Source organism: Lissotriton vulgaris, chromosome 8, assembly GCF_964263255.1.
Source record: "Lissotriton vulgaris chromosome 8, aLisVul1.2, whole genome shotgun sequence".
Lineage (NCBI taxonomy): Eukaryota > Metazoa > Chordata > Amphibia > Caudata > Salamandridae > Lissotriton > Lissotriton vulgaris.
This window is the reverse complement of record NC_141696.1, coordinates 739,399,699-739,471,787: the sequence shown is the minus strand read 5'-3', so window position 1 is coordinate 739,471,787 and position 72,089 is coordinate 739,399,699.

Here is a 72,089-nt window from a genome sequence, read left to right as displayed (position 1 = left end):
CATGAACGGCGGAACGTACCACACGCCCCCAGCATTTGTCACGCCCCCAGCACACGCCCACAGCACAATGCAGACACGCCCAAAAGGCCACAAGGAACTACTTTGCTGGCACAGTTCTTTTACCTTTTAAATGTATATGGTGGGCGTCTACATAGCCTATGTCCTTCTGCTGCAACTGCCCTTTCCAACGCTGTATTGGGTGTTGTGATTGGTGCTGTGGTTCCTAAGATTACCCGCCTCAAAGGTTTGGGCTCTCACTTTATTATATTAGTATAGATATAGATAGTGGTAGAGACAATAACAAGTAAAGGAAAACCCACTGAAACCTTAGAATCGGGATGTCTACAGTGAACAATTTCTCTTTTATAACATGCAATGGAAGAGTTATGGGTTTCGCCTCCAAGCTTTGTAAGATTTATATGAGGTGATTTTTGTACACGAGACACAGCTGGTAAAGAAGTGACACAACTGCAATGTAGAAGGAGAGGCTAAATATTTGCCAAGGCCTACTCTGGCTATGCTAGGTGAGGCTTTGATTTGGGTTCCTCTAGAGATATCCTGTACAGCCATACAAAGTGACATAGATGCATGGGAGTGCTATGTGCCAGTGCTTGGAATGCTGAATGGCCACGAGGTGATGCTGGGAAGTCTCTAGGCTCCTAACTGTGATCAATTGAAGTTTTTTGTCAGGGTCTCCTCCAAATTAGTCAATTGTCCTCAGACTTCCACAGTGATCGGGGAAGATACTAACTGTGGACGAAAGGCAGGTTTAGATAGATCATTGCTACCACTGTCATCCTCATGACCCTTGGGACTAGGTAGCGGCTTTTCAAAATGACAGTTAGACTGGGGAATGGTCGACACATGGAGACATATTCACCCCATGACTAAAGAATACTCCTTCTAGTCTCTAGCACATGACTTACACACCCACATTGAATGCATTATGGGATCTGCACACACAGCCTTAACTGCATACCAGGCTGAGTACCTGGGAATGATCCTATTAGACCACAACCCTGTGTGCCTTAATGTCAAATTAGGGAGGCAAACCTCAAACACTTCTCTCTTAGCTACTTCATGGGGTTGCCTTGGAAAGCCCTCCAATAAAAAATCTTTCTATGAGGCAATCCCCAATTAATTTGATGGAAACCAGGAAGTGCAGCGAGCCCCCTCGCTGAGTGGAAAGCATTCAAAACAGTAATAAACGGCTATAGCTGGCACTAACATGGTAATTAAACAAAACTGATGACTCTGCCAACACTGGAGATGGAAGCAGTGGTAGACCCAGACAAGAAGCAAGAGTTGTTAGATTTGAGTTAGGATTATGCTACTTCGGTTCAAAGACTAGGGTGCCTCAACTACAGCGGACACTTGGCTGCACACATACAGGAGACACGAGATTGGGCACGTCTTTGCGAAGTTATCTAGACTGCTCTTTCACTACAATCACTCAAATCTATCACACATTAGGGCAGACACTCAGGGATTAAATGATTAACTTGGCTGTCAGTGAGAGTGACTTGTATAAGGCTAATGTGGAGACCTTTGATCCCCAAGTGAGTGCTACTTAGTCGGATTGACACACTTTATTATTACTGTGGAGGACACCAAGTTGTTGGGGAATATCATTACAGACGGGGAAATTGAGCAAGTCTTGGAGCTGTTAGCTGTCAGAAAAACCCTGATATGGGCGGTTTGCCTACTGAGTTCTACCGCATGTATTCTGATATTCTAATACCCCAGCTGAGTAGAATATATACTGTGGCCTGGGAAGCAGGTAAACTCCCTGACACCTGACACTCTGAGCACTGATAGATGATTTCTAAACCACCAGGAATCTATTTGATCGGTCCTCTTATAGATCCCTGTCAATATTGAACCTTGATTACATTATTTTGAGCGAGGAATTAGCCCTAAGACTACACCTGTGACATCACTAGTTCACTAGGACTAGAATGGTTTCATACCCATGGGAAACACACCAAATAGTATCAGATGCCTTTGAGATTAATGAACAAAACACCTGAGGACGTACACCCCAGATCCACAGTCCTGGATTTTTTTTTTAAAAAGGCATTTGATTCCCTTAGCTGGGAATTTCTATCTGGGTATGGGTGTAAACTAGATAAGTGGATTAGGCTTCCATAGTGTAATTCCTCCACCAGGGTTCAAATGGGTGGAGTGATTTATTCCTTATATCCAATTCATTGGTGCATGTGGCAAGGTTGCCCTCGAACCCCTTGTGCTATTTGCTGTGGCCAAGGAGCTCCTTGTTGAAATTCTCAGGGCATAAAATAAGAAACTCTTACTTTTTGATACCTAGGTATTGGAATGTATCATATCCTCAGAAGATTTGTGGGCACGCAACCTAGGAGTTGCAACAGAACTGGAGGAGCTGTGACAACCTTTGGCAAATTCTGCAACATGATGACGGTAATTAAAATGGTGACGCATCAAAGACTGCTCTATTGTTTTAGTAATCCATTAGCATATCAAGATCTTGGTTCAGGGAGGTGGAGATGACCCTGATGGACTCCATCTGGACTGGGGCCCATCATAGAGTAGCTTTATGAACACTTAAATGACTGATACTCGAGGCGGGATCGGGTTTTCCTGAATTGTAACTGTATTATTTAAGCGCCCAGACCCAATGGATACCCAGGTGGTTAAAAGCTGAGTTTCCCCAAGAGCAAGGACAGAAAGGACTCGAGTCGGCAAAGCACAAACTAGTGGCAGGCGTCCTAGGTCAGTGAAAAGGCCCCTTTTCAGAAATGATTTGATAGCAATAACTCTGAGCTTTTGGGCGCCCAGTGTACGCAAGATGGTGTGCACCCCGCTGTACGCCCCACCATACCCTCACTAGAATTCCTGAATGGAATCCCAAATGCAGACCCAATGGTTGGAGGCCAGTCTGATGACTATTGCAATGGTGAGCTATCACTCAGAGTTTTATTTTCACTTATGTATCAATAACACAGACACCAAAAATAAATGGAAGACTAACCTTAGTGAACCAGACAAGTACGATAAACTGCAACTATTGTTCACACCTTTGGCAGGGGTTGTAAGCCTGTGACCTGATTTACCATCCCTTTAATGGAGATGACCAAACCAGGGGTCATATTTACAATGAGTTAACGCCACCAGAATGCCACTTTTTCCAACATTCTTGTACCGTTACCTTCTTTGCCTTATTTACAAGGCGGCGTTAGGCCACTTAACGTGGCTTAACGGTGCCTTGTAAATAATGCCCCTATTTACGCAGCACTTAGTGTGAAAGGGTGTGCAATAGGTGTTCCAGTGGGCCCCATATTTACAAGGTATGGGGCAGTGCCTAAAATACCACCAGGGAGTACCTGGTCTTAAGCAGGCGATATGAGGAGAAATGTTTCATTTCTCCTCATATTTTGCTCTTTTTACATGTGCAGCATTCTGCAACACATATATACATGTATAGCATACATAGATGGAGCAAATCGCCTGTAAAGACAGTTAAAGTTCAGGAAGGTGTCCCTTCCTGCACATAAACAATTACCCATGCAGCACAGGCACCCTAGCAAAATGGCACTCAGGAGCCTGCGCTGGAGCTAAGCAGCTTTTTTAGCACTAGCGCTAGGAGTTATGTAAGGGTGAACTGCATTATTGTGAATACGCTCCATCCCTAAGTTTTGAAACTGTAGAAGTGTGACGTTACCATTTTTGGCGTCACTCTCCGCTCCGCTAGTTTCTTGTAAAAAGGCCCCCATATTTAATGCACATCAGTGTTAAATGGGAGGCAGAATTAGACAGAAGGCACAAGGCCTAACTGCACCCAATGTATTTACCTACATAGGACCTATGTGTCCCCAACCACCCAAACGAGTAAATGTATTTCACAAAATGCCAGACTCTACCGTGTAGTCTGGGCTTTCAGAAAGATTCAAATGCTCTGGAAAAAGGTTGTGTAGCAGCTTGAGCGTTTCTCAAATGGACTGCTTACACTAACTGCCTGCTTGCTGGGACTGTTTACAAAATCTAAAACTCAAAAACCGGGACAGCAGACATATTAACTTAACATTAATTCTGGCCAGACAGCACATAGTGATTTGCTAGAATGCTAAAGCCCTTTCCCCATTGATAGATGGCGATGAGATCTTGGCAGATGGGCCACATCTGAAATCCTTGCCCTGCACGGTGAAGAAAGATGGGCCATCAGTAGAGGCCCCTGGCTCATCTGGGGGACGGATTCTCATTAAATTTTGTTTGAAAATTCTGAACCGAGTGCATAGCATAGATTGTACTTGGGAAAACAAGATTTACATGCAGTGACTAATCCAAGTCCCTTACTATCCCCTATCATTAACAGCTATGCAAATTCTTGCTTATCCAGGGTCTCATTACCAAGGTTGTGATACAACTAATATACAGATCATTTTTAAAATAGTCATAATGAAAATCTTTTCCCTTCCCTTTTTTTGTCTGTCTCTTTCAATCTTACACTTCCTTTACTTAATTTAGTTTTTTTTGGTGGAGCTGTGCATTGCATTTAGAGTAGGATTCATCCTGTAATTTGACAATTGATTTACATCTGTAGTTTTGAACGTAGACCAGGACAGGTCCATCCAAGACATTTTTCGGGATAACCCATGGCTAAGAAAATAAATTGTGCTTAGCATGGTTATTTTTATGTCAATGTAATATGGATATCTGCACAACCTGCCATGCATCTTTCTCTCCTGGTCCTAGTTTGGACACCGCTGATTTTCATGTTGTGGTTTATTTGCATGCATCTTGTGTGTTCACGGGGGAGGACGCCAGGCTTTGCATAGCAGCATCAGTTGCGCTGCTAGACCACAGAGCCAGGATAAGGCGTACACTTGTAGAATTTGGTGACACTCCCCAAGAGCACAGACCTATGCTGTAATCACATATAAAATGGGAGCCACTAATGACTACTTTAGAGCCATGTAATTTCCATATGATGTCATCATCTCTCATAAAATTGAGTCTCATAGTTAATTGCAGTTCATACATGATTTTGCATGATATGTACTCTTTTCACTGTTGGTCATGTTTTCGTTTGTAATAATTTGCCTATATTGCACGTTTTGTGTGTTTTGTAGTTAATCCCCAAGCTGTGCTCCTCAGTCTTCATTTTATATTGTTCTCCCTGTTGAGGTTTGATGGGAAGATCTTACATTTCTGTTGAGTTGAAGCACTACTGTCTTCTTTCCCACTTCTCTGCCATTGCAAATGGTCAAACATTTTCAACCTACACCCTTCAAACACAGGCAGACCAGATAGTCCCTCTGTTAGATCTGGGGGTCTCTAGTTCGCATAGGTAGGTACCTGTGACAAATAGGGACCCTTTTGTCGAGTCAGGGTAAGGGGGTAAACTCCTAAAATAACCCCTGCTCACCCCCTTGGTAGTTTGGCACGAGCAGACAGGCTTATCTCAGAGGCAAAGTGTGAAGCATTTGTGAACACATACAGTAATCAAGTGACAACACTACAGATGGACACCACACCAGTTTAATATAAAAAATAATTATTCTTTATATAGTCTTGTCACAAGACCACATGATAAAAATCCTCAATATTGTACTTAGAATGGTAGAATTAGTTTAGTTCTCTTTAGATGTTAAAATGCGACACTTTGAGTTCAATGTACCTTTGGATGCGTAACGCTATACAAAGAAAGTGTTACAGGGAGGGTGATGCATCGGTCCCTTACAAGCAGGGACTGGGATGCATCGGTTTCTTACCGGTCCTCTGTGGTGATGCAGTTTGCAACAACGTGATGCGATGAAGATCCGGTGCGATGAAAACAAAGATGGCATCTTCTCCTTGATGCAATACGAAGCGTGCACACCCGACCGCAGTGCAGCGACTCAACGATTCTTCTGAGCTGTGACAGGCCCTGCGACACGCTTCTCCGGTGATGCGGGACGATCCGGCGAGGCGATGTGAAAACTGCAGCAGCGACACCCTTGTTCAGTGATGAGACAACAGCAGCTGTGGCGGCGGCACTCTTCTCCTGTGATGCGAGATGCTTCTGCAATGCGGTGCGACAGCTACAGCGGCGACACCCTTGTTCAGTGATGCCGCGGCCACGGCGGCGACACGCTTCTTTCTTGTGAGTCACGCTTCCAGCTCCTTGCAACACGCAGTCCTTCAGAAAGCCCAACACAACTGTAGGCACTTCCAGAGAACTCTTGGGGAGCTGAGGGTTGAAGTCTGTTGTAACTGAGACTTCAGCAGGAGGCAAGCTCTTCTCAACCCCTTGGAGATCCTTCACAAGTTGATGAAAGTACACACAAAGTTCCTCTCTCTTCTCTTTGGCGGCCAGGCAACCACGGCAGGCCAATCCCCCAAACAGCACTTCAGCTTAGGTATAGTCTCTCCTCAGTCTCCCTGGTTCCTCTCCTCAGCAGAGGTTTCTTCTTGTTTCCCAAAAGTGATCTAAAATTCTGGGATCTGGGTCCCCTCTTTTATACACAGTTTCTCTTTGTTCTCTGAAGGCAGAGAGGCCTTTGCCTAATCCAAACCAGTTCTGGTCAGTCCTTGAGCACTTGGTTTACATGACTCCTTCTTTCCTTTCTCAGTGCAGGGCAGAGACATCAGACGCACCACAGGAGGGGGATCCAGCATTGTGGAGGAAAGGCACAACCCTGTCCAGGTCCCAGGTGCAACTCCTTCCACCCATCTGCTTGTAGATCTCTCTATTCAGCCATGTGCTGACTCACTCTGTCTCCTGGAATCCCCCAGTCCTGTCACTCAAACTCCTGACAAGGAATACACAACCTAGCAGAGGCAGGTTTGAATGGTTAGACAAGAAAATACCTACTTTCTAAAAGTGGTATTTTCAAACACAAAATGTTAAAACCAACTTCACTAAAAGATGTATTTTATCATTCTAAGTTCAGGCATTCTAAACTTGAATTTCTACCTAGTTCCCTGTGTCAGTTAGGATTATAAGATGTAATAATCAAACTGCCCATTCTGGCCATTCGGGGACAGGTAGCTTTGCAGTAGTGATGGCTGTAATTCACTATTAGGACATGCCACACACATCAGGGCTTGTCCTACCTTATACTTACAATGCACACTGCCCTTGGGCCTACCATAGAGGTGTCTGATATGAAGTAAAGGGAAGGTTTAGGGACTGGCAAGTGGGTGCACTTGTCCAGTCAGCATAGCAGTACCAGACTGCACACAGGCTCTGCAATGGCATACCTGAGACACATTCGACAAGGCTGCGTCTGTGGGTGGCACAGCCAGTGCTGCAAGCCCACCAGCAGCATTTTGGATTTACAAGCCCTGGGTACACTCAGTGCACTGTACTAGGGTCTGACAAGTAAACCAAATCAGTCACTAATCCATACATCAATTTACAATAGGGAGAGCATATGCACTTTAACACTGATCCGCAGTGGTAAAGTGTCCAGAGTCATAAAACCAACAAAAACAGGTCAGACAAAATACAGGAGGAAGGCAAAAGGTTCAGGGATGACCCTGTAAAAAGAGCTACGTCTACACCCTCATTATGAGTGGCCTGGTAAATAAGTCTGATTTTCTCCACCAATGGAGGTACCAGTTACTACAGGGGCCATGCATAATTTGCCAAAAAATAAGTGCCAGGCCCAAGTTTTGTTCAGAAGCGCGCAACTGAAGCTGTCAAAAGTCGCCGACTGAAGCTGAATTCCGACAAGACGTAGGTCCTCATCCTAGGATCCACCCCCTCAGCCTGGAACGACTCCCGGTGGCCGACTGGACTGGGAACAGCTCCAACACCCACCAACCACGCATGCAACCTACGGGTAATCCTCGACCCCACGCTCTCCATGACCAAGCACGTCAACGCCATCTCGTCCTCCTGCTTCAACACCCTCCGCATGCTCCGCTAGATCTACAAGTGGATCCCCACCGAAACAAGAAAAACAGTCACCCAGGGCCTCGTCAGCAGCAGGTTGGACTATGGAAACGCCCTCTATGCAGGAGCCTCGGCCAAACTCTTGAAACAGCTTAAACGCATCCAGAATGCCTCTGCCCGCCTGATCCTCGACATCCCTCGCCGGAGCCACATCCCACCTCACCTGAGAGACCTGCATTGGCTCCCCATCAACAAGAGGATAACCTTCAAGCTCCTCACCAACGCACACAAGGCACTCCACAACACCGGACCTGCGTACCTCAACAACCGACTCAGCTTCTACAACCCCATCCGCCATCTCTGCTCCGCCGACCACGCCCTGGCCACAGTCCCCACACTCGAAGAGCAACCTCCGGTGGTAGATCCTTCTCCCACCTCGCCGCCAAGACCTGGAACACCCTTCCCATCCACCTTCGGCAGACCCAAGACCTGCTGTCCTTCAGAAGACTCCTCAAGACCTGGTTCATCAAGTAGTAGCAGCACCCCACATCCCCCAGCGCCTTGAGACCCTCACAAGTAAGTAGTGCGCTTTACAAATACTATGATTGATTGATTGGAGGGGCAAAGTTGTAATTTAATGAACCTAGCATTTACCTAATTAATGCTTTCCTGTTTCTACATAAAAAATTGTATGTGCTTGTTAGACTTGGCCCTGTGGGGTCCTCCCCAAACCTTTGGCCCTCACCATCCTGTTTTCTGGGCCCTTTTATCGTGCCTTTAAAAACTATGCACACTTTACCACTGCTAACCAGTGCTAAAGTGCTTGTGCTTTCTCCTTTAAACATGGTAGAATTGGCTTACACCCAAGTGGCTTATTTAATGTACTTGTAAGTCCCTAGTAAAGTGGTACCACCTGTGCCCAGGGCTTGTAAATTATATGTGACTAGGGGGCCTGCAGTACTGATTGTGCTACCCATTTAGGTAGCCCTTTAAGCATGCCTAAGGCCTGCCATTGTAGCCTGTGTGTGCAATTAAAACTGCCATTTCACTTGACAAAATAAGCATTTTGTCAGGCCAAAACCCTACTTTTTACCACATATAAGTCACCCGAGGGCAGCCCCTGAACAGCGGATAGGCAGGGTGCAGTGTATTTACAGAGTAGGACATGCACTTTGAAGTTATTTTTCACTGCTGCAAGGCCTACCTATCCCAGAGCTTATTATTGGAGTTACCGTATTGCAGTGAACAAGTGGTAACTTCCAATTAGGAACAGGTAGACAAGTCGAGTTTGATGTCAAAAGAATTGCCATTAGGAGCCCTCTTTAATGGTAAAGTCGAATTTTTACACAATTCTGAAAATGCCACTTTTAGAAAGTTGGAATTCTCTTGACCTAACCATTTGATGCCTGCAGCCTGATCCTGGGTGAAATGACTAGGTGTAGCTGGCAGTTGGTCTTTGTATATTGCTCCCAGAGAGTAAGACAAAAGGAAGATAGGTTTTTGAAAGGATAGGCCACTCTGCGTTACTAAGGAGGTGGAGCTGTCACCTACCTCCCTTGCACATTACAGAGACCCTGCTTGAGCATTCTCACAAAGGACTTGTCACTAGTCTTTTATGACCCCAGATAAGCTTGGGCCAGGACATGAAGGAAGGGGATGCCTGCACCTCAGTGGGTAGAAACCTGTAGAAGCTTCCTTTACTTCAAAGTGGGCATCATGTACACATATTGGTCCTCAGACCCCAGGTCTCAGTATACTTCTGGACCTGTAGATACTCTGACAGGAAGAAGGACTGCTGTTCTGATGAAAGGACTGCCACTCTGCTGGACTGCTGAAGTACTGCTGCCCTCCTGTGTTGACCTGTTGCCTGCTGCCCTCTTGCCTGGGTGGCAAGGCTTTCTCCAAGGGGTAGATGGCTGGCCTTCTCACTAGAACCTCAGGGACAGAAGGCTCCAACAAACCTCAACCCAGCACCCGTACTCTACCATCTGGAAGTCCTACCTTGCCAAGTGATGCCACCCCTGTTCTTGACTATTGTAACCTGTCCTGAAAGTGCTCTGCCAGCCATCTGTGGTTTCAGCAGAACCAACGCATCTCCTATGCTGCGTGGTGCAACCCCAAGCAGAACTGACTCATTGCCTCTGCTATGTGGATTTCCTCCACTCAAGGACTTTGCATCACTGATCGCAACTGCCCTTGAACCACTGCTGCGCGATGCATTCTCGATACAGGCCTTTGCGTAGCAAGCCCCTTGTTGACTGTTTACTCAATGATGATGCAGGAACTTATATTGCAGCTTCCCATCTTCTAGATATCACCGCTGAGCGACGCGTCCTCAACACGCAACGCTTTGCAACCGGGATTTAAGGTACTTTTGTTCAGCTGGCCTAACTGGATCCCTGTAGCTGGCCCATACTCCATCCTGGTCGGCCTGTGATCTTTTCCCAGTCTAGCACAACCAGATATCCACACTTGATAATTTGTGCTTTTTGCCACTGTAATCACTGAAAACTTTACAATTGCATAGCTCTGATTCTACTGTTTAGATTTTTGTGGTTTTGGTCTTGATTTTTTTTTATTACAAATGACTCTATTTTTCTAAATTGGTGTGGGATTTTTCTTGTGTTGTGTTTTCCCTTTCTTACTGTTTGAAGTGCTGCATAAAATACTTTACACATTGCCTCTAAGTTAAGCCTGACTGCACTGTGCCAGGTTACCAGAGAACAGGTTAATTTGGGTTTGGGGTTTGCTTGAGCCTTATCCTTACAAGGATTGTGGTTCTTGCTCGAGTAGGGTTTCACCCACCTCAACCAGAAGCCCAATTATCTACAGTGCTACACTGTGCTGTGCATATTTGGAGAAGTTTGCATTGCCTGCCAATTAAGGCCTCAAACAAAAACTAAAGTGTGGTACTGGTGCAAAATACACACATCATTGGGCATAACATAGCCAACGTAGACACTGCATGATTGGTCCTATGCCTCAGGGAGTGCTACATTCTAACCAATTCTATGTTCTTCTGTGAGGTGGGCAACCTAGCAGAAACTTGAAGGGCCCCCTCACTATATTTTTTAGGAATCCTATTATTTTACCTTTCACTTTTTACATGATTTAGTAAGAACTGGTAATATAATTGAGAGCTCCTCTTGGCGTATGAAAGTTCAGACAGAGTTAGATATATATCGCAGTGGAATATGAAACAGAAGCAGCATTAATATTTGAAAGGCCTTCCCTGGACTCAAGCTGGTGTACCTTTCATTAATACTGCATTTACTATTCCCTTCTAGCATATTACATTTTTGGATCTTTACATTATAGGATATCATGCTGACACGCACAGCAGTGCACACGCTGACTTTGCTGTGCCAACAGTTTGCTTTCAGCCTACAGATGGGTGATACTGTAAGTACCATGTCTCCAGGAGAAATATGAGTGGCCCAATGCAATCCCAACGGTGTTACTCAGTGAAGGCCGCAAGCAAAGAAACCGATTTTCTTTCCTGAGACAGCAGCGAATGGCGAACTGTTAGTCTATGATTGCCAGACCAGACAAGTCAACCCACGATGAATCAAACCTGGATATAACTGAGTAAACCATCAAGATAAAACAGGCTCTTATATATTTTAGGTCTGGCCATTCACCAGCATAACTGTGTCAGACTACTGTTTTAACTAAAACTCTTACAAAATATACATACCTACAGTATCTTTTGGTCAGCAGGCTTCATTCATTAGTTTGGTAATTGCCAGCAAGTTTCCCTCCGCCCACCACAGCATACATCAAGGGACGATGGGTCAGCCCAGTTTACAAATTGGTCCCTTTCACTTTAGGTAACTGCACAATGCCTGTACACAATATTCCCATCCCACTTTAAATATTTTATTTCCCTTCAGATACAAAACATTTTCAAAGTGTGCTTTCATATATTATCCCCTTTATACTTACTTTAAGTACTGGTTATTTATTTTGCCCACACTTCGAATTACTAGTTTGATGGTGATTTATTTTCCATCTGCTCTTTATTGTTGCCTTTATAAACCGCTTAGGTAACATCACTACACAGTAGGTGCCTGCAACATGAAAGCTTGGTTAGGGCTAGTTTAACCTTGCATCCTCTTTAGAAAATATTAATAAGAAAATGCATGGCTAGACTGAAAGTCTTTTTACTTAAAAATATAATTAGTAAAAAGGCCATGTCAGTGAATGTGTTCTCAATTATTTCAAGCATATGGTGGTCAAGTTTAGGTGGTGGCATATTTTTTTTTCTGGCATAAGTTTGCAAAAACAAATTAAAGAAATTAACTATCGCACTAACTTGCCAAGGCCAGACTTCTTGGCTTTGCCAATGCTTGTTTTCTTTACTAGCAACAGATTTGCAATGTGTGAGCTGTTAATCAATCTCATTCTGCAGATGCTGCCTTGATGTATTCAACTGACTCAGGGGTTTACTCTGAAGAACGTGTGAAAATTATCTCAAAAGTACCTTAACGCAACTTCCAACATTGCAGTCTATCGAGGGAAAATTACGCTGTGTTAACGAAGCATTCTCAACACGGCGGTACCATGTGATAGTCTACAGATAACGCGTCAAATGGGCACGTAAAAATCAACGCCATGCCGCAAAAATGTGAAACACGAACACAAAAAATTCTGCAATGAGGCCAATCGCAGTACAAAAAGCAGCAAAAACCAGCGACATGCCTGCAAATCCCACACCTCTTGCGGAGAAAATGCAGTATAAAAGGTACAAATACAGCACAACAGAAACAATCCAAAGTGAGTAGCAACATGGATGCACCTTGACCGATCGCAGAGGCCAACACGAACCCCACAACCCCCACAGACCACCAGAAAGGAACAACAGGGTCGGGCAGGCCAGGGAGAAGAGGGTGAGGAAGACGAGGTGCGGTCCGCAGGAAAACCAAATCAACGTCACAGAGGTGACAGAACACTACCATCAACTGGTCCATAATAAGACTACCAGAAATGCAGTCGGAGTGTCGAGGAGGCCAATAGAGGAGGCCAAGAGGTGCTGGCATGATGTGAAAATCTAAACCAGGCACAAAGCCACTGCCAACAGGAAGGCAGCAACGGCAACCGGAGGCGGGAGTCCTGCGCCACAGGAGCAGCTGGAGGAAACGGAGGCCACAGTCAGTGTGGAGTGTGCAAGGAGTCAGGAGTGCGGACACATCTCTGGAGGACCTGACACAACATCAACAGGGTGAATAACAACCAGGGACTGGGGGGACGGGGATATGGGCACAATGGCACGCATGCACAACGAGGTGTAGCACAATACACACCCATAAGGACTCAGGATGATGTCCATGTTCCCTGTAGCACACTCCAGCACACACACATAGCAAGAGCAGCACACCCACATTGATGGCAATGTGGCGCAATGTGCAAACACGACGCTGCATAACAGAGGAATCAACTGGGTCCACACACGCACAGAAACAGGCCAACTACATCTGACAGAGCTGGAAACTGTGAAATGGAAATGTACGCATACAACCTCACATCCGCCATGTAGTCCAAATGTACATGGTCCCGAATCATAATCCTGCACCTCCAAAACAGTTACAATGTTCATTGTCTGACAGTCTGCATGTAGACAAGAACAATGCGCCAACATGCATGTCAACACAATGTCACCATGCATCTCCCCTTCATATTGCAGAGGGACACACAGCACATCTGCAGAGAAGAGAAGACCACACATCAGTGATACCAGAGAGGACTACCACACCTTCGACACCGACGCCCTACAACAGCCCATAAACATCCCACCCAACCCACCACCATGACCAGGGCAGCCAAGTTGCACAGAGGAAAACACAGCCCCTGCAACAGACCACACAGCAGGAAGCACGGCTGGCTCACAACACATCACCGAACCACACATGGCACCCCAATGCCAGGTGTCAGAACGCCAAAGGAGGTCAAACAGGTGTGGTTGGGGTCCGAACCCATGGAAGGCGAACTAGATCACAGACTAGGGTGTCCATTATCCTTGAGGGACCACATACACCCATTAGAGGAGACCCACACTGCCATTGACACATGCAGATGCACATACCCATCACAGAACCACGCCCATGGGCACGCAAACATCAGTCCCATATCCACATTGGCTCTGCGTACAATGGCCCAGTCCACCCCCCCCACAAATTGAGTGGTTATCGACAAAGCTACATCTCCAAGCTCCAACCGGCTGCTTGCGGTGACATGGTTGCATTAGCTGTACACAGCACATACTAATGTGGTAGGGCCCGGGGCTCTCATGCAGACAACAAGACCACAGGAACAGGCAGAAAGTGAATTTTGCGGAGGGTTGCAGGGGACAGTGGAAGGTGTCCTCCAGGCATGATGCAGAGGTCTGATGTTATTCGGAAGCAGCAAATTGAGGAGTGGAAAGCGACAGCCTCGTTGCCAACACCAAATTGGTATCAGCTACATGAGGATGAAAACTACCCCCTAGTCCATAGACTCAAGCGCCAACAATGTACGACCAGAGAGTGTCCATGAATGTCAGGGAACAGACTTAGTGGCACGAGGGGTGAGAGGGGATGCAGTCTGCGATGATGCCGGTACATTGATATAAACTCCGCCATTGCGAAATCAAGACTCTGTGACCTACTGGACCGCAGTGTGGGCCCGAGGCAGCGGTCAGCAGTGGCTAACAGCCACGTGTCGTAGGCTTGCGATGCACAAAGTTAGTGACACCAGGGCAGTCATCGGTAGTGTTCGATCACCTCCGTAATGATGATCCTTTTTTCCTCCCTAATGCAACGCGTCATCCTCTTACGCCTCTCCTTGCGTGCAATGATATGTACTCTGTCTTTGAATAATCGATGTCCAGTTCCAATTCTGTAACCTACTCGAGCGCAGCATAGGCCGAGAGCAGTAGTCCGCCTGGGCCCACATGCACGTGTGGTTGTGATGCTAAGCACAGACTTGGTGGCACAACATCGAAGGGAGTATAGTGATTTCAAGTCAGCCATGAATATCGTCCTCTGCCATGGTGTAATCAAGATTCATTTCCAAATGTGTGACCTACTAGTCCGCTGTGGCTGCCATTAGAGTACGCAAACGAGAAAGGAGTCCTCTCCACATTTGTCGCTGAGGCTGTGACAGCCGTAGCAAGTTTGCCAGGGTTGCGGGCATCAGGCTTGGAGCATGCACACACGCCGGTGTCTGCAGGTGGGCATTGAGGCCTGGGTAGGCAGAAGGTGCACAGGATCGCAGGCAACCCCGCTCAAAGTGATGGTGTCAGCCTTGTGGTGGGGTGAGAGGTGCCGTCCTGGTAGAGATGTTGGGCATTCCGGAAAAGGACCACGCCCAGAGTTACGTGCCTTTTATTCACACCCATACGCTGGCCTGGCGTACACCCAGCCAGCTCACTCCACTCGTGCTTATGAGGGAAACGTAACAAGCTACAGTCCTGCGATCTTCCCCACTGGCTGGGGTGACATGGTTGCATCCACTGTCCACTACACTCCAGACACCAGCAGTGTGTGTCGACATGGATATGTGTGTGTGGCATACCGCAGTCTGGCCATCACATCCGCGCCACACTTGGCATTGTGCACATTCACATTCATCGGTCACTTGCCTGCTTTGCACATGCCTGGTCCTCCTCACCTCTTCCGACATTCTGCTATCTTGTGGCTGAGGTGCCATGCTGTTGATGGCTAATGTACATGGCTGGGCCACATTCCCACAGTGAGTTGTGCTGTTGTGTCTGGTGGGTGTGCATGCTGTATGTGAGCTTGTGACCTGTGCTGTGAGTTGCATGATTGTGGAGTTGAGGTGTGTAATGTGTACATTTGGTCTTGGCCAACGAGCAGTGCAATACCGTGGGTGCCATCCTGGTGGCCCAGGTTGATGAAGGACTGTCGCAGGTGTATGAATCATGCACACTGCCTGGGTGGTTGGCGGCGACGTTGGCGGAGATTCCCTGTGGTCCACTAGTGCCTGCATGTTGGTGGGATACATACGCTTTCTGTAGTGCTTATTGTATGCAGTGTTGCCAGGGGGCACAAGTGGAACATGTGTGCAGTCAATTGCCCCCTGACACGTGGGGAAATCCAGCTGTGGAATAGATGCCTTGCTTGGTCTCTGGCTGTTCCTGCGCAGTGCGTGAGATGTATAGATAGTGGGGTACTAAGCTGATGGTGTCATCCTTAACTGTTGTGAGAAACTTGGATTGGCCTGGCTGTGTGACTCCGCCGACTCGGGTGGTTGTTATTGGTGGGTACCAGAGGCCAACAGCTGCATCACGGCCAGCATCTTTGTCTGAGGTGGGATGTTGGTTGTCTGCTGTGTTGATACCATCAGCCAGTGGCCAATGGTGGTCAGGATGTGAAGGTGGTTTGTCCCTTTGAGCCCATAGTGAGCAATGCCATTCTCTGGTGTTGGTTCTGTGAGGTTAGTGCATTTTCTGGGGTCGCTGTCTTTGTCTCTGCTGCCTCAGTGTTGGTCCTGGGGGAATGGTGGGTGTCTGGGGGGGGGGGGGCGGTCCTGTGGGTTGTGGCAGTGGGTCTTGTGGCCATATTGGGTGTCCCTCCCACATGTTTAGTGGCTCCATGGCATCTGTTCTTCAGGTGTGGCTCTGGGCTGGCCTCCCTTTTCTGGTGCAGGCTGTGATCCGACTTTGCACCAGGTCAGAGCAGGTGTTAATTTCCTGCTGCTAATGCACCTTATCACATGTTTTGTGGTCATATCGCCGATCTGGGTGGTCGTTGAGAATGTTGCGGAGTAGTGTTGTCGCTGCTTTTGGCACAGGAATGCCTACTCTGCATCTCATTAGCGATAGTTGCCGGGGTCGTCTGTGGCAATGGTTTTTGCGGCTGCTATGGAGGCCAAACTGCGGCTACGGGCTGTTAACACCAGCTTGTGAATGGGGTGATAACTTTATCGCGACTTGGGCTGCAATAAAGTGTTGTTACCTCAGCGATAGCTCTTAGAGAATATGCCCCTCAGATTATCTGAATCCCACATGCTGCAATCTGAACTTGTTTTGAACGCATATACTGGTATTAGGGAAGCCAACACATTTCTCTACTCATCTTTGCCTGTTTTTAGTGACTTTAGATTGATGCATCACCTGCCTCTCTAAAGTCACCATAGCTTTTATGTCTCTGCATATTTCATTGTTTTACATCATTGACAAATTGATTGGGTGGCAGATGTGGTTCAGTAAGGTGTACTGTATGCAAGAGCGGTTCAGTAAGGTGTACTGTATGTTCAGCGCCGAGATGCCCCCAGGTGAGTCAAGCGCTATACAAAAATATGTAACATAACATAACAAGAGGATGAGAAAGGCAAAATCAGTTGAAAAACGAGGTTCATTGGTTGTTACCCTCCTCATGCAAATTTAGAGTTGGGGGAAAGCCAGGAAGAGTCCTTTTAAAAGAAATACAGTATCTTCATTCAGCAAGCATGCTTGACTTTTTAGATGTTTTTCTAAAATAACTATTTTTATATACTTTGAATGGCAAAATATTCCAAATAGTATTAAGGCTTGTTGCACTTAATTGTATTGTTTATTTCATTTGAATTTGTATATAGCACTAAAAAGTCCCCAGAGGCTGGTCCAAAGCACATGTTGGTTTTATTTCTTCCTAATTCATATATTTGACATGTATGGCTGTGTTTATGATTGTTTCCATGTTATAAAGATTTTATAAACATCTCCACCTTAAAACGTACTGAGTGAATCTCCAGTTTCCACACCAATTTATTCTTCAGTTAAATGAATCTTTGCCACAGTGTTAGAATGCAGCACAAAACCAAATACATTTCTAAATAAATCATCACTTATAGTATTTAATGTTCAGTCAATGATGAGAGGTTTGGTGAAGTTTTAAAAGTTGTATTTTCTCATTAAGATATTAGTCCACATTTTTGTCTTTTTATCTAGGTTAGTCAACAACAACAAAACTTTATTTGGCTTTTATAAACAAAACATAAAAGTCATGGATACATTACAATGAAACAAGATAAAATACGATAACACCGATTTTAAATAGAAACATTTTCAGTCTACATCCCATCACAATAAATAATCACCTGCCACCCACCGTGATTAATCACAGGTCGATCTAAGCTTTACTACGTCCTTTAAAAAACCGAGAACATGCCATACTGTGCTCCCTGACAACAAAAAAAAATGTAAAAGCAGGATGTACTTGATTATTTTGAACTTTTCTTAAAATGGGGATTAAAAAGGTCTTCCTTGGCACCTCATTATTACTACAGAACATTAAAAAATGAAGCATGTCCTGTGGAGATGAGCCGTCTCAGCCACAGGACGGCAAGATCTCGCCTTTCGTGGCCCCACAAGGGTGAGCAAAAAAGAGGTGGAATAAATCTGTTGAAATCTAGTCAATAAAAAATGTGTGCTGGAAAGTCCTAAAAAATATGGTTCCGTTGATAATACAGTTTTCTGGGGAATAAATCTATGTACACTGGCCTTCCTCAATTCACATGCTTCCCTATCCACCACCCGCTGTTTCAAAAGGACTTCTTTGCCCAGGACAGATCTTTCATTATTAAGGTTAGTCAAATTAGTCTGTTTATAGAAACGTCATGAAAAATTTGTTAAAATTAGCATGCAAAATAGAGTGTTCCATAAAGCGATTAACTGCTATCTTACTCTATAGGACCTAACTTATCCTAGCTAGAACCCATAAACAGTTCCTTTGGAAAAGAGCCAGAGAAAATCTTGAGCAACAGGTTAACAGCTATAAGAGGTCGAACTCTCCATAAAGAGAAGTTATGGAAACTCAGCCGAGTTCCCTAACAGCTGCAGTAGCAACCGTTGACACAGGTGTAAGGAAATGATCTCAGCAGTAACTATGGTCACTGTTAGACCTGGCCCTTTTTTACATGTGTATCCCGAAACATTTTGCCTTTTACCTCCTATTTTTCTGAATTTGTGTTTGTTTGCTATAGGACTCTGGACACTTTCCCACCGCTGATCAGTGCTAAAGTGTAAGAGGCCTATAGTCCTGTGTAAATTGTGATTCTGATTGGTTAGCCATGATTGTCATATTTGATTTACTGGTAGGTCCCTAGTAAAGTGCCCTGAGTGTGCCTAGGGCCTGAAAATCAAATGCTACTAGTGTTCCTGCATCCCTAGGTGTACAACCCACACAAGTAGCCTTTTCCAAATGTAACTCAGACCGGCCACTACAATGTATGAGCGCACAGTTTTAAACTGCCATGTCGACCTGCCAAGTGCACCCACTTGCCAGACCCAAACCTTCCCTTTTCTTACATGTAAGGCACTGCTCAGGTAGGCCCAAGGTACCCTCATGGGCAGGGTGCAGTGTTTGTGAAAGGTAGAACATGTGCTGGTTTGTTTTGCCTGTCCTGATACTGAAATACTGTGCATTTCATGTTTCACCATTGAAAGGCTGTCTGTCTCATAGGTTAACACTAGATGTACCTTGTAACATCTTACCAAGTGTAACTTTCCAGTGTGACAAAATAGATAAATAAATGTAGGCTCTCTGAGCTCAGAATTTAATAACAACTTTTAGTAAAGATGGTTCTAAAATTGTGTGTCGGAAAATGCCACTTCTGGAACGTGAGGGAACAACGGACAATGGAACCCTGTAAGTCAGAAGGGACCAAGGGTAGCAGTGTGTTATTAGAGACAGTGGTCCCTATCAAGGAAAATATGCAGTCATAATCATAAAACTCCAACCAGAGTTGTGTATGTCAATATCCAAATGAAAAAATGTATTTATTTACACATTCAATAAACACGATAAAGCATATAGTATAATGCACTGAGCTGAAAGTGACGAGGTTTCAGAAATCAACAGATTTCTAGACCTCAGGCATACATTTGCAGAGTGACTTTTTAGTGATACATAAGTCTCAGCAGTCACAATGATGAAAACATCTCATGCTCCACATTATTCATAAGCAAAAGGTTCAAGTCAAGAAGTGGTTGTTGACTATGTTTCTGTGTACAGGGGTTTAAAAATGGGGGGTGGAGAGATTTATATGGTTGCAGTGCCAACTCAATCAAGAGATGTAACACCACCTCTCTATCACTGACTGGCACTTCAATGGCTGTCCAACCCACTCGTAGCAGCCTTCTGGGAGGTTTCAAGATAGAAAATTGAATGGATACTAGGAAAGATCGCTGTTCATAGGCAAACACTCCCAGACAGATCTGGTTTCCTCTATCCAAGAGTTCAAGGCAATACCCCTTGTGTGACTTATGTTGGAGGTCTGTCTACTCTCAAATTAGGAGACCCGGGACAGTGCTTGTCAGAGTGAGGTAGCAAATTATCTGATGGAGATTTCTCTCCAATCCTTTCTTTTCCCAGAAGACTGATCCCTCAGGATGAGTGTATTGTTCAGGGGAAGCTTTGAATTGCCACTTGATCAGCAGAGTAAACAGTGTGTCTCAGCAGGGTATCTCAGAACATGAATTCCATTAAGGTTGGCTAAGGGCAATGTGCCCAACCTTAAATGACAAAAATTAACCACACAGAGAGAAACTATCTCTAAATAGGTGTTCAGGACCTACATTTATGTAGGGAAAGACACCCCAATGGTCTTTGTACTTCTTGACATGATTCCGGAAGACTTTATATAATATGTAAAAAGCAGACCAAACAATGTGGATTTTACGCTCTGGTTCTGTTACCTTTGCAGCACTTCCCCTTGCTCCTTACCCAGGACTCACAAGCTTTCATCTGGTGTAGCATGAACACTGGCATATTCCCGTCACCATCCACAGTGGCGTGGGTACTGGAAGAAGTGCCCTGGGGCTACAGTTGAGAGTCCCCTATCCATACTTTGCTGAACAGAATTCTAGCACTTGACTGACTTGAATGCTAGCAGTCAGGAACTCATAGAAAGAACATTTCTACCGGAAAGAAAATTTACATGAAGAGAATAGAGTATAATCTTCTTGATTTTATATGCCCTGAAGTCTTTCTTCTAACCCGCCCCACCTGCCACCTTTGCCACCTGCTACATTGGCCCTTCACGCACTAATGTGATGTGACCCTGTTGATAAGCGTCATCCCAGAATCCTTTCACTTTCAGCTTCTCTCTCTACCTTTTTCTGCATTATCTACTGTGAAAGTGCCAGTTCACACAACACTCAGTTGCTTTGTAGCTAAATAGGTGCTTTGTAAATCACATGCATGCCTGGATACATAGACAAATGGTGTAAATACATCCATGTTTTAGCTTGCACTTTTCACACTTAAACATCAAAACCTCTTTTGGATAGGCCAGGCTGTCAAGTGTGCCTTTAGGTGGCAACAATTGATCTAAGCCTACACCCACAGGTGAAGAAAGTGCATAGGTAATGCCAATTGCCTTTTAGAACATAAAGCTTTATTAGATTACTTGCAGTTGCTTCAAATTTGGGTATCTTCAGCTTGGCCAGATATTTGCTTTGTCATTTGTCGCAATATCTATGTTATCCAAAAATTACTTCCTTTTTCATAGGAAGTCTTATTGAGATCTTCATACCCTCCCAAACTGCTTTTAGGCCTAGGAAAAGATTTTTATGGGTGGGTGACTTCTCAATAAAATGTGCACATTTCACGTTATGCAAATTTTCTTTTTGAACCACTCTCCTGCATGCATCTAACCTGACTTTTAATTAGAAGGTATGCCCTCGCATTCAATTATCACATGAGGTACTACCCATGTACATTTTGCACAACACACCTAATTTAATACAATGTTCATGAAACTGCACCTAATTTTTCAGAAATGTATGACTCTTGCGCCGCTGGTGCGTCACTTTTAATATGGGTAAAAGTGACGTACCTACTGTGAAAGGGGCTTGTAAATAAGCCCCTGAGGGCCTCATTTATGATTTTTTGCCACAGGGCAGGGCCACAGGCTTTCCTGATGCACTGCCCTTCATCAAAAGAAAAGGGCAGGAATCTATCAGATATGCCACATTCCTGTTCTTTTCCCCTGCGCTGGCACACAATGGAATGCCATTAGCCAACACAGGCACCTTCACACCATGGTACAAGGGTGCTTGCGTTGTTGGGATGATTGTTTTTGTGCGTGTTTTCCTCCACAAAACCAATCACAAGAGCCTTTTTCCTCCTTCTATGTGTGCAAACATGGAAAAAGGGAAAACTAGGAGAAATAAAGATATTTTCCTCGTTGTGCCTCCCTTATGCCTCCCCTGGGCAGGCATACATGTTTGGCACTGCTTCAGAGTTACGATTTATTGTAAATCTGGGGGAGTGTCAAGAATCCATGGATGTTGCTGGTAACCCCCCCAGCAACACCCATTGCACGCCCCTTTAACACAGAAAACGGTGTTAAAGGGAACAATACTTAGAAGGCAGCATTAAGACAAAAAAAGTGGCTTAGTGCTACCTGGAAAATATGGGCATGCTCCTGCGCCACAGGGGTGCCACAAAAGGTGATGCACTGGCAGCAGAAGGGGCTTATAAATGAGTGTTTAAATAAAAATAAAATCGTGATTTTATCCATCCCTATCCTATTTTGGTTAGATAAGTAGAACCACTGACAGAATATCGGATTCATAAATATTGCGTGGACAGAATATTGTGTCAAAAATATCGAGGACCAAACTATCGAGAAGTTAAGTGCAAATAGGTAAGTATAGATCTGCTATTCATAACTCCACATCTACATAAGTTGAAGATATATATATCATCAAAGTACATATAAGTGGAGTTATATACAGTAAAACTTGACTTACCTATAGAAACTTACCTTCACGGCATTTTTCTTCTCGATATTCTTGATACAATATTTTGGCCCACTATATTTTTAGTTCCGATATTCTATGTGAACACCTATTTGGCAAATGTCCTTCAATCTCCTTTGCAATTCATTGGAGGCAAAAAATACATAACAAAGGCATCGGAGGCATAAAAATACATAACAAAAAATACATAACCAATGGAGGCATCACAAATGCTCCCAAAAATTTCGAAAAGTAACCTTTACTTTTCCTACCTCACATTAAAACGGAGGCTCAGATTTTAAACGCATTCCACAAGCGAAACAAATCCTATTTCCCTCCTCATCTTTTTCTTGCACATGTTATCCTCCTTAATGCCTTGGATTATGACAAACCATTGGCATCAATTTGCTAACTTCGGATTATGGCCCGTAAGCATCTTGCTTTCTCGGATAGGTTAATCTGCATCTAATCTGCTTGTACCAGTCACTGGTGCACTTTGCATTCTCTCATCAAAGTGAGGCATGCTATCAAGTAAATTAGCATAGCTTTTCTGACAATGCCATCACTCAAGCTGAAACGTTCGAGCTGGTGTGCTATTGTGTAAAATGCCTGTAAAATAACAAAGCCCTGACTATTAAGTGCATGGTAACTACTGGTTCAAATTCTACGGACGCTAATTACCATTTGCATGGGGTAAGGTAATTAGTGGGTGTGAGAGTGGCACCCGTTCCAAGCTGCAGGCCTCAGAATGAAGCACAATGCACTAAATCAGTGATACTCAAAGTACAGCCCAGGGCTGCATGCAGCCCTCCTGACCTTCACATGTGACCTCCAACTGAACTGGCGCTGGGCTGCTGAGAGCACTAACATTCATAAAGATGTTAATCAAACCTGCAAGTGTTCATTTACACTAACTGAATAAAAGAAAAGACGCAAATAGGTGTCTTGCTCCATTTAACTTTAGGAACAGGTTCATTTTGAAGACATCTTTGAACAAATGTGCAAAAATAAAGTATCTTCGGAATTCACAAAGTGTGTTTTATTAACACACGTTGCACCCTAGTACATCAGATTATAAAAGTGCTTTGAGATTTTGAGGAAAGTGACAGTTTTCAAAATTAAAATAGAAAATGTCATGCCGCCCACATCAATTGTTTTATTTGTGTAGCCATGGGCGTCCGCAGAAATTTTTCCGGGGGGAGGGGGGCAACATTTTTACTTCATCAAAAAAATCAAATAAAACAAAGAGCTTAAATAAACAAAGAAACCCATGGGGTGGGAGAAAAATCATGTGAGGCTTCACAGCAGATTAGCTGGCAACCACAATGTAACAGAGGAAAAAACAAACAAGCATTGGCATAGCCAATAGGTCTAACCTTTGGGACCTTATAAGTGTTTAGCCATGCAACACTTGAAGTTGTTGCACCAAGGATATTGTACTAGACAACTAAACACTTATAAGGTCCCAAAGGGGAGATCTATTGGCTTTGTCAATGCTGTTTTTTTTAAATGACAAGCAGTGCTATATGGCTCCAGCTGCCACTTAGTCCACCACATCCCACGTAGATGCTGCAGCCATCTTTGAATAGTTTTAAAGCCAATTCAAAAGCTGTCACCAGTGTATGTTAATCCCTATCTCAACTGTGAGACTGCTCTCCTGCTTCCTAATTCTATTACATACAAATGATGTAAAAAGAACACCCCTTTCTGAGCTGCACGGCTCATCCTACCCACGTTTCATGCGCAGATTTGAAATACTGATGGTTTGGGCTTCCTGGAATTCAACTGGTTGAGAGGTAGACAGGTGTAGAGAGGTAGAGAGAGAGAGGTGTAGAGAGGTAGAGAGACAGAGGTAGAGAGAAGTAGAGAGAGAGAGGTAGAGAGAGAGAGAGAGAGAGAGAGAGGGGTAGAGAGAGAGGTAGAGAGGTAGAAAGAGGTAGAGGTAGAGGTATGGAGAGAGAGAGAGGTAGAGAGAGAGGTAGAGGTGTAAAGGTAGAGAGAGAGAGAGAGAGAGAGAGGTAGAGGGAGAGAGGTAGAGAAAGAGAGAGAGAGGTAGAGGGAGAGAGGTAGAGAGAGAGGTAGAGGTATAGAGGGTGAGAGAGTTAACGAGATAAAGAGGTAGAGAGGGAGGTAGAGACAGAGGTAGAGAGAGAGGAAGTGAAAGAGGAAGAGAGAGAGGTAGAGCAAGGTAGTGAGGGGTAGAGAGGGGTAGAAAGAGAGGTAGAGGTAGGGAGAGAGAGAGAGAGAGGTAGAGAGGTAGAGACATGTAGAGGTAGAGAGGTAGAGAGAGAAAGAGGGGTAGAGAGAGAGAGGTAGAGAGAGAGAGAGAGCAGTGGAGAGAGAGAGAGAGGCAGAGAGAGACGAACAGGTAGAGCGAGAGAGAAAGTGGTAGAGAGAGAGAGAGAGGTAGAGAGAGAGAGAGGTAGAGTAATAGAGGTAGAGAGAGAGAGGTAGAGGTAGGGGGAGAGAGAGGTAAAGGGAGAGAGGGAGAGATGTAGAGGTAGAGAGGTAGAGGTAGAGAGAGAGTGGTAGAGGGAGAGGTAGAGAGGGAGAGAGAGAGAGGTAGAGAGAGAGAGGTAGAGAGAGAGAGAGAGAGAGGTAGAGAGGGAGAGGAAGAGGGAGAGGGAGAGGAAGAGAGAGAGGTAGAGAGAGGAGTAGAGCGGGGTAGAGAGGTAGATAGAGGGTGAGAGAGAGCGGTAGAGAGAGAGGTAGAGGGAGAGAGGTAGAGGTAGAGGTAGAGGTAGGGAGAGAGAGAGAGAGGTAGAGAGAGATGTAGAGAAAGAGAGGTAGAGAGAGGTAGAGGTAGAGAGAGAGAGAGGTAGAGAGAGATAGAGAGAGAGGTAGAGGTAGAGAGAGAGCAGTAGAGAGAGAGAGGTAGAGAGAGGTAGAGACGTAGAGAGGTAGAGGTCGAGAGAGAGAGAGAGGGGTAGAGAGAGATAGGTAGAGAGAAGTAGAGGGAGAGAGGTAGAGGTAGGGAGATAGAGAGGTAGGGAGAGAGAGATAGAGAAAGAGAGTTAGAGCTAGAGGTAGAGAGAGAGGTAGAGGTAAAGAGGTAGAGGTAGAGAGGAAGAGAGAGAGGTTGAGAGAGAGATAGAGAGGGAGAGGTAGAGGGGGAGAGAGAGAGAGAGGTAGAGAGAGAGAGGTAGAAGTAGAGAGAGAGAGGTAGAGAGAGGTAGATAGAGAGGTAGAGAGAGAGGTAGAGGTACAGAGGTAGTGGTAGAGAGGTAGAGAGAGAGAGAGGTAGAGAGAGAGAGGTAGAGAGAGAGGTAGAGCGAGAGGTAGAGAGAGAGAGAGAGAGATAGAGAGATAGAGGTAGAGAGAGAGAGAGGTAGAGAGAGAGCGGTAGAGAGAGAGGTAGAGGTAGAGAGAAAGAAGTAGAGAGAGAGAGAGAGAGAGATAGCAAGAGGTAGAGAGAGGTGTAGAGAGGTAGGTAGAGGTAGCGGTAAAGAGAGACATAGAGAGGGAGAGACGTAGAGAGAGAGGTAGAGAGAGGTAGAGAGAGAGGTAGAGAGGTAGAGAGAGAGGTAGAGAGAGAGGTAGAGTTAGAGAGGTAGTTGTAGAGAGGTAGAGAGAGAGAGAGGTGGGGAGAGAGAGGTAGAGAGAGAGAGAGAGAGGTAGAGAGAGGTAGAGACGTAGAGAGGTAGAGGTCGAGAGAGAGAGAGAGAGAGAGAGAGAGAGAGAGAGTGGTAGAGAGAGATAGGTAGAGAGAAGTAGAGGGAGAGAGGTAGAGGTAGGGAGAGTGAGAGGTAGGGAGAGAGAGATAGAGAGAGAGAGTTAGAGCTAGAGGTAGAGAGAGAGGTAGAGGTAAAGAGGTAGAGGTAGAGAGGAAGAGAGAGAGGTTGAGAGAGAGGTAGAGAGAGAGGTAGAGGTAGAGAGAGAGGTAGAGAGAGAGAGGTAGAGGTAGAGAGAGCGAGGTAGAGAGAGGTAGATAGAGAGGTAGAGAGAGAGGTAGAGGTAGAGAGGTAGTGGTAGAGAGGTAGAGAGAGAGAGAGGTAGAGAGAGAGAGGTAGAGAGAGAGGTAGAGCGAGAGGTAGAGAGAGAGAGAGATAGAGAGATAGGGGTAGAGAGAGAGAGAGGTAGAGAGAGAGCGGTAGAGAGAGAGGTAGAGGTAGAGAGAGAGAAGTAGAGAGAGAGAGCGATAGCGAGAGGTAGAGAGAGGTGTAGAGAGGTAGGTAGAGGTAGCGGTAAAGAGAGACATAGAGAGGGAGAGACGTAGAGAGAGAGGTAGAGAGAGGTAGAGAGAGGTAGAGAGAGAGGTAGAGAGGTAGAGAGAGAGGTAGAGAGCGGTAGAGAGAAAGGTAGAGTTAGAGAGGTAGTTGTAGAGAGGTAGAGAGAGAGAGGTGGAGAGAGAGAGGTAGAGAGAGAGAGAGGTAGAGAGAAAGGTAGAGAGAGAGAGGTAGAGAGAGAGAGAGAGGTGGAGAGAGAGAGAGGTAGAGAGAGAGAGAGAGAGAGAGAGAGAGAGAGAGAGATAGCGAGAGGTAGAGAGGTGTAGAGAGGTAGTTAGAGGTAGAGGTAAAGAGAGACATAGAGAGAGAGAGAGACATAGAGAGAGAGGTAGAGAGAGGTAGAGAGAGAGGTAGAGAGAGAGGTAGAGAGAGGTAGAGAGAGAGAGAGAGAGGTGGAGAGAGAGAGGTAGAGAGAGAGAGAGAGAGATAGAGAGGGAGAGGTAGAGAGGGAGAGGTAGAGAGAGAGAGGTGGAGAGAGAGATGTAGAGAGGTAGAGAGAGAGCGGTAGAGAGAAAGGTAGAGAGAGAGAGGTAGAGAGGTAGACTGGAGATCCTAGCATTTCCAGAGCATTAAAGGCACTACTCATTTGTAACGTCATTCCTTTCACTGCACATCCTGCTTTATCTAAATAACTAGGGCCCTCAAATACAAAAGGATGTTGTGGTCATAAAGCTTACAATTTGCAGCATCACACTGGTTGCTACTGCAAAACCCCTTTTTAGAGTTGTGTATAACCTTCACGATTGACAAAAGGGGTTCTGCATCTTACTTCATATTGGAATTTGGAGGGGCAGTGGAAAGGGTGCTATTTTCAAATTGCAATTTACAATGACATATATCAATGGTTTTCAAACGCAATGGCAGTCGCAAACCGTTGATCTGATACCAACACTGAGCTGCAGTTGGTACATGATTCAGAAAAGAAAAGTTGTCCCTGTGGGACAGCTTTCCCTTCATGAATCATGGCAGGCGACAGTGAGTACAGACAGTGGTCCAGGGGCTACACTTGATACTGCAATGAACATGAGGGACTGCCCCTTTGGAGCTCAAGGCGTAAACTCTTTAATCCATCTCATATGCAGACCCTTCTGTAATACTAGTGCTTATGGTGCAAAAAAACAGGCATATCGTGTGTGGTGCAGACACTACTGTTCAGTTTGAACTCTTTTTCAGTTGTCAACAAAATATTTTAATTCATATTTTGGTTTCCATTGGTAACTGTTTTTTAATATATCCATTATTTTATTTTAGAAATAATGAATATATTAAAAAACGTATAACAACAGTTAACAATGGAAACCAAAATATGAATTAAAATATTTTGTTGACAACTGAAAAATAGTGAAAACTGATTATTACCATGGAAAAGAAATTGATGAAACTTTAATGTTCGCTGAAAAGTGCACACATCCATCGGAACAGAAGTGTCTGCACCACACAAGATATGGTATACGAAAGGGCACCTAAAGAGTAGGTACCAGGATGTAGTAGCACCAACAGAAGAAAGGAATATAGCTTGCGTACGAATAAATCACGAGTGCACAGAAGGAATTTCCAATTGATCTCGCAAAAAACAGGCAGACACACCCATTGCATCTCTGGGCGAATTGTGTAATTCGGTGCCGGCGTTAATGAGGCTTTGATGGTTTTCGCCCCTTCCTAGGGCCCCTGGCTGCAGCTCCACTCTTCCTTAGCTTGAAAAGTGTGCCCCCCTCCGCGAAATTTGACTCTAGGTGCGCCTCTGCTTCAAGCTGTGGGAGCAGCCAGGCCCGGACCATCTCTCTTGCCCATCAGCAGCAGTTTTCAAGCTCATCAAGCAGGACCGCCATTGCAAGTGCTTTCTCACGCTTTTAAAATTGACGGCCCTGCAGACAAACACCACTGTGGGGGCTGTCAATAGTGACGGACCGGTGTTCCAGGGGGGGGCAAGTGCCCCCTCTTGCCCTCCCCTGCGGACGCCCATGTGTGTAGCGCAACTACTCGATCTTCAGGACAGTGAACTAACACATGACATGTGTGGATTGTAGGGATTTGTATCAGTTGATCATTACGAACCATTCCGAAAACATCAGCGTTCGTTACTTTATTTATGTCATTAGAAGCTTGCACAAATACTTGTGACAAATCTTGTAAAGTGCCTGGCATTTATGTGCCATGTATGCGGCACATTTTGTAATAGTATTTTGTCATTTTTTACACTGTCTGGGCCTTGTGCTGCAACTCATTAGTACCAATTTAATATCCAAATACAGCAATAAGCAACAGAAAGGTGACCAGTCCAGCTTTGTAAAGGGCCTTCTGCGGCGCAGCAAAACGTGTCACTGTGTTTTAATAACTTTTGAACTGTTTGAGCTAGAAACTATTTGTTTTTGTTCAAATCTGCAGATGATGGATTATGTGGCAAGTGCGGCAACTCCAAAATAATGCAAAAATTGCCACAGCTGCACAATCGCATAAATCCAGTGGTCCTGCATATACTCCCAAAACGTTACCATGATAAGAAAGCATTCTTCAAAGGAAAAAGCCCAGGTTCTTAGGTATTAATAGTGCAGCGGGTGCAATGGCACCGAGGCCCTAGGGCCCTGGGACCCTATGTATTCCAATTATGTGTTAATTTTTCTGACAGCTGAGACTAAGGGTGCATTTCTTTGCTTCCATGAGGGCCCAAAGGAAAATAGGTACAACATTGAATAGACTAATGATACCCAGTGACATGTTTTTGCGTATAGTATTGTCGAGCTATGTAATTTACCCTGGAACTAGATGATATAAATGAAACTGGTAATTGTTGAAATATGAACTGGCAGTAATAAACTACATAGACTTTACTGCTCCAAATTTGCAACAACACTTGCTCCTGCATTCCAACCTACTAATGCGGAAAAATTTAATTTTTACATTGCTCAGTCTGTACAGATGCCGTTTTTTCGCTTGCCAAATGGTGCACACATTGTCGTAAAATTACAATGGCTTCAGTTCATTACATATGAATGCAGCAATGCTACCAACCAAATGGTTATCACTCATAAGAGTGCAGCGGGCACGTTATTTACTCACGCCAACCGTACCATTATTCAATACATTTATAAAGAAACTCTTTCCTGATTACTCTTTAGATTAAATAATCATTTGGTTGGTAGCATTGTTGCATCCATTCATACCGGTAGGGGCCATTGTTTTGTGTTACTGTATTTCCCAAATGTCCCTGATGACTCTTAAGTTCAGGCCAATTAATTCTAAGTTTATTTAGAGTTCCCCCCTTTTTAGGCTGACCCTTCCTAATCATGAAGGCAAATACTAAAGACGCTTTGAGGTCATCTGATGATCGTACGCTTCCGCATGTTGATAGGTAGAGGAAAGGCGAATAGACTTTGGCATCCAGAATTCTCAGAATGAGACTGTGATCCCTCTAGAGTCCAACGCCCCTTCCATGAAAATCCTCTGGTGCATCCGGGAAGTCGTGACTCTTAAGGGAATCCATGAATAAAAGCCAGCTAACATTTAGACTGATGGAAAGGAAGCAGGATTAAGTACATTTCTTGACTCTTGGAGTGAAGAATTACAACAAATTCCTCAAACCATACCGGTTTCCACTGCAATTCTAAAATCTGGTCCATTCTAATTGTGGTTGCATACCTTGTTGCCTTCAAAGTTTGTTACACCTGAGTCCCACTCTCTATCTGACCTAAGTAGGAGCTTTTTATGATGTGCATTTTTGGGTGACAAATTATTTCTGTGGATTAATTATTTCAATGATCCAAATAGTCAAAACCAATGAATTAATGATGTTGTGCTTAACATTATTTGATTTTAATGTTTAGGAATGTGTATTAAGATAGTTTAAATTAGGCCACATTTTAGTGAGAGATACAATTCAATTTAAATGGATGCAGTTCTTTATTGGTTTGCTCATCATGCTACTGCTCATTTCCCCTCACAATCAAAGTTCCAATGGGAGTCGTTTCTTCTTACACTTTCCGCAGAGCACAGTGTATTCGTGCGTATATAGAACTTTTCTTTGTATTACAGAGCATGTATGGAGAATAAAGCTTTTCATCATGTTTCCGATTGAATTATTTTGAAGGACTTACACAGGAAGTTATGATGTAAGCCTACAAAGACACTCATGTATGAGCCTTTGTTTGAGAATGTTTCATATTCGGTTTCACATCTCTGGCTGGAGTTGCTGAGGAAGCAAACAGAAGAATTCTTCCACCTTAGAAATGGGTTAGTGCTAAGGAGTCTTAAAATATGATCTTGCTTTCCAATTGTCTGTTGTGAGCTAATGAAGAATCTTGAAAATAGGTGGTGGAGAACCACCAGTTTACCAGGTGCACAGAAATGTACAGTAAAGTATTGTAGAACAATAATGAATCAACATTTTACATGCAAATTAAACCAAAAACATATTGTGCTTATTGCAAATTAACTCAGTATATTTAATGCATAAATGATTTTAGTAAAAAACCAAAAGCTTTGACATTGTCAATAATTCAAACATATTCATGAATCAACATTCACATTTTTTCACGAAACCGTTGTTGTCATGTTGCCATGAAACCAATTGAGAATTCTTGATCACACCCTCATGCCTAATGCATTTCGGGAATGAATCCCTTCTTCAGGGGAACTGTAGGAAAATACAAAGATAAGCCAATAAACACACTCAATTGTCAAGTAAACTGCTCAAGTCCATATTCACAGGAAACATGACCAATCAAGATCAAAGTAGTGTACAATTCATCACATGGTGCAACCCTCATGCTGGTCTACTGACAGCCAATTTCCATGAAAGAAAAAGGTGAAAAAAAGAAGAAATGTGTGTTAAAGAAACCCGTTTCCTAACACCCATGTAAGTTAATGCTGAACAAGTGCTCAAAAAAAGAACTGTATAATCCGATCAAGCTGGAACCAAGTGTTAGTATAAACTTTTGCCGACTACTGTAGGAATAGACACTTACGCATGACCAAAACTAGATACAAGAGCAACTGGTGTCTGTTGAGCGTAAACTCTGCAAGCAACTACGAAAAAAACCATCTAACCATCATTAACAATAGCAAAAGAACAAAAGACCCTTTAGTAGTGATTAGTGTTGCTGTGAGACTTACTGAATGCTGAAATGAACCACAATGGTTGAAAAGGCCGCCTAAACTATGAACTTACTCACCAACAGAACAGCATCTGACAAACATACAGTATTTTTGAACAACCTGCTTTCAACATTAATTGTGTGAGAGGATTGAACAATGAGAGATCATTTGCCATTTGGAATGAGTGAAAATGTTGTCATGTTAGTGAGTAAAGAATTGTCATTTTTTAGTTTCTTTATTTAATGTTTGTCGAAAATTGGTACAAGTGCAGCAATTCACCAATGGTACAGCACCTTGACACAATCTATACATGTTTGTCTGTCTTGTCTTCCTCTTTATTTACAGGTACTATCAGACCTTATTACAGTCAGGTTAATATACCTAGACCCATATAGACCCTGAAAACATAGGGCGTCATCACTTTTTCACTAGTATTTTAGGTCCTGAAGAAAGCCTACCTGACCCCTCCTGGGCAATCTAAAGGCTGAAAGATGTCGACCTTTTTATGGACTGAGATTAGTGCGGAAGACTCTTAACTCCCCTTCCTATGCATGCCCAAGATTTTAATTGAGCCTGAACCCAGACCAAATACATTTTCTGTTCATTCTGGCCATTCACGCTTTTTATCAGAACTTTTTTTCACTCACACTGTAGCCCACCATCACTCTCACTGATCACTACTGTACTAACCAGTGGTTTACCTCCGGGTGGAGGAAGCATCACAACTAACCCGATGATGATGCTGCCACGTACCAATAACAAAGGCAGAGAACCAAGATATACAACCATCAGAGCCTTGGCACGTGATTGAGGGTTTTTTATCGGTACCGTGAAATGAAAAGCTAATAAATCCTTGTGACCCAGGACAAGTGATCCGTTCCCCCTCAGATTTTTTTGTACCCTAAAAAAAAATGCCTGCGCCCATGACTGCCAACCATCAGTAAATATGAACTAATACAAAGCACAGCCTACAAACTGTGGCTTTTCTTCAAGCTGATAAACAGCATTATTTCATTCATTTGATGTTGTGTATCTTTGCACTGTGAGCATTGAACACTTATGGGGGTTAAATCTGGACTGGGTTGGTGGGGTATTTTTACAGATATGCTAATTCCCCATCCACCACTATGAGTCCAGATGCCCAGTTGCTGCTTTATGGTGATGGTGGATGTCCGTTCGCCTGTTGAACTCAGACGTGGCATTGGCTAGTAATGGTTAAGCGCCATTGGGGACTGAAAGTCAATTGAAGCTGACCACAAACTACATTGTTTTGACACCATAGAACTAAGACATGAGCAAAGTGGGCAGTTGCCCAGGGCCCCCACTTTTCAAGGGCCCCCATAGGACGGTGAATTATCTTCCAATTTCACCTATTGCTATTCTGTATCTCAACCTCTCTTTCACTTCTCAGCTCACCTATATGTCTGACTCTGTCTCTCTACTCAGTGCCATCTGAAGGAAGTTTTACTCTCAAACCAAATATATTAAAAATGTTTTATTTTTGGTCATCATTGCCCAGGTATACAGGAGTTTACTCCTTGATCACCTCCAAGATGGTGCCAACCAGTGATCTTATATTTTCCGGAATGGTACACTCTACACCTTGCCATCTATACTCAACCATCGGTTACTATTTTGCCCTGTCGTCCATAAGCCACCACCAGAGTATTTTAGCAATATGATATAAAGGCCTAATCATTGGACTTATTACTTAATAATTGTTCCCAGTCCTCATAGGGGAGCCAGAAACCGTTGTGCTTACATTTACGTAGTCTATCCAACATATTGGTATATTTTATTGGGCCCACCATTCTATTTTATTAGGGGGGATAACTTTGACCCAGTCTTTACAAATTTCCCTACGAGCAAGTAGATTTAGGTAAAATATAAATGTTTTAGTATTTTTTAACAGAGATTCATAATTGTCTGGGAGCCCAAAAAAAAACAAAGATTTGATTATCTGGATAATTTCACCAAGTATTAAAAGATTGTACACTCACATCCAGTCAGAAACCTTGGATCGCCTGACAATATATAAACATGTGAGTATCATCACCTTTCTCTTTACCACATTTGGGACATCTTGGCACCACTCCGTTTTCCAGTTTAGACAATTTATCTGGAGTCCAATACACCCTATGGAGATAAAAAAGGTGGTTCCGCCTTAAATTTGCTGGCCGTACTGTGGAGTATAACATGTCGGAAGATACTTGCCATAAATCTTGGATCTGCTCTCCTGGCAAGCTCTTCTCCCACAACACCGATGGAAAGTTGAAATCACCATCCGCTATCTCCATCAACAGCCAGTATCCGTTCGCCACCTCTTTTTTTTTAGTTACCCCTGCCACCAAGCTTGTTTCCAGTTTACTAGACAGTCCTGCTTCAAGATCATCTGTGAGGCTCCAACTCATCATTTGGAGATAACTGAATCTTGATAATTGACCATTAAATAGTATTTGGCTCTCTTTGCAAGGTTTTAAGACTCCATTCATCATCAATTGGCTCCAGATAGTTATTCCTGTGTCCTTTAATGGACGCGCCAAACAGTCCTTCGACCACTCTGGAGATCCCGGAAAGTCAAAAATAGGCGCCATCCCACTATAGTAGTTAATTTTTAGCTCTCTCCTAACTTTGTACCATGTTGTTGCTAAGCTCTGTAGGGTTTTTAGGCGTATCTTTTGAAAGTAGCGCGGGTCTCCATATTTATGAAAAAAAACATACTCTCCCCCTTTTACACCTTTTAGCATTGCTACATACATCTTTCCTATTTCCAAACCATCTGGTGCCTTGAAAAGACCTTTTTCTCATTTTAATAAAAAAAAAACAGGCATAATAGGATAAATCTGGCAGTCTTAAGCCCCCTTTCTCATATTGTTGTCTTAATTTTTTCCATGAGATACGCACTCCTTTAGAGGCCCAAATAAAACTAGTCATTTTTGAATGAGTTTTTTTAAGCCACTCTTCCTTAAATGCCATAGGAATATTCTGAAATAGGAAGGTCATTTTTGGGAGAATTGTCATTTTGATGATATTAAATCTCCCATAGATGGATAATGGCAGGTGAGACCACCCCAACAACAGTTTCCTTGTTGATCTTCTGAAAGTTAGTTTCAGGGATTAGTTCTATTATCTGAGTGATTTTAATGCCCAGACACCTCATTTCCTTTTTGTTACAACTCTCTTGCGTAATGATATTCCAGACCATTATGACCGTTTTGCCTTGATTTATTTTGTAACCTTAGATCGTCACAAAACCTGCACCCAGTTCATAAACTATTGGCGATGAACGACTGATGTTTGATGCATACACCACACGATCATCCGCATATAATCCCACTTTCTTTTGCCAGCCTCTAGCTTGAAAAGGAATTATCTCCTCATGCTTCCTGATTTTCTCCGCCAAGGGTTCAATATAGAGATTAAAAAGTAGTGGGGACATTGGGCACCCCTGTCTTGTCCCTCTAAAGATATTAAACTCTTCGGATAACCTCCCATTTATTGATATTTTAGCTGTGGTGATTTTATATATCTGCTTTATTGCCCTGCAAACATTTTTCCCCATGTTTGATAATCTCAAAATTTCCTGTAGATAATACCAGTTTACTCGGTCGAACGCTTTAGTCGCGTCAACTGTGTTGACAGCTAATGGCTCTTTGTCTACAGAGGCTAGGTCAATGGCACCAATAAGACTATAAGTTAGATCTTTAATACTTCTACCATGCACTAATCCTTTTTGATCTTCGTGAAGGAGTTCTCCCACTACCCCATTCAATCTGCCTGCTAATAATTTCGAATAGATCTTATAATCCGAGTTTAACAGGGAGATAGGCCTGTATGAATCGCAACTGTCTGGTGGTTTTTCAGGTTTAAGGTAACAATGGCTTCATTCCAAGAGGGGGGAATCTCTTCTCCATTTTCAAATTCTGCTGTAAGCAACCTACTAATAACTGGTATTAAATATTTACCTAGCTTTTTATACACTTCCATAGGAAGACCATTGGGGCCTGCTGCCTTACAAGGTTTCCCTGCTTTGATGGCATTTTGTATTGCTCAGTTATCGTACTATTGATGACGTCTTTTTGGAGTTTGGATACTTTATGGGGTAGTTTTTGCTCTAGCCAATCTAGAACCTCCTTTCTTGTTGTACGTAGGTCCTCTGTATATACTTACCCATAATATTTGAACAGAGTATCCTCTATACTAGCCCCCACTCTGCCTGAGCTGTCTTTATCTTCCATGCAAGTAACTTGCCATACCCTTCCCGTAATTAAAGTGGGCCAATTTACTTGCTTGCCATCTTTCTTGCAGCCACCTTTCCACTACCTCCTACCGATTCGTCTTTAGGATCTGAATAAATAGTTGTACGGCCTCATACTCTATTTCATTACATTGTATTTTTTGTTTAAAACTTTGAATTTTATTTTCTATGTTTAGAATCTCTGCCTTCCTCTGTTTATTTTTGCACAGCTGGAATGCTGTAGTTGTACCCCTTAAAAAGGCTGTATATGTGTCCCAAACTATCCCTATCGAAGTGCTACTCAAATTATTATGAAAAAATTCCTGAGATTCCAAGCTTAGTCTGTTCATCATGTCATCATCGGACAGTATGGAACAGTCCATAGTCCATCTCTGTTGTATTGCTGAGGTCAAAGGGGCCAAAGTCAATGTTATGGCAGAGTGATCAGACATATGTAATCCTACATGGTTTACATCACCAACCTGGTTCTTTATATTTTGGTCAACTAAAAACAGATCTATTCTGGATTGGTGCCCATATTTTTTATTTTTAAAAGTAAAACCCTTTAGAGATCCCTTCTTTTCTCTCCATATATCGCACCATCCTATGTTCTTAATCGAGTTTATTATCAGTGATCTTGACTTGTTGTGTATTATACTTCTGCTTTTAGTAGAACGGTCTAGATAACCATCCGGAACCACATTAAAATCTCCTGCCATTATGACAGGATCAGGAAAATCCAGCAATTCTGAGAGTAAATTGCTAAATGACTAGGGGTCATCAATATTAGGCCCATAATAGCCTACTACTGTATATAATTGATCATAGCATTTAATCTTTACAATTACCCACCTACCAGCCTTATCCACCTTGCTTTCCACTACTGCAATCTGAGGGTTGACTTTTGTCAGATTTGCCACACCTCTTATAGTAAGTTGCTGCTCTGTACATACCATGTTCTGTACCCATCTCCTATTTTTAAACACCTCTCTCATCTCATTACTGGTTAGTTGTGTCTCTTTCGGAGTAGAATAATTTGAGCTAAAGTATCTTTTAGGTACTGTAGGATCCTCTCACGTCTATGACTCACCCTTAGGCCATTTACATTCTGTAAGAAAGTGCAGACCAAAATGATGAAAGTAAAAGATGGATTTACTCAAGTAAAAGGATCCCATCCACAGGAGAGCTGTCTCCAGTACATCCAACAAGCTCTAACTGCTCTCTCTCTCTAAAGATAACATTCTCAGCTGCTGCACATAACATTCTAAGACTCCTAGCAATAGCATCAAGATGCCACACATCTCCCTTCTTACAAAACAATTAATAGGAATAAACAAGTCTTAATTAACAAACAGCCAGATTCATCATTGAAAATTGCGCTTGCAAAGGGCCAGATTCTGGAAATCTGGCGCTTTGCGAGCGCAATTTTTACATTTGGGATTCATCATCCCAAATGCAATAATCGCTAATAGCAAAATTGCTAAATTGCGAGGAATTGAATTTAAGGAATCTCTATTTGAGATTCCTTAAATGCAATTCATTAACCATTTTTTATTTGCGAATTCGCAATTTTTGGCCGCTATTTACTGCGAAGTCTGACTTCGTGGTAAATAGCAAAAACTTAGAAAAATGCACTTTAGAGCATTTTTCTAAGTTGTATGTTACACACACACATTTCCTTTGGACATGTGTGTGCGCAACATCAGTCTACATTTTCATTTCAGGGGTGCTACAGGGTGTCCTTTGGACACCCCTGGCACCCTTGAAATCGGATCCTTATTTGCGATTAGCAATTTTCTAATCGCAAATAAGGAAGCTGTAGGACTCGCAATTTATTTTGCGATTCCTACATGAATCCCGTTTTGCAAGTCCTTAGTAGCGATTCCTTAATAATCGCTATTAAGGACTCGCAAAACGGGACAAGGCTGAATCTGGCTGAAAGTCTTTTAAATAAGCAGGTGCACGAGTAACTCTTGATGATTAGCGAGTATCATGTGGAACAAACGTAAGCCGCTGTGGCACTCCTTAAAGAGAAGACTTTGAAGTAAGATCATGATGACAAGAACCTTGAGATGATGAACTTGGACCATCAGAACCTCGTGGTGATGTGCTAGGACAATCATGAAATTTAGATACAAAGTCTTTCTTGACCACTACAACTCTGTTCATGTTCCTAATCCTATATTCTGCTGTCTTGATCGCATTATTGAAGACCTTGATGACTCGAATAGGTTTCAAAAACATTGCAGATTGCATTTTGGTTTTTTTACAAGAATTTTTTATGAGTAACAAGATGGTAAATCTTTTTTTTTTAAACACAGGCTCTTAGTGTGCGTGTTACACTCATAACACGTAAAGCAAGTATTTTATTCTCCGAAGTGATGTCACTTACTAGTGTGCGTGTCACTGCTGTAACATGCCAAATGAAGACTCCACACTTACTAGTTGTTAACCTCGAGTGTGCGTGTCACTGTTCCAACACTCGATACTCAATATTCCCCCAAAGTTTTTAAAACGTAGTATTTTGTTTTATATTAATCCTCTCAATTGTTATAAAACGTTTAAACAATCGAAATCTTCTCAATCCCAAACGTTATAAGATCCAAATTGGCTACCACGTCGACGCAACGGCGTAGAGTTGCGTTGCCTATAATTACTTGCGAGGTGGGAGTGCGTTATCTTGAATTACAGCTGATGCTGGTGACGTCTCTTTCTTTTCATCCGTACCAGCGCGGACCAAGCGCTCTAGATTGCCAATCTGGAATACTTCAAAAGATGTCAAAAAGCAAGGAGAGGGGCTCTTTAAACCAAAGGGAATGGAGCACCCAGATACTGTATAGTAAAAAAGAAAGGTTTGCCTTTAGTGTTCTTTAGGAGAAAGGCCAATCATGCAACACTTATCCACTCACATAAAGAACGCTTCATCAATCAAAAGTAATGATAATAATAATAAAGCACTTACAAAGAAAATGACAGTTATATTCAAATATATCACAAAGTTTATTTACCATTAAAAAACAATCATCCCTCATGCACAAATTCATTAAAAATTGTATAAATAAAACTTTTTGTAAAAAGGCACAACAATTTAGAGAAATTTATCATAAAAAGACCCTTCAGTAATACACACAAATCTAAAACACTTTTCACATTCATAGAATTTATCAGACAACTACAGAGTAATCTAATCCATTCTAAAGTATACATTCACTATGCTGTAAATCTAGCATGCTCCTCACTACAAACATTTGTCAAATTTAAAAATCTGTAGAATATAGCAGAATCAATATTAGACCTCCTGATATGATAGTGTGAGCGGTCTTAAAAGTGACAAATTCACTGTAGCAAATATTGTATAGTGGGCATTACCTTATCTTAGTGAAAGATCTATTATTTAGGTTGATCCCCTTGCGCAATCAATGGAGCCACCAAAAGGTCAACCCTATCAATAAAAGCACAAGTACACAAAATTGTAATACCAAGGCTCAATCACTGTTATGTAAACTTGAGCCACTTGGACTATAGGACTCAATTTGCTCAATGATGTAGTAACCTTCTTATTTATAACACAGTGATTATATTGTCCCCAATGTTCTCAAAGAATTCACCTTTATAAAGAAAAATATAGGAACCACTTTTATATTAATTTCGTGTTCCTAAATTAAAAAAAACCCAAATAAATCAGTAAGCGTTAAAAGACTGTTATTGTCAAAAGGGCAGGCACTGTCTCACCTTATTAAAATCACATGGGCCTTGTAGCGGTATAATACCAATTCTTAGGTCGGGGTATGACATAGTTGTGGCTGTGTCCATCGAAATAAATATATTTGGAGAGATCAAAAGAAATAAATCATTAATCTCTGTACAGGTCTCTCAATAATCAACATACCTAATAACAAACCTCACTATTGTACTTGTTATTATTTGGTTCCCATACAAATCCCCCTAAGGTACTCGTAACTGGGCGCATTGTCCCATTGAGTCTATGGAAAATGCCCCGATCCGCATCAGAATTTTTTACTTGCGGTGTGGACACTCTATAGCTTGTATCTTGGGCTTGGGATATGTCTAATATGCTACTGTCTCACCCCGGTAGTGGTGGCGTACTAGACTAACTCCCCATTGACCTCTGATTGCTCAGCTTTAAACTCCAACTATAGTGAATTTGTCACTTTTAAGACCTCTCATACTATCATATCAGGAGGTCTAATATTGATTCTGCTATATTCTACAGATTTTTAAATTTGACATCGCAGCACCCTACCTTTTTCAGTTAAATCGAGGAGTTTCACACATGTGCGATTGCACAGGTGAGTCTCATGGTTTATGAAATTTGAAACTATAAGGTTGGAAGGATGAATGAGTTTATTGTTTGCAATTTGTTTAAGAATCGAGCACTTACAAAGATTAATGGACAACTAGGAGTGGTAAAGATCGTATTGTTATAATAAAAAGATCTGGATTTGTAGGGAATGACTTCTGATTATGTTTTAACTATGTTTGCAGTGAGGAGCATGCTAGATTTACAGCATAGTGAATGTATACTTTAGAATGGATTAGATTAGATTACTCTGTAGTTGTTTGATAAATTCTATGAACTCTGTGAAAAGATTTTTTAGATTTGTTTATATTACTGAAGGGTAAATGAATATTTTGTTTTACTTTGAACTTGGTGACACCAGTCAAAAGGAAAAGATAATAAAATTTGTCCTGAAGAAGGTGGTCTTATCGATCCAATACCAATGAAACGCGTTGACGCTTTATTCTTTGTTAAATTCGGAAGGGTCAACAGTGCAATGGTGATAGGGAATTTAAACTCTTGCCCCCTGTTGTACCAAGTGTATCTGAATTAGCATTATCAAGACAAAGTTAATTGTCTGAATGCCTCCTGTCTTTTTATGATACATTTCTCTAAATTGTTGTGCCTTTTTAAAAAAAGTTTTATGTATACAATTGTTAATGAATTTGTGCATGAGGGATGACTATTTTTTAATGGTGATATATTTGAATATAACTGTCATTTTCATTGTACGTGCTTTATTATTATTATTACTTTTGATTGATGAAGCGTGCTTTATGTGATTGGAAAAGTGTTGCATGATTGGCCTTTCTCCTAAAGGACACTAAAGGGAAACCCTTCTTTTTTACTATACTTCAAAAGATGCCTGATCCTTCACAAACCAAACACCTGAACGCGGTAAGTTTAAAAGATGCTTACTTTGCGTTCGTAGCATTCAACGATGGTTTTCCATGCAATTTTCACCTAATGGAGTAATGTATCCAAATCTCCTCACTCCACTTTCCGGTGAAAAATAAAACTTCACACCATCAATTGCCTCACCAACATCGTAGTCAAAGAACGCTGTAGATTAATTTCTCCTCTCTACAGGAATGCCATTCTTTTCTTAAGAGTGTTTGAATACATCAAAATCCACACGCTGTAAATGGTTTCACTTCACCACAGGAATGCCATTCTTCTTAGATGAGAATTGAAATCCATTAAAATCCATTAGAATCCATTACATTAAAACTGGAGACTTCTTCTGGCTACTAGGTACTGGTTATTTTAAATATTAATAATTTCAAAGTTAAAGTTACAGTACCTTAAAAGTGCAGCTTGTATTTCAAAAGTTCATTAAAAAAAAAGATGAGTGTTGAGATTCTTTTCTTTTTCTTATCCCATCCTCGTCGCCAAATGTAAGAAAGTGCAGACCAAAATGATGAAAGTAAAAGATGGATTTAAAAGTAAGTAAAAGGATCCCATCCACAGGAGAGCTGTCTCCAGTACATCCAACAAGCTCTAACTGCTCTCTCTCTAAAGATAACGTTCTCAGCTGCTGCACATAACATTCGAAGACTCCTAGCAACAGCATCAGGATGCCACACATTCCACAATAGAAATTCTATCAGTGGCTTCTGATTTGCTATCATTACTTTTTATTCCTTAACTTTGTGGCTCTGCAGTGACCTGAGTTTAGATGTATACAGAGAACGACCTTTTTTGGTTTTTTTCCCCATGCTCCCACACCCGTGCACCAGAAACTACCCGTGTCCCCCTCCCCCCTCCTCTTGGGAAACCCTCCTCTTCCTTCTTGATGGCCAAGGCCTAGGGAGGCCCAATTCCGGAGAACTGTATACTCTGCATAACCCGGCCTACAGTTTGTGGAGTACCACTAAAAACATTATCTCAACATTGTATGCCAAAAGAAATAGAAGGATTAATTTTGTCTCACCTATCCTATACCAGCTCCTGATATTGATTTCAGAAATTCCTCCGCCTCCTCAACCCTGCGGAAAGTCCGCATCTTGTTGTTATGCATTACCCATAAGCTGGCAGGAAATTTTACTGTGCTGTCGCACCCAGACTCTTGAAAGACTCAATCATGTTTCCTAGTTCCCATTGCTTGTTTGCCGTGAGTTGGGAGATATCTAAACTAATCTCGAAATTAATACCATCCATTGTCAGAGATCTTTGTTTCAATGATTTGAGATGAATTTCTTCTTTATTGTTATAAGTATGAAAATATACCAGAATTTTCCTCGGTTTAGTTTTATTAACGTTCCTTCTATATGGATCTCTATGGACCCTCTGTATGTCTATACTTCTTCTGACCACTTTACCTGCAGTCCTTTCCTTGATCAGATGTACAACAAACATTTTAATGTCCTCCCCTTCGGCTCTTTCTGGGACCTTAAGAACATGAAGATGACATCTTCTTTGATTATTTTTCAATGATTGTATTTTTTCTTTCAGTTGCTTCTCATTACTCCTAAGGTCACTTATCTCCTTTGTGTTAACCGCCGCTTGAAGTGTTAGATCTTTCATCCCTATCTCCAACTGTGAAGTTCTAGCAGCTTTATCATCTAACTTTTTTCCCAGACTCTCGCATATAGATCTGATCACTTTCTGATTCAACTCAGATGTTTCAAACCTATTTCTAGCCTCAGCTGTCATAGTTGTATCAGCTTCGCAACTGATTGTGGCTGAACTTGTGGTTGAGGCTGTAATTGCGGTTGAGGTTGGTTTCCTATTCGTGTTACATCTATTAAGCGTGGATATCCCTCCCCTCTTTGGATGTTTCATTAAAAGTTTTGATCAGCTTTTCAGAAGGCATTGCCTGTAGTTGACATTGAGACTGAATCTGTGGCTGGGAGTGTACAGTTTGTAACTCCATTTTTTCAGAGATGGGATACGCCTCTATTTCAGCTTGGCCCCCTTCTTTCTCTATAGGCACTCTCTCTTGAGATTCACAAATCTTCGCCAACACCTGAAACTGGTTGGTATTAACTATATCCGGCCCTCTTAATGAGCCAGCCTAGGGGGGCCTGTGGTAGGGCTTTTTAACAACAACGTTTTATGAACTACCTTAAAAAAGATCTCAATGAGGGGGTAATCTTAGGATTTAATGCTCAAATCTCTCTGCTCTTCATCTTAGATTTTCTATTTTTAGGGGTTACCCACTCTCCCGTGATCGTATCGACTTGTTCCAAAGGAGGAGACTGTTTTGTTTCGCTGTTTATATGTGATGAGCTCTGCCACCCCTTCATGCGACTTTTTCCTTTTCCACTTCTTAAATGTTATCTATTTTGCTGCGTTTTCAAAACTACTACCCCTTCCATTTTTCCTACAACCGACTGCTTTTAAATTGTCATCTCCTTCCCCTTTCTTCTCTGGAAATGTACTCAAATTCTCCTCAAAACCACTTGATGCCCCACTGCTGTTTCCTTTTATTGCTTTCCTCTCAGCGTTTCCCTGCCCTTCTTCATCCTGAGACTTATTGCACTGACCTGTGTTATCACCTTCAGGCTCTGTACTTGCCTTTATGCCTGCCGTGGTCAGCCTCTCTCTATGCAAGCCTCCACGACTAATCCGCTGCACCAATGCCCTCCGGCCCCTGCCGATCTCTCGAGTAGCTCGGGCCCAGCAGGGATCTTGGATTGGAGACCCTGCGATCTCCAAAGAAGTCCATAAACCATCCGGGTCACCCAGAGTTCCATCTTTAGCATTGAACACGCCTACTCCTGCGTGTATCGCTGCTCCTGTGTCTCCGCACTTTACCTCCAGCTCAACACCGCGGGGAAGACAACAAGATCCGCCGTGGACTAGAGAGGTGGGAAAGCCACTGGGAAACGGCAACAAGCCAGCTGGAGACGCTGGTTAAACAGCGCCCCTACTACAGCACAGATCGACAGGTATTCACATGAATCCACTCACTTCTGGCATTACCGCATTTTGTTTAGCAGTCAGAATCTTCCGTTTTGATTACTGTGTCTTGTCTATCTTAGCGTAAATCCGCATAAAGTTCTCCATTGATATGGAGCCTCCGCGACCTCGTACTAAGCGGCCGCCATGTTTCCCCCTGTTGTCCGGGTTATCTGACATTTTTGTGTGACCCAGTTGCTGAGCGTTTAATTCACTGTTGTTTGGCACAATTTTGGTTGAATTCACATAACATGAATACTAAGGTTTCTTGAAGCATAAAGAAAATAAACTCCACTCCTGGTAAGATACAGACAAAGCATGACTTTATTGTTGTAACACCCTGCGACAAAAAAGTCTCTCCCTCTCCACCAGCCAGTCTCCGACTGACTTTGTTGGAACATAACATTTACAGCTCGAACCTGGAATATAAGAACAGATCATGTTCCACATTCCTTAAACGGAATAGAAGGAGAAAGGCTATGTATGCTAAGGTATAACATCTCCCCTTCCCTTAGTACATACAAATTAAAGCAAACTAGTTAAAATAACACACTGCAATGAATGAACAGAAAAAAACAAAATACATGAATGAATTGCCAACATATGCATTAAAACACCATGGTGGAAGACAAAATTTCAAGTATGAACATAGTCATTGAGATACCCTGGTAGATGACAAACTCTACTGACTCCTGTTCCTTTAACAAATGTAAATGTAAATCTGTATTTGTAAAGTGCAAAATACTCACCCATATGGGTCTCAAGGTGCTGGGGGCCATCATGGAAATTAAGTGAGCTATTGCCCAGAGTTACATGGTGCCGAGCTGAGCTGAGCTGCCGCTGGAGCCAGGGATCGAACCCTGAACCCTGTGCTCCAAAGGCAGCTGCCCTGGCGCTGCACCACACCTCTCTACTCCACAACCAAAGTGGTTGTGAGGATCCAGATTGGTAAACTGCTCAGCCTCCAGTTTATCCCAATCCTAGGTCAATGCCCTAGCACTGGGACCAACTTGTAAAGGAAGTATCAAATCATTATCTGACATTAACATAAAGGCACTGATAGTATGCTGACTACACTACCCATCATCCGATTTGCATAGAACACCTCTTTGATACAGTGCTACATGCCTGTAGTTCCACTTTTCACCATTTTCCATTACCACAGTAGGACATCGGGCACAAATCACTTTAAATGTCCCTTTGAACTTAGACAAACCACCACCACTCCTGCCACTCCACAGTTTTACTAAATCACCTTCACAAATGCGCTAAGAAGAAGACAACTTCCCACTCTCTACCACTGAGTAACCCTGCCTTACAATCTCTTCACCAAATTCTTGCTGCGGTAAGATAAACTCCACTCACGTTAAGATACAGACAAAGCAGGACTTTATTGTTGAAACATTCTGTAATAAGAAAGTAGCCATCCCTCCTCCAGCTTGTCTCTAACTGACTTTGTTGGAACATAACATTCACAGCTGGAACCGGCAACACGAGACAAGATTGTTCCACATTCCTTAAACGGGACAGAGGGAGAAAGGCCATGCTAAGGAATAACACAATTCAATGCTGTTCGTAACAACTGGCTTTGTTAGAAATATGGGTCTCTAGTTGGCAGTGGTATGCACCCTATCCAAGTAGGGACCCTTCCTTCTAGTCGCGGTAAGGGAGTTACACACCCAAGATAACCCCTGCTCACCCCCTTGATAGCTTGGCATGAGAGTCAGGCTTATCTCAGAAGCAATTTATAAAGTATTTGTACTTAAGACACAGCAACACAGTGAAAACACTACAAACAGACACCACACTAGTTTATGTTTTCATTTCTTTATTTTTATATGGGTATAATTAAATAAACACAGCAATGATAGAAATATGCCCTGTACATCCCAAAATCATAGGAGAAGCTATTAGACTTCACTATATCAACAATCCCTAATAACCTACCCCTGCAATGTCCCTCCCCTCCTTCCTCCCCCTTTCCCCCCAGCATCAGATGACCAACACAGACCCAGTAAAGCTAATTAGGGAGCAGTCGTGTCGTTCCACAAGCCGTAAAATCTGCAAATATTTAGGGCAACTGAGTTCTCTAATTTCCGAGGAAAGCAGTGCCAGGAAGGTTTTCCAGAGAGCAGGGAACAAGGCACTTTGGTTAAAAAGGGAGAGGGAGATCCGTTCCATGCCAAGAATGTGCCACATCCGTTGCAACCATCCTGTGTGGGTAGGCAGGCAGGTCGTTCCCCAGTGTGCAAGGATATTTTGAAGGGCCGCAGCCAGGGCCAGTTCTATTTGACGTCCTCTGGGCGATTCAAGAGGGAATGTGAGAGCGTTTGGTAGAACTTGGAGAATTTGTGCTGGAAAACGGGGCCATTCTTTGTCAAGTCAAGTCAAGATTCTTTATTCGAATATAAAAAATTCATAAAAGTCGCAACGTAACAGAGTATCATAAAATAATAAATTCCCATTTAAAAACTTTACACAAATTTCCAAAATTTACAACAGATTATGATGGCACTGAGGGCATACTGACAGTTCATGGGTTTTCCATCATTTTACGAGTACGGATAATAAGTTTCAAGAAAGTGCTAGTGCGCAAAACTATTTCTTCAGTATCCAAAGAAAGCAGCAACAAATATGATTCACTCAAGTAGAGGGGTCTGTGTTTTCTAAAATATGGAGTTAAAAACCATTTAACATATTTTAAATAAAATTTGCAAAAGAAGAAAAAGTGCAAGTCATTTTGTGTGCTCACTCCATCACAGGGACAAGGTTTGCAATGCATTTTTGGACAATAACCCAAGGGAAAACATAACAAAACTCTTACTTTTCCAGCCCTTAGGCGAAACAAAAGCGATCTTTCCTAGTTAGACATCGGTAAAATAAGGTAGAGGGGTAAGGGATATCTAAACATTTCCTTATTCATATATGCTACCATAGTTGTTTTTCCAAGTGCCTTCTTTGTCTTCTCTAAATTATAAAGTGCATATAGTGCGAGTTGTAGCTCCCTCTTGTAGCTAGGCACAATTCTGGTGGTGTCCAAGAGGAGATGGCCTTTGCCCATGCTACATAAACTTTTATAGACTCCTGACAACCAAGGAATCTCCATACCTTTATCACAACTGAGACAGTCACTTATAATTTCTTGCGTCAGGGTGGCTAAGTTATTCCTCCAAATGGATAGCCAAAATGACGCCGGTCTTTTCCCAATAAAAGTGGCTCGTGGAGTGGGCCAAATGCCCAGTCCACGAGCCGTTCGCAGCAAAGACCATCCCTAAATATGGGAATGAGCTGGTAGAGAGTAATCTGTTGCCCCCCACCGAGATGGAATTGAGCTGTCGCTTCCCTGGCCCACACAACATAATAAAAGGTCTAGGTTATCTAGGTTATCCATATATTCAATAAGGTTTTCACCAAGATGCGCAGGGAGTTGGGGGTGCGGCCCATAAGGACTGCATCATCTGCGTAAAGTATTGCTGGGATTAATTTCCCTTTAATTCTTGGTACATCTGGTGTTGCCTGTCTTAGGGAGTTACTCAGCCCATTAATGTTAATAATAAAAAGCAGGGGTGCTAAAACGCACCCCTGTCTAACACCTCGTCCCACCTTAATCGCGCCCGAGGTTTCCCCCCCTAGTCCAATCCTTACTTGTGCATTGAGGTCAGTATGTAAAAATGCTAGGAAGTGTACCAGGGGTTTATCTAATCCGTAGTCCAAGAGAATGGTCCAGAGTTTCGCCCGGTTAACTAAATCAAATGCGGACGATAAGTCCATGAAAGCTAGGTAGATCGGTGAGGATCGAGCAATATTGTATTTACCAATTACTAATTTGAGATTCAGACACTGCCCGACCGTACCGACCTTACTTCTAAATCCCTTCTGACAGGGATCCAATATCCCGCTTTCCTCTGTCCATTCCAGGACCCTATTATAAAGTAACCTCCCTAGGATCTTCAGCGTGTTGTCCAGCAGCGAAATCGGCCTGTAATTGGTCAGGTCAGATCTATCTCCCTTTTTATATATCGGCACGATAATGCTGGTTGACCAGGTATCGGGCATGGGAGCTAAGGGCACACTGTTAAAAATGTTTAATAAGATTGGGGCCCAAAGGTCCGGCTTCCACTTAATAATATCTATTGGGAGGCCATCAGGACCAGGCGCCTTGTCACCAAGGCTCTGTTTGATGGATACTTCTACCTCATGTAGCGTAATTTGTAAGCAACGTAATTCTCCTGGTATGCAACAAGATTCCTTTTCTAAGGGTGCAGCATATATTTTAGAAAAATGGTTCTGCCATATGTCGCTTGAAATGGTGCAACTAATTGTTGTCAGATGTTGACCCATGTTGCGTATATTCCTAACTGCGGGCAAAAAGGATTTTCCATTCTTCCCAACTGCGGAATCAACTAGAGCCTCCCAGTGTTCCATCAGTATGGTAGCCTTTCGTTCGCTCATCTTGTTTTTATATCTCTGCCTAGCTGCTCTTATCTCAACTGGGCACCTAGGTTTGGAGGACAGTGTCTTACATAGGGCCCTATTTGCCTCTGAGCAACTGTGATCAAACCATCAAGGCTCTTTCTCTGTCTTATGTGGTGGCACTAACAAAAGGGTTTTTATTACGGAGCATAATTTGGTAAACTCATCAATTTTCCTTGTATAACTCCACTCTGTTGATAGGCAGGAATTAATTAATTGCCCGTGTTCTACTAACATGGTTTCTAATATACCACCACTGTCTACTCTCCTCCATTTTAACCTTAAATTATTAGTTGAGGGAGTAATGTCTCTTGCCCCATGGGCAGTTGCATGCGGAGGCCTAGTACCTACACATAAGGCTACTGATAGCGGATTGTGATCTCCAAAACTTGTGGAGAGAACTTTAGCCTCTGTAAGCCGATCTACTAAGCATGGGGACATAAAGATATAATCGATTGGTTGAGAAACAGTCTCTACCTCTAAAAGTCGGTATATCTTGTTCTTCCGCAAAACAGCGCAAATCCATTACGTTAGGAAGAATAAGTTTGTTAATAAAATGTTTCAATTCTGAGCCCCTTCGTGTTGCTGAGTCAACTTGGAGTTTGTTCGTCCCTTGAGATGCCCCTGATATTTTTGCATTAAAATCTCCTCCAAGGAGGATCCCTATTTCATCGCCCATGACATGTTGTTGGGCTAAATCTGATATAATTTTAAAAAGTTCAACAAAGTTCTTATTCCATTCTGTGTCAAAATGGGTATCAATATCCTTGAGTACCTGAGACCAATAGGGGGTTAGTTGGGGTATTCCCACAATATATGTGTCAGGGTACCAGGCGATCTACATCTGCGCCAACACAAGGGATCTCTTGTCGGGTTGCCCCTGTGGGGTCTAGGGGGAGTGAGATACCACTAGGTTATTATTTTGGTGGCGGTCTCTATACTAGAAACATTACGCGCTGTGTGCCTAGTTCTATAGTATACATCCTCCCATTCTCGCTGTGTAAGTGTGTGCCTTAATTCTAGTTCCCATCTTTTTTTACTTGGATACTTATGAGGTGGCAACTGGTCTTGTGTATCCGCTGAAAACCCATGCTATGAATGTCTGTGATATGAGGCGGGTGTCATTCGTTTTCGATAACAGCAACTTCTCGAATGTGGTGAGGTGACGCTGCGCTTGCGGGCCAACACTAGAGTACATAACCCAGTGTCTTATTTGCTGGTAACAGTACTGTTCCGTTTCGGGGAGTCCCTGTTGGGAACAGATGATAGCGGGCCCTCCTCATCGAAGAAGTGTCCAATCGACCTGTAACCCTCCCTTGTCACCACGTAAAGGTCTGCACCTCCATCCCAGGGGAAAAAGTGGAATTTTACACAATGGGAGTTAATGGGGACGGAAAGGTGGTGAGAGCTCTTTTCTCCACTATCCAATCCCATGCCTATAGGGGGGCTTGTGTTACAAGCGAGAGGTGAAGGTTCTTAGGCCTAGCTGGTTTTGGCAGGACAGGAACCTGCCATAGCAACTGCCCTGCAACTGGCTTGTCCATGAAAAGTCAATGCATTTCGGATTCTGGGCGCGACCATTCCACAACTGCTTTAATATGGGCCGCCCAGTAGTAATCCTGGAGATTTAGGATCTCGAGACCGTTCTCCCCTGGGGGCCTGTAGCTCAGATCACGCCGCATTCAGGGTCTCTTGTCAGCCCAAATAAAACATTTCAACTCTTGCTGCAACATGTGTAGATTACCTGGGGGTGGTTCTAGTGAGAGGGTCCGAAAAAGAAAAAGTGTCTTTGGTACTATGGACATTTTAACAGCCGATATATGCCAAGCCAGGAGAGCGAGTGTGGTCACCACGGGTGCAGGTCTTCCCTGATGTGACAAAGTAAAGTGGAGTAGTTTACTGTTACGGTGGTCGGTAAGGACGCAGTAAGCTTTATTCATAGGTAGGGAATTGCTACTGGGGCCCACTGAATGGGATATGCACTTCTCAGGCCCTTTAGCATATTGGGTTTGTTGCGTGTTTATCTAGGTTCCTGATCGATACTGCGACCTTATGCCCCTATTCGGCTATAAATCCATTTATTCCCTATATTGGCATAACCGTTCAAGTGCGATATTCAGAAAGTAATCTCTGGCCTCACACGAACAGAGCCACATTCCAGCATAGTTCTCTGCCACTTCCTTTGCAACCAATTAGTGCAATGACAGAGCAGTAGTCACTATCTGATATTCCTAGATTAACACTCCGAGTTCTTCAACAAGGTAAAAACTCAGCAAACCTGGAAATCCCCGCTTGCTGTGTTTTGATTAGTAATGGAACTCTAATGAGCAACTGATAACTATCACTTCCTAGTGACATCTTTAATTGACGTCTTATGTCCAGCAAACTTGCGTCAAACCCGGCACCTGTCAGGTATAAATATTACCAACGTTGCCTTAAGCAATGAGAGCTGTTGTGCTGTTGTAAGCTGCCATGCACCCTGTTGTGCATCCCATTGCTGCTGCAGGCAGTACGCTGCTGCTGTTGTCCCTTGGTGGTGAAGCTACTGATACCATTATCGCTGCTAAAGCGCGAACGATGGTGCAGTACGCTTAGGAGCTGAACAGCCGTCCCTCTGCGAAGAAGCCCAGCAGATTCCAGCTGCCGCGGACGCTGTCCCCCCTCCTCCTCCCGACGCGCTGAAGAAGAGCCGCTGCCTTTCTCCTGCAGAGAAATCCAGCTCCAGCGTTTCCGGTCTGCCCTCGCGGGTGACTGGGATATCGAGTTCTACCCTGAAGGAAATACCAGACTTCCATCATTCTATTCAGAGGTATGGTGTTGACTAAACCCTTAGACGAGAATTCTTGAAGCAAACCTTGGCAAAACCAACTTAACTTAAGCTACTTACTTACTCCCCTTCCACGTGTTAGGCTTAGGTCAGGCACACTGGGGTAGGCGTAGTTAGAAGCACCAGTTGAGTATTTTAGCCTAATGTGTATATGACTGTATATATGTTTTATTACGTTTAAACCATTGTATGGCTAAGAAACCATATCAATGCTTTTACAGTTCTATTTCGCAATACTTATCTTACTGTACGTACTTTTTATAATAACAAGTCTTGCAATTGTGGCAATACATTTCTCTTGTACGAGAAGAAAGACTGTTCAATAAATGTTAACCCTTTATTGACAAACGCCCGTCTCTCTATTCTCTACATCTCGTGAAAGTAAACTGCACTAAACTGACTGAGTGAAATACATGTCTATTGTTTCACACGACCCTAGAGATTGACTCTTGATCTGAGGAGCAAAGTTGTCATGTTGCACGGTTGTTGGAAAGCTGAATCCCTTCTTGTCTGTGCCAGGGAAGCTGATCACTTCCCATGCAGAGAAGAAAGTTTCCAGTGACCACTGAGCTAGTTGGTAACACACCCAATTAAGTTTAGCATAGTCAGTGGAGGCCTGGAATATACGCAGTTCCACGTCAATACTACTGTTTATGTTATTCCAATGCGCAGGGCCTAGTGGGAAACTAGGAACTACACTACAGGTTTCAGAGTGAGACTGAGGGCTTGTGATTTATGGACATTATTTTTGAAGCCTGCTGCCAGGGAGAATTGCTCGAGCTTGAACAAGTAAGCCGGGAGGGAGGTCTGAGGTTCTTCCAAGGTGGTTATTACATCATCCTATAGAACAACACTAAACTCCTAATGAAATAATCACATCATATATTGACAACCCACAGAGAAAATTAACAAATTTCCTTTCAAATATATATTTTATTGTCAAATTGCTGGAACTAAGTATGTTTGAGTAGGTTGGACTCTTGACCATCGCAGAGGGATTATTTTCCCCACCCGTCCCCTTTAGAAATTCACGGATGTGGATCAATATACACGTAGCATCCTATGAGGGACTTAGAGAAACACTGGGTGGACGCACAGCTGTATATATAACGTTAATTGGGTTGGGAGTTGCGCCCCTCCTTTAATATTTTTTGATTGAGACTCCATTTCGTCATTTCTATCTTGATTGGATTCCAACCTAGAATGCATTCCAGGACTATGCAGCGTGCTCTATGCTGCTTGTAGGAGAGGATCCTTCCTTTGTGGTGAATTTATGTTATTCCTGATTTTGGGCCCTTGTTTAACTGGACAAACTCAAGTCCAGACTTGGTTAGGTTGGACCCACACAAGCTTGACGCTTTCAGCGCTTCAAAAGATATAAGTGATCACTTCTGACGGTCTTACAGAAAGTTGAGTGTACAGTCGATATGGAGCCTCAATGTGTGCTAAATATGATTCTATATATTTTTTCAAACATACTGTTACTTGAACTGTGAAACACTACATCAGCACCCTGAAGAAGGAAGGTACATGGGATCTCCGAAATGCGCATTGGCGCATTTGTGTTGTTTGAATTGTTAGTAATGTCTAATATTTTTATGTATTGTGTATAGTATTAATGTTGGATGAGTTTATGACTTTTGCAATGTATGTTTTGTTCCTATGATGTTTATTGATTGTTCTATGTGGATACATGTGCTATTATGAAGTGATTTTTCTCCCTTTGGCTATTAGGGCTCCTTAGTCTAGGACGAATTTTTAGAGAAAAAGTTTGTATGGATGAAATAAAATAAATGTGATTTATAATATATTTATACTACAAAATACAATTTGATAATAAAAAATATATATTTGAAAGAAAATGTGTTAATTTTCTCTGTGGGTTGTCATTGTATGATGTGATTATTTCATTAGGGGTTTAGTGTTATTCTATAGGTTGGTTTTCCCTAGTTTCCACAAGAAATTCCACATTGCAGGGACCCTTTTATGTATGTTTTGTGGTTATTACATCATCTGCATATAAACTAAGTGTATGTTTGTCTCCCCTGAATTGTATTCCAGAAATGAGCAGATTATTGCAGGTCCGCTGGGCCATTGGCTCTATATATAAGGCAAAAAGCAGAGGGGAGAGGGGGCATCCTTGACATGTGCCTCTCTGTATAAGAAATGGGGTAGATGTATAACCATTCACATGGACCATGGCAACTGGTCTGGTGTATCCACTGAAAACCCAAGCTATGAATCTTTTGGGGAGCCCAAAGTCCCTCAAGGTCGCTTCTAAGTATGTCCAATTGATCCTGTTGTATGCTTTTTCGGCATCCATCGAAAGGAGCATGTGTTCGGTATCAAATCGTTGGGCGTTATCTATTATTTGGAGTAATTGTTTAGTATTATCTGCACCTTGGTGGTTGGGGACAAATCCTGCCTGGTCCAGGTCAATCAACCCAGGAAGGAGAAGGGATAAACGTGATGCCAGAATACCGATAACTTAAAATCAACATTAAGGAGGGAAATGGGCCTATACGAAGCACATTGATGCTTATGTTTCCAGGGTTTGGGTATTACTATCACTGAGACCTCTAACAGTGTCTGGGGGAGAGTGGATAATGTCCCTATGGCGTTGTATACTCTAGTGAGTATAGGAGCTAATATAGAGCAGAACGTTTGGTAAAACGAGGCCAAGAATCCATCTGGGCAAGGGGATTTGAGCTGTTTCTGCTTAGAAATGACTGAAATTACCTCTTCAATTTTAATAGGGGATTCAAAGTCTTCTGCCTGGCTTAATGTAATTGTGGAGGCAGGCACTCCCTGTAGATACTGGACTTGGGTCTGTAGAGAGAGGTCTTGTGCCTCATAGAGTTCTGTATAGTATTGGTGGAATGTTTCCGCTAGTTGCCGGTCTGTAACCATCTCCTCTCCCGTAGAGGTAACCATGGAGGTAATGCTGGAAGCTTTTCTCTGTGCCCTCAATCTATGGGCCAATAACCTCCCCTCCCTGTCCCTGCAAGTGTAACAGGTGTGTCGGAGTCTGAGCACTGCATATTCTGCCCTGTCTTTGTCTAATGCTGCTAGCTGAGAGCATGTGGCTTCAAGTTGTCTCCACTCCCTGTGCGCCCCTGTTCTCTGGTGTATGCATTCTAGCTCCTGTGTTTGTTGCGTCAGGAGCTCTCTTTTCTTGATGCAGGCCCTATTATCTGAAGCTGCGATTGCTATGAATTTCCCTCTAACCACTACTTTAGGGCACACCAAAGGACAGCTATGGGGTCTTGGGGTATAATTTAATTCCAAATAATCCTGCAGTGCTATTGAGATCAGCTGAACCACCTCTGGGTGGTGTAGCAACATATCTTGGAGATGCCATGTCTATGATGAAGTCTAAACCCTGTGTCTAGGAGAGGGCCAGGGTGACCGCTGAGTGGTCTGAAAGTGTGCGTGGTAGCATCTCTATTTAACTGATGCCGGGTCATAAGTTCAGTGTGCCTAAGAAATAGTCAATCCTCTTATATGTTTTGTGGGAATGTGAGTAAAAAGTGTATTCTCTGTTCATGGGGTGTTTGTCTCCCCATATATCGAACAGACCTGCATCATTGAGCATCTGTTTTCCCTCTTCTGAGAGAGACCCAGTATGTCCTTGTCTCTGGGCCGAGCTGTCTAGGGCGTTATCGAAAGCTATATTTAGGTCTCCGCACAGTAAGATTGTTCTGTCTTGGGAAGCGCTGACTTCTTGCACTACCTTCAATAAATATTCCTCTTGTCCTTCATTGGGGGCGTAGACTGACCTATTGTAAGTGTCTGTGAGCCGACGCAGAAAGAGTACCCCAACAGCATGCCCTTTAGTTCCACGTGCATGGGCCCTAGCTTTCCAGGAAAAGTATTAGAAATGAAAATAGCTACTCCTACTTTTTTTGAAGATAAAGAGGAAAAAATTAGTTACAGGAATTACTGAGACTGGATTCTATGCATGTCCCCGGGTAGGAGGTGATATTCTTGGAGAAGGCATATGTGGGCCCCAGAGTGTTCAAGGTATAATAGAATAGCACAATGTTTTATAGGGCTAATCAGGCCTTTAACATTCAAGGTTAGGCTCTTAAGATTCTGGGTCATTTTGACTGTCGTGAGGTAAGGCTTATATATCAAGCTGTGAAGCGAGGGGTGGTTACCATTGGTCTATATCAGTATAGTCTGACTGGGCCTACGTCGAGGTAGCACAGGGAGTTGGTGGGGCGCTTGGGTGTATCGGAGGTCAAGTGTCCGGTGCGCTGCATCTCCCGCGGAGCGGGAGGCGCGAGGCCTACTTCAATGCCCGGTAAGAGAGGGCGGGGCTGCTGTAGCGCTGTTGTCTCCTGGGACTGAGAGTCCCTAGCGCTGCTTCTCCTGCCGCTGCCTGCTGTCAAAGGTCGAGTGTCTGGTGCGTTGAGTGCCCTCACTCACTAATTAATGGCATACTTCATCATAGGGCCGCTTCGACACCCATGTGCAGACCAACACACTGGACGGAGCGCTGTTTCTTTAAATGTGAGGTAAAGAAAAAGAGAGAAGGAAAAGTATTCCTCATGAGGGATCATTGGTGGAGAAAAGAGTGTGCTAAAATGGCCTCAGGAAGTTCCACATAAATTCTTTTAATCTTCGACCACTTTGCCAGGGTTAAAAAAGCAAAATGAGGGTATCTAAGAGAGGCTACTACTCCATACCCCACTCTAAATATACCAGCATATATTGGCCAAATCAAAATGCCCTTTTTGGTCACCAACCTTCTTCGGGGTAAACATCCCTGTCGGAGTTTAGTCCATATCACTATGTGATCTATTCTTACTGAGTGGTTAAGTCAACCTTACTTGCTTCGCCGTAACACATTCGTCGTTAAGATCTGTGATGGAGAAATTATAATGATGAGTAAATCCCATCTGCTCCCCTATTTAGTATGTCAATTCAAAGTGATTCGTAGGGGACATAGTTAAATTATTCTCCCAACCCAAAGTGTTGCCATAAAAGATTTTTTTTAAATGATAATAATAAAACCAAAACATGCACCCAACACCGTGTGAAGCTAGGGACTAGTCAATCATAAACCCACTAGTGATAAACACAGAACGTTTTGCAATGAGGATAGCCCTGGAGTCTCTTACCCCAATTTCATGATGTAATCTACTAACCCATGACCTTTGTGGGGACACCTCCCTGTATTCACACACTGCAGGACAGAAAAGATACAAAACCAAAAACTTCTGTACCAGCAGCACCTGATCCGGCAATAACTACAGGATCTGTGCTACTCATTCCACCATCCGTTTTCTAATACTGGTAGTTCCCTAATGCTGATGTTGTAGTAGATTGGGTGGTGAAAAATGCTCTCATGCCTCCCTTCCTTTGTTGTCAATTACTCGTCACACTCGGTCTCATACACAAGGTCTGAACTCTATTTACTTTCTTTTCTATCCTTATCTATAGGATAATGCCACTCTACTGCCTGTGTTATGGAAGTAGTATGCCTGAAAATCAATCATTAAACAGTTCCCCTAAAATGTATGCGACTTGCGCCAAGTCCACACTAACGTCGCCCCCTCCCTGCCCCGCTTACTTTGACAAGGGTCGGTGTTTTCGAAACACACGCCACTCTGTATCCCCTGTCGCTTACTGCATGTTTGCCATTCCCCCTTAAGTGCCAATTCTGCCGGATATAGATACTATGCTTCCAGTTCCTGCCTCTGTCAACCATTTCTAGACCAGCAACCACCATTGTTGTGGGTCAAACGGCAGCGCCCATCTTGTTTTTTCTATCCGGACTCAGATATTTTTTTTTAAAAAGGGAAAAGAAAAGGAAGGGAAGAAACAGGGTCCAAGTCTCCAATTCAGTTCCAATGACCAAATTGTTTTTTATGTTCCATGTGTCAATCAATAATACACTTTTAGGGCCCGATGTAGGTAATAGTGAAATACCGAATTCTTAATACCGAATTTTACCGATTCGGTATTAAGGAATCGGTATTTCAGATGTAGGTAAGAATTCGGTAAAAAATACGGAATCCTTAATATACGTTATTAGCGAATCGGTAATTGAGATTCGCTAATAAAGAATATCTACCCATTCATTCCTATGGGCTTAGAGGCCCATAGGAATGAATGTGAAGACTTTCAATATTACCGATTCGGTATTACCGAATCGGTAATACCTGGAGGTATTTCAAGGGTACCAGGGTGTCCAAAGGACACCCTGCTACACCCCTGAAATGTGCATGTGTGCACATGTGGCACACATCCATGCTCTAAGGGCATGGATGTGTGCCACATGGCACTTCAAAAATAGCAAGAAAGTGCTTTTTTAAAGGAATTCGGTAATTACCACGAACTTGAAGTTGGTGGTAATTACCGATTCCTTAAGGCCCAAAAGCACTCTTTTATGTGCGTTCTACATTGCATTTAAGGAATCAGTATTACCGATTCCTTAAATGCAAGGACAATAAGGAATCGGTATTAAGGAATCGGTATGTAACGTTTCCTTATTACCGATTCCTTCCCTACATCAGGAATGGCTAAATACCGATTGGTAACAGGGAAATTTACCGAATTTCACCGCTACCGAACGGTATTTGGCCACCTACATCGGGCCCTTAGTGAATAAGAAACTGATCTGATGCGTCAGTAGTCTACTTCAGGATATGTAACAAGGATAGCTGAGGAGGTTTAAAAGCAGAGGGCTCTCCTTTGGTACAGACACCATAGAGATTATCATTTACTCTTACGGTTCTAGATGTAAGTCTCCCAGTCTTTGTCTGGGCAACTAGAAACCCACAATCCTACAGATGACTCTCATGCTAATCTTGTGTGCCCTGTTGTTATATACAACTATTCCAGGGTATTATGCTGTGTTATTTAGTTGGTTCCAGGGGACAGTGTCATTCAGACCCAGTATGCTGCTTTTTAACATGTGCACCCACCCTTTGTCCCTGGTGAAGAGCAGGCTGCTAATGTCCCTTAATGTGGGTGGAAGATATTGCTTGTGAATTACTGTCCACTTAAAATCCTTTTCAGTGTGTCTTTTCTCAATATAGTGACATGCTAGAATAGTGTTTGCCTTCCCCAACCTTATGGTACTCATATGTTCTAGCATAGGGATCTTCACCTTCTGGGCCGTCATTCCTATATACTGGAGTCCACATGGGCACCAAATACAGTAAATTACATTTTCCACATTGCGGGTTGTGTGGTTCCTAAGTTCCCATTGGTAGGGTAGGCCTATATCCACTTTTTTACTACTAATTGTCAGCGGACAAGCCTTGCACTGTCCACATGCACAGTGTCCAGTAACAGACGGTAGGCCTCATAGTATGTAAAACCGTTGTCCCGTAGGATTTGGTGTCCTACGTCTCATGTGTACCACCAAGTCTCTTATGCTGGCACTTTTTAAAAAAGAGAACAATGGGTTTCGAGATTCAATCCATTCAAATTCAGGATCCGCCAGATTTTCATAATGATCTTCCTTACATGATTTGAGGCAGTATAGAATGTTGTGACACAGATACTCCCCTCTTTCTATTCTCTTAGATAAGTCTCCAGTTGGGGATCTCTGTTGTTAATAGTAGCCTGTTTCATAGATTGTTTTATTACTTGGTCTGGGTAGTCCTGGACCTCCAGTTTTTGGCTTAACAGTTCTACTTCCTTCTTATAATCAAGCGCTCAAGACAGAGCAATTCCTACGCGGGCGCAGGAACTGCCCGTACGACAAATTCTCCTTCAGCGATTTAGGATGGAAGCTTTTGAAGGAAAGCAGGTTGTTCCTGTCAGTCGGTTTGTGGTAGACGCTACTCACCAAAGTTCCATTCTCAGCCTTGATGTTAAGATGAAGGAAGGACATTCCCGACGGGCGGATGGCTCCGGAGTTCCACGCCTCCGGATAGCCGTCACGACTCTAGGCCCCCCCCACCTCGGCAGCACGGCACGGCAGAGAATTGCAGCAGCCGCGGCAATGGCGGTAATGGCGTTTCGGCATTTTTTGATACTCTAGAACCGCTAGAGCACCGCTTCATTGCTCTCTTGGATTAGAGCTTCCTGCTTCCAGGAAAAATCGTAAGAAAAGCTTGCTTTAAATTCTCCCCCTGTTGCAACGCTGTGGAGTCTCGTTGTGTGGTTTTTGCTGAATTTTGGGACTGCAACCACGTCCCTGCTGCATCGCTGTGGAGGCTTGCTGTGGGGTATTGCTGAATTTGGGATTGGGACCACGCAGGGTGAGAGGTCCACTTCACTTCTGCGCAGTGAGAGGTCCACTTGAAGGAGGAAGGCATTCTCACTTTGGAAGGACAAACAGCGAGGCAGCCTTTCCTCATTTTTGTCTACTGCGACCTGCATCTCGATCTCCACACCTCCTGCGCACCTCCTTCAAGTCTAAGGTGAGATGAGGGGTATGGTCTAAAAAAAAAAAAGGGGGAGAATTCAAGACTGCACATTAAGCTTATACAAAAGAACTGTTTTCTGCTTGCTGCATACTGAAATAATCGCTATTCGCAGTACGCGTTTCAATGTAAATCCTTTTTTTGAACCCGTGGGGCAGCATGGGGAGACAATTAAAAGACAATGAAGATAAGTAGGAAGCAAGTAAAAATGCGAAAATGGAGCTAACTGCTTGTCTTAAAAGTAAAACACGTCTAGCCCTTCCTAGAAAAGCAGCACGGCTTGCCGCCAAAGAAAGGGAAAAGGCTAAGAAAGAAGAGGGAAGCTCAACCTCGCCCGTGGTGGGGAAGGACTCTGTGGTCCATAGCTCTGAGGACAAACTTCGGACTACTTTAGCCTCTCCTCCCAATGAAAGGTCAGGGGAATCAGGAGAAGCAGGAGGAAAAGATGGAAGAGAATGCCTCATGGAGGAAGTGATTGAGAATACTCCAGTAACAAATAAAAATGGAGCATCAACAGAAAAATGGAATTAGGGCCGAGTCTCCCTCTGGCGAGAAAACTGTAAACCTAGTGAAGGAGAAAAGAGACTTTCCCTTATTTGAAAAGAGATCTGGTCGTACTCCCCAAACTTCAGTCGTTCCGCTTGAGAAAAATCCAGAAACAAGAACTGAACTTCTAGCCTCAACTTCAGCAACAATGGCAGGGGATGTGTCTCCTTCACAACCGCCCGAGACCATCCCACCAACAATATATGTAGCTCCCTCCTCACCAAAGTCAAGCGGCCCTATGACGGCAGAAAAGCCTCAAACAAACAGTACGGCAAATGAAATGGAAGAAAGTCCGATTTTGATTAGTGAAGATCTTAATCTAGAGACTCTTTCTGAGCAGAATTCACCATCTTTTACAGCTTCTCAATCTCCCTCTTGCTCTTACGTCGGAGTACATCAAATAGAGAACCCAAAAGGTTTAACACCAGCAATCTCAACAACGGCACCCCAATTATTTCAAAAGGGGAAAAACAGCAGCCCCGAGAAGGAAGTGAGCTATCAAATGGAAATCCAGGAGATGTTAAACCTGATCCTAGACCAAATACGAGAGATAAAGTTGGTTCAGCAAGTGGAGATAGCTGCTTTACATTCCAGACTGGAAAAATTTGAAGAATCAATGCAAGGTCTCCCCACAAGATTAAACGAGGCGGAGGAAGAATCTTGGCTCTTGAGGACCACATCAATCAGGCAAGAATAGAGGCTGAAAAGACTGCAATTAAGAAGAGCCTCATGGAAAGTAAACTTGAGAACAAGCTCGAGGAGCTTGAAAACCATTCTCGAAGATCCAATCTTAGGATAGTGGGGGTCCCTGAAGGATTGGAAGGCTCAAATATGCTTCAATGGGTCAACTCCTTTATTCATCAAAAGGTATTGCCTGAGTTTGAAGGTGATTTGTCCATTATGAGAGCACATCGGGTCCCAGCACAGAGGTTCACTAACTCAACTTTTCCCAGAACTATCCTAATGAATTTTGCTGATTTTAGGATAAAGGAAGAGATTTTGTCAAAAGCTTTCCAGCAAAGACAATTTTCTATTAACGAGACAATTAAATGTAGAATTTTTTCAGACATGACCGCTGCATCCGCACGCCGTAGGAAAGAATTTGTTAAAATCCTCCACTTGTTTAAAATGAACGGCGCCCAAGCCTCGATTGCTCCGCAATCAAAGTTAAAAGTTCTCGTAAAAGGAAAGTTTTATATGTTTTCCAATCTTGAAGAAGCTCAATCTCTACTAAAAGAGATATCTCCAGAAACAAATGTCTGAGCAATTGAATCTAGCTCACCGAGTTATAAGAGTAGAGCCTGAAGGAAATATCTCTTTTTGTTTTGTTTTGTTTTTTCCTTTTTTTTTTGTACTTTTCTCTGCAACAAAATAGAATAGGACAAAAACTTTTTGGCTGACGAGGGGGGGCACCGGGCCTAAAAGGGTCACCAAGGGTGTAACAAGAAGACACCCAGCTCATCCGAAGGGAGGGGGAATGTGGTCTGCGTGTGGGGTACGAAAAGGGCCACTTCCCAGGGGAGGGAGGGAGTCCAGACTGGGAGGGAGAGGGAGGGTAGGGTTGAAAGCAGTAAAAAAAGAGCAGAAATTGTAGGCAGGACGTATATCAAAATTTGAATGAGGGAATTATTTATGCAAAAACGTATCTATGGAAATGAACAAATGTAATATCCTATCAGTCAACACCAATGGTGTTTTAAATAAACAAAAATACGGCGCTCTCATGAAATGGGCAGTCTCTCTAAGTCCCCACGTGATATTTCTTCATGAAACCCATTTAAAAACCAACACCCCCAGTTTATTTATCCCGAAATATTTCTCCCATGTGATTTTTGCTTCAGCAGGAGTGGCACAGAGAGGAGTCACAATTTATTTTTCAAGGAAGTTATCCGGAGAAATTCTAAAAATAAGAAGGTATCCCAAAGGGAGATGGCTATGGATAGACATCAAAATCCAAGGGAAAATAATGAACTTTGTAAAATATTATGGGCAAATATTTGACGAGGTGTCTAGTATTTTAGAAATCGGGGGCGTGGCTTGGATGCCGAGGAGGTAGGCAGCGTGAGCTCGGAGCTCCGCGCCCGATCCTGAAAAATATCCTGAATACCTGATCGGACCCCAACGAAACTGATATAATCCGGTACTGGAAGGTGCCACGGAGGGTCCGGCGCCGACGGCGGTCGACACTAGGCCATTCCCAGCCCGGTATTTGAATCTGAAAGTTGGTCTCAGGCGTGAAGTCATTGAGCTAAGATGGCGGCGGTGGCCTGAAGCAAGGGGACGACGGAGCCACAAGCCCGGATCCACTTTATGGGCTGCTGCTCTTTTCCGCTGAGAGGTATAGGCAGACGCTTCTGACCTCCTTCGGGGATCTAGAGTGGACCTTTCGCGCGCTACCAGCTGTGGATGGGAGCCGAACCCTTGGTAGTGGTGGCGACAACATGGCGACGGCCCAGTGACGATGGCCCCGGCTCTCTGAGCACGACTGGCGCCGGACGGATCAACGGCCCATCGGAAACCCTAATCCCAAGAGGCGGCTTTGGCCCCAGAGTTTGGAGTGGTGCTCAAGGCGTGGAACGCAGTGGGCCTTCCCACTCCTGCTACAGGGGGACTTTCCTGAGGGCGAGGCCCTGCAAAGTGGGGAGCGGGTACAGAGGCGGCTTTGGAGGTCACCACTCTCTCCAGCCCAGATGGGGAAGCCGAAAGGGAAGGGGGATGGTGCGACCGACACCGAAGCTACCGAAGGAGCGGATCGGGACCAGTCGGCTCTGCAACGTATGCAAGACCGTATCCTGGAGGCCATCGCCACCACAAAGGACGCCTTGCAGCAGGACATAGCCCAGGTGGCGACGGGCTTGGGCCTCCTGAAAGCTGACCATGATAAGCTTAAGGACAGGGTGAAGTCCGTGGAAATCACGGTTCAGGAATTGGCCCCGAGCCATGCAGCGGTGAAGGCGCGGATGTGATGGATCGGTTGAAGGTGCTGGAACGGAGGGCTGAGGACGCGGAAAACCGGAATAGGCGCAACAACGTGCGCCTCGTAGGCCTGCCGGAAAAAATCGAAGGAGATGATATGGTGAGCTATCTCGACAACTGGTTACGAACTGAGGTGGCGCCGGAGGGATTGTCCCCCTTCTTCTCCCTTGAGCGAGCACATAGGGTACCAGCGCGTCCGCCGGCCCCGGGCCTCCCGCCTCGCCCGGTGGTGTTCAAGTTGCTCCATTACAGGGACAGAGACTGGTTATTGCAGAGAGCGAGGGAGGCAGGACCTTTTCAAGTGGACAACAACAGGGTCACTATGTTCCCAGATTACACGTTTGAGACACAGAAGCTCAGGGCCAATTTCTTGTCCCTTAAGCGGGAGCTCCGTGATGAGGGAATCAAGTACTCCCTGCTCTTTCCAGCGAAGTTGAGAGTGGTGGTGGATGAACAGACACTCTTCTTTACAACCTCGGCGGACGCCTGGGCCTGGTGGGACACCTACAAAGCGGGAACAGATGGCGCCAAGGCCAGGGAGGAGGAGGCAAAGGTGACACAACCGATCAGGAAATCACAACGGATCAGGAAGAACCGCAGGAGGACCGGCAGGCCTTCGGTGTCGCAGACGGAGACGGAGAGGCAGGCGGCCCTGCAGGCTGTGGTGAACTTATCCAACAATACCAGGAGCCAGTCCGGGAAGGGCACGGAATCGGAGGACCCGGGCACGGGCTCAGAAACGGGACTCTCGGAATTTGGTGGAGCCCGAGGCCCTATTGTGACACCGCAGACTTCGGAGGAGATCCTTGAGGCGTGATACACTGGACTAGCGGAGCGGACTTGCTGGTTGGACACCGGGGCGTTGTGCCCGTGGCAGCGGAACATTGTTACTTGAGGTTTCGGGGCGCTATGATGTGGGGATTGTGGGGTGGAGTGTGCGGGACTGATTTGCTTTCACGAACCTTTCGCATCGATCCGCGCCCTACTGGCCCTTAAGGTCATCGTAGTGGAGACTGCGAACATTACTGCCTTTCTTTGAGGGGTGGTTGGGAGTGTTGGTTTGGATGGGGGTACTTCCATTTGCGCGGGGGCCTGTCCTGGGGGGGTGGGAATTGAGAGCAGTTGGGGTTGCTCTGGGTGTTGTTGTTGGATGGGGGGTTTGGTTTCCTGTTTGGAGAGGGTGGGGGGGACAATCCGTGGTCGAGGAGCGTGCAAGGTCAATGATTTCTATTGTTCGGTCTGGATGGGCAAAGGGGAATGGCTAGTACCGGGGCATTGAAATGTGTGTCCTGGAATGTGCGGGGTATGCAGTCCATGACACGTAGGCATAAAGTTCAGGCATACCTCAAGCGTAGGGGGGTGCACATAGCGTTCCTGCAAGAAACGCATCTCAATAGGCAAGAAGGGATTGCGCTGCAGAGGCGATGGAGGGGGCAGCTGTTCAACACGACGTTCTCAGCGTTTGCAAGGGGGGCGCTAATTTGGGTACGAGCGGGGGTTCCCTTCCAGGTCAATAAAACATTGGTGGACCCTGAAGGTAGATATGTGGCGGTGGAGGGGAGGCTGAGAGGCAGGGTAGTGTCTCTCTGCAGTGTGTACGCTCCCAACGTGGATTTGCCCGCATTTTTGTCTGCACTTTCGGGTAAACTGGCGGGCTACCTGGCGGGGCCGGTGCTCCTGGGGGGGGATTTTAATTCGGTGGAGGATGTGGTTTTAGATAGGTCCCATCCCCCGCTGCGCGCGTCCCCAGCACATAGGGTGGCCAAGCGCAGGCTGGAATGGCAGGAGAGTTGGGCTCTTACAGATGCATGGAGGGCGTTGCACCCCACTACTAGGGACTACTCCTTTCACTCGCAGTTGCATGATCTACATGTTAGGCTGGATGCATTCTTGTGTTCATCATATGTACTTTCTGCGGTGGGGGGGCGGAATATTTGGCTCGGACGATGTCGGACCACAATCCTTTGTTGTTGTCCCTGAACTGGATGGTGGACGTTAACTGCGTACCAACATGGCGCCTGCAACCCGACACCCTGGATGACTTGTTGTTCAGGGAGGCCCTTGGAGACTGTATAGAGCGTTATTTTGAGGTGAACAGTGGCTCCGCCTCCACGAGGGCGGTGGAGTGGGATGCGTTTAAGGTGGTGGTGCGAGGGCACTGTATTGGGCATACGGCTGGGGCTCGCAAGACTTTGATGGATGATTTAGATAAGGCGGAAACGCGGGTGAGGGACTTGGAGAGGGGTCGCCCGAATCACCCTGAGTTACAGGAGGGGCTTAGTGGGGCCAGGGAGGAGCTGGCAGTGGAACTGGAACGGCTGCGCAGCTTTGATCATAAAGCGTACATGACGAAGGCGCATGCGGAAGGCGATAAGGCGGGGTCTATGTTGGCGTGGCTTGCCAACCCAGTCAGGAGGGGTATGCCGATCATGATGATCCAGGAGACAGGGGAGGAGCCCTGCCATACCCAAACCGGGATACTGAACAAGTTTCTGGCGTATTATGAGGGTCTATACGAGAGTGGAGAAACAGGGGGGATGGATGAGCTGGGCGATTTCTTGGACGGTTTACAACTGCCGAGGGTGGAAGACTCAGAGGCAGAGGAGCTAGGTCGGCCCATTACGATCGGGGAGATAGGGTGTGCAGTAAAACAAATGGCCAGAAATAAGACCCCGGGTCTCGACGGCCTCCCGATCGAGTTTTATGGTAAATATCTGGAGTACCTTGCTCCCCAGCTGCAAGCAGTCTACAACGAGGCACAATCGAGAGGTCGGCTCCCGGGCTCCATGTGTGAAGCCATCATGATCCCGCTCTTAAAACCGGGCAGAGAGGGAGCGGCTTTATCCTCCTACCGTCCGTTGTCCATGCTGACGACGGACTACAAGATCCTGAGTAAAATCCTTGCCAACAGGCTGCTAGTGCACATGACTGACCTTGTTCATAAGGACCAGTGCGGCTTTATCCCGACACGCAACACCACCCACAATATCCGAAGGCTTACGAGATTGATGGGGGCAGACTGGCCGGGCGCCGTCTCTCCATTTGTTCTCTCTATTGACATAGAGAAGGCCTTCGACAGTCTTGAGTGGGGATACTTGTATGAGGTGATGCGGCATTTCGGACTGGGAGACGGATACATAAACTGGACCAAGGTCCTGCACACTGATGCGGTAGCTAGAGTCCTGGTGGGCACTCTGATTTCGAGGCAATACCCCGTCCGGCGAGGCACTAGGCAGGGGTGCTCCCTATCTCCTCTCTTGTTTGCCCTGGCAATGGAACCCTTCGCTGTGGAGGCCAGGTCGGGCCGCCACTACGCCAGATTATTTTATAGGGACAGGCCACATCTCATCTCATTATACGCAGATGATCTGCTGATGTTCTTGGCAAACGCGGGCTCAGAGCTTTTGGGGGCGAGACGGCTGCTGGAGCGGTTTGGCCGGCTATCGGGCCTGAGGGTCAACTGGCCTAAGTCCTGCTTATTCCCCCTGCGATTAGGAGAACCGTGCCCACTCACGGCGCAGGAACTCCGGTGGGAACCGCACTGTTTGCATTATCTGGGAGTCTATGTCTACCACACTCCGGCGGATATGCTGGAGGGTAACATCACCCGCTGTATTAATGCTCTGCGAGGGAGCATGGATTTCTGGTCTACACTGCCGCTATCCCTGGCTGGTCGGATCTCCCTGCTTAAGATGGTGGCCCTGCCCAGGCTGTTGTATTATTTTAGGACGCTCCCGGTGTGGATCCCGAGCTCTGTTTTTCGGCGCCTGAGGTCTCTGGTCATAGCGTTCTTATGGGGCACGGGGAGGAGGCGTATAGCGCTGGACACTCTACTACGCCCCAAGGATGAGGGAGGACTGGCGGTGCCTGATTTTGAAGGGTATTATCTGGCGGCGCAGTTGCAGGTCTTCACTCAGGAGGTCGCGAGAGTGTATAGAGGCCCTGAGGAAACAAGAGCAGACGGTACCCCGCGACACGTGCTGGCGTACATCACATTGCACCAGAAGCTCATGGTTAGGGACCTGACGGTTGAGGAGCAGACGTTCCGACTCTGCTGGAACCGGGCACGTAAGCGAGCGGGGGTCCGCCTTATGTACGCTCCTGAAATCCCGTTGGGGATGGTTACGGCCCTCCCTCACGGAGCAGACTGGTCGCGCTTGCTGGGGTGGGAGGAGGCGGGGATCCACATGCTGGGCGACTTATACGAGGATGGGGTACTGCTGCCGTTTCAGGAGTTGCAGGAGCGGTTCGACCTACCGCGGGCGACTACTTGTTGCACGCGGCGGTCACGGGCGCCATGCAGGCTCACTGGGGTGAAGGCTTGCAGGAACCGGGCGTCTCTATGGCATGTCAATACACGATGATGGCAGCAGGGACCTTTAGAGCCGTCACTTGCTTGTACTCCAGAATGCTGCGGGAGACCCTACAGCCTCTAGCGGCTCTGAAGGCCAAGTGGGAGTTGGACCTCCAACTGGAGATCCCTGATACGACCTGGGGCCAGCTGCTGCGGCAAGCACGGAAAAGCTCGAGAAACGCCAGGTTTCAGTTAATTCACTTTTACATCATTCACAGGGCATATCTCACGCCGGGGAAAATACGACAATATTTTGGGGTGGAACAAGCTGCCTGCCCCAGGTGCAATACAGTTGGTGCGGACTTGGGTCACATGTTATGGGATTGCCCCTCCCCGGGGGACTACTGGCAGGAGATTGGGAGGGCCCTCAACAGTGCAACAGATAGGGACATTCAGTACACGAAAGCAGTGGGGGTCCTCCATTGGTTTCCACACACGCCCAGAAATAAGACTACCAGCAAATTTATAGACTTAGGGCTAATTCTGCCTAAGCGGGAGATAACGAGAAATTGGAAATCAAGAACAGGGCCCACATATAAAAGATGGTATGGGGAATGCCTGCGGTGGGCGGCATGTGAGAGCACCTTGAGGTACCAGATGGCCTGGAGAACTAGTGATGAGAAGGCTATGGAGAGGGCAACTGCGTGGGAAATGATGGTACAGGCGCTCCGAGACACAGCCGACGAGGAGCGAGAGGACGTGGAGGAGCTGGGTACTGCTAACCCCGTCACCTTACCGGGGGACACACCTTAGTGAATGTATGTACTTCCTAAGCCACAACAGACAGTGATTTAGCACAGCGCGACCACGGGGGGGGGCAGGTTGTTGAAATTGGCGGGTTGTTGGGGATCGAAAATTTTGGGGTGGGGGAGGGGTGAAAATCACAAAAGCAACCCATCATTACTTTGGTACTAAAAGCGTCAGGCAATGTAAGGTATCACAAGAACTATTAGTGGACGGAGGCCGAGCTGCGCTTAAGGAGGGGGCGGGCCTCCCAGAACAGGGAACAATGGAAAATGTCATCTCTTGTTTTATGTTGAATTATAATTTTGATTCTAATGTCTGTACAATTATATTGGTGATGCAATAAAAACGATGTTAAAAAAAAATTAAAAAAAATTGTATTTTAGAAATCAATAACCTTCTTAGGGGAGCCCCAGGACAGATCATCATGGGAGGGGATTTTACCTACTTACAAAATATAAAAAAAGACACCTCTAATAAAAACAAGAAACAACTAAAACCTAACACAAAAAAGCTGTGGACGCTCTTATCTCAGAATACCAGCTTATAGATCCTTGGCGTACATTAAACCCAGAAGGGGCATCTTACACTTGCTTTTCACACCGTTTTCAGACGGCGTCAAAAATTGATTTCTTCTTGATATCAAGATCAATTCAGATTTTAACTTCAACCATCGGTAGTAATCCCTTTTCTGATCACGGGAAAATAGAATTGGAAGTCAATTTAGGTGGTGGGGGCAGGGAACAGTCCAGGTGGCAGCTGGATCGGACCCTGCTTCAGAACCCCGACTGGGTGGCTGGTTTCGGAGAATGGATCTCAGAATACTTCACTATTAATAATAATTCAGCAGAACCATTCTCGGTCTGGGAGTGATTTAAAGCGGCAGCACGAGGACAGATACTATCTTTTACTTCCGCCCAGGCCAAAGAGAGGAGAGAAAAGATAGTGACGCTCCAAAAAGCGGTAGATATAGAATATGTTCTACAGCTCATCCCCCGCCCCAACCACTTGGAGAAAGCAAAGGCAGAATTAAGGGATTTCTTTGTTTTGGAAGAAATCAGCAGTACAAAAACCTTCCAACAAAGAATATACAAGGACAGCCAACTGGCTGGAAAGCTCCTAGCTAACTCTGTGAGGAAAAAACAAGACTCTGCTGCAATAGTTAAAATCAGAAATCCATTAAACAATCAAGAGATAACGGACAACAGGTTGATTCAAAGGGCTTTTTTGGAGCATTTTAATTGCATTTACTCTACTGAATACCAAGTAGAGGAAGGTCAGATTCAGGAATATTATATGAACTTAGATAACCCAAAGATCACCAACAATCGGGCTTTACAACTAGGGTTAGAAATTAAAATAGGAGAAATAGTAGAAGATATAAAGGCAACACCAGGGGCGAAAGCCTGTGGGCAAGACGGGTTCCCAATTGAATTTTATAAAACTTTCATAAAAGAACTAGTCACTCCACTCATGAATTTATTTAATTACATCAAGTCAGGAGGAATGGTACCCGCGTCTTTTAAAGAATCAATAATAATATCTTTTGTAAAAAAAGATAAAAACAAACCCAGAAGATATCAACTCTTATAGACCAATAAGTCTTCTAAATTCTGACTACAAAATCCTCATGAAAATCTGGGCCCAGCGTTTTACGTATGCGGCACAAGAAGTCATACATAGTGATCAGTCAGGATTCATAGCAGGTCGTATTATGGCTTCTAACACTGAATTTTTAATACAGTCTTTAGACTATTTTAATATGAATTTAACCCCCGCCTGTATCCTCACGGATCGACGCTGAAAAAGCGTTTGACCTAGTTAATTGGGCAACCCTGTTTTACTCTCTTAATAAATTCGGGTTCCCCAAACAGGTGATTAAAATCCTCCAGAACATCTACCAAGGTGCCTCTGCACAGATTATAATAAATGCAGAAAAAGCTGGCTAAATCCAAGTTAATCGTGGGACCAGGCAGGGCTGCCCTTTATCCCCCCTCCTTTTTACTTTTTTTATTGAACCCATGGCTATCAAAATTAGAAACAATCCCGATATTCTCCCCCCTATTACTGGGATTATTCGCGGATGATATTATCCACTACGCAAAGCCAAACAAGGAGAATATTGAACAAATAGGAGGCTACAAAATCAATACAAAAAAAACAGAGGTTCTCGCCCTAAACACCAGTCTTAGTCATATTCCATCTTGATTGCATGTCCAGGCCTTAAGTCAAGACCCAATTAGATACTTAGGCATCTATGTGACCTGTGACTATCATCAGCTTTATCTCCTTAACTATGTGAGAATGAAGAATAAAATAAAGAATCTTCTCTCTCAATGGCTTTCAATTCCTCTATCCTTGATTGGTAGGGTATCTCTGATCAAGATGTCGATTCTACCCTTTTTAATATTTGTATTTAGTAATATACCTATTAAGTTGAATTCTACTTTTTTTAAAGACATCAAATCTATGATCAGAGGCTTTGTTTGGGGGGTAAAACCCCCAGAGTAAAGCTTTCTGTGATTCAACTCCCAGTTGATCAGGGGGGACTTGCTCTTCCACACATAAAAACATATTATGAGACAGCCTTTCTGGATTTGGTGGCGGGTCTGATAGGATTAAACAATAAATGAGATAGCTTCTTCTTAGTAATAATGTTACAAGAATCTGATTCCCAAACTCAGGTATTTTTAAAGACCGCAAAACCCCCCAAAAGGACAAGATATAAGACCATAAAAGAACATTTATCTAGATTACAGTCCTTTTTAAGAAAAATCAGAGGTCTTCAGCTTCCCAGTTCTTAAACCTATGTGAATGTTCTTATTTGGGCCTCCAAATCAGTAGTAGCCGAATTTTAAATTGGGAGAAGTTGGGATTCCGGGAATTAAGACACTTCTTTGTCCAAAACAGATTAATTCTTTGGCAAGAAGTCCAGGCTGGAACAACTACTCCCATGCAACCAACTTTTTTGGAATATCTACAAATTTCCCACTTTTTAGGAAAAACTATTGGTGGACATCTTCCCATAGTGGGTGAGCTGGTTACACTCCTTTATGAGGCCAAAATCATCAGCATAGGAAATTGGTACAAAAGGCTCCATTGTGGTGGTCATTTAAATACGGTGGACAGCCATTTAGAAAAAATATTTAACCAAACCCAATGTAATATAACACACAAGGATTGGGAAACTATAAGCTTGCTAGGCTATAAATCGTTACGTGCCGCTAATTTTAAAAGGATGGCCTTCTTGTCTCGCTGGCTAGGGTACTGGACTCCGGAAGCACTTGAAAAAAGGTTCCCAGAGGCTGAGAATAAATGTTTTAGATGCCTAGCCGCCGGCCTGGGAGGTTGGCTCCATACCTTTTTCTCTTGTCCTCAATTGAAATCCTTTTGGGAGGCTATATTTATAGACATCAAGGAGGCAATAGGGAAAACACTAACACCT